This window comes from Peromyscus eremicus, chromosome 16_21 (genome assembly GCF_949786415.1).
Source record: "Peromyscus eremicus chromosome 16_21, PerEre_H2_v1, whole genome shotgun sequence".
NCBI lineage: Eukaryota > Metazoa > Chordata > Mammalia > Rodentia > Cricetidae > Peromyscus > Peromyscus eremicus.
Window position 1 is genome coordinate 14,989,477 of NC_081432.1, and position 72,089 is coordinate 15,061,565.

Genomic DNA, 72,089 nt, shown 5'->3' on the forward strand with positions numbered 1-72,089 from the left:
AAATGGGACAAAAAAAAATCATCACAGCCCCTGACCCCATGACCTGGCAAAGAATAACTGCTCCCTCTACATCCTCCACAAACCCTGCCTCCTTCGCTTTTGATGCTTCCTGTAGGTCAATTCCACCAGAAGGCAAGGGGCACAGGCTTCCACTTGCAGGGACCATCTCATGACATGATTTCATCATCCTTGAAGTGCCCTTTATCTTCTCTGAACCAGGTGATAGCTAAAGCTCTCATTTGGAACATCCGTTCCCTGGACCGTTAGCCTTTCTTATAATTGTTTTACACTACTCGTGTTTTGTGGATATTTGCTTTACAAAATGAATTCACTCAGCCTATCTATCAAAACATGTCCACTGACAGCCTAATATGAACCAGGCATGGTTCTAAGAAATATAGATGTTTGCCTCATCTCTCCTATTCCAAGTTTACTAAATACTACTATCAATGTGTAAGTCTATTAGCGTTGAACACGGGCTTCCAAATGTCTGAAATGGCAATTACTTTGTGGAAGCTGAAACTAATGTCAAGTTCAATATAAAAATGCGTTTTACAGATACAATATGAGGCTAATAACAAGCACATTTTGAAAACAATCTTCAGATCATTTTGCTTACTTTTAAATTCAAAACTTCTTAAATACCAACAAATGTGTACACTGACGGAGTCTCCTCGGGGCCCATGTACAGAACCTCAGCTGTCTCAATTGATTTCAGCGTAGCAAAAATTTTCCCAATGGTGAATGTCATGATCAAAACACTCCACAAAACTTTGTGATAAAGTAGTTTAATGACTAATGGAGCACTATAAATACAGAAAATCTAAGGAGAGGGGAGAACATGCTTTAAGTCTGCTCCTGTATATCAGGGGAGATAAAACAAAGAAAGGCAACTGCCATGGAACTCAGTCACTAACTGCAGGCAGCCTTTACCTTCAGAAGCCAATGTATTAAATTCTCACTTGATACCATGGTGATTGTCTAAACTGCAAAAGTGCTAATCGGGGGTGTATTCCTAGATCCAGATCATGTACCATTTTACATACAGTCTGACTTTGGCTTGGGTTTCCGGAGTGGGAGACAATCTTATCTTTGGTCAGCTACTGACATTCTGACCTTGAAAGGGAAGATACAGAATGACATATATCCCTTTCAACCATGTTATGAGAGTGGGAGAGAGACACACAAGAGCTGCAATCGCAATGGGAGAAAACAGGGCCTCCTCTTCTGCATTTACCCACAAGCTGTGGAGACCAATGCCTTCTCTTTCACCTTCTTGCTTCAGTGCAAAACTAGACAGAAAGCTCCCTAGTGGGTCACTTGTGAGGCTTCTGATCTGTTCAGAAGAGAAAAGTATTCATAAGCAACCACATAAGCTCATAAGCTCAACTGGCATGCAAAAGCCAGGTGAGACAGAGCCATCTAGCTGTCCTGTCTGATGTCAGATTACATTCAAAAGGACTTAGTGTCTTAAAAATGATTCTTGGGCAAAGGGCTTATTTAATGTTAATAATTCTCCAACAATTCATCAGTAATCATATGCCCATAGGAATTAGATGATTTTCTACAGCTTGGATAATTCTGTCTTCCCAGTGCCCTGATGTAACAGGGTGGGAACAAACTTGAATAAAGAGAGCCCCAGGTATGGAGTACGGGACACCCCAGAACAATCCCAAATGTCTACAGCTTAGGAGAGATGCTCTGAGTTCCTCAGAGGGCAATGGCCTTCCCTGACGACGTCTCCCACCTCAGAGAAGAATAGGTCAGGTCCCTCACAGTTATTTCTCATAATTTCTTACATCAGTTTCAATTCACTTGAGTTAGTATAAAGTAGCTTTGCAAAAGAGTACATTTCATTCAAAACTTTCCTGGGGAAGGGATTGTAAGGCCTCAATCTTAGATACCGCACAAGTAAAACATGCTAGTCAATGTAATGATCAAAGCATAAGAATCTCTCATGGAATCAGTCACTGGGAATATCTGGCAAGAATTTTTTACTGGGTCTTTTCAAGACAATATCCTAGTAAAAAATGAAGGAATTCATAATGAGGCAAGAGGTCAGATACAAGCATCCTGAAGCGGGTGAAGAACACTCCGACCAGAACACTAACACAACTAGCAGGCTCAGCCATCAGTCATTCCTTCTGACTGGGCAGTAGGTAGACTTCCCAAAATGAATAGCACTACTGGGAAAGACAGGTGTCCCACTCTGAACACTCTGAATAATGTCATTTTACATGTGAAACACAGACTAAAATGTTTGAACATTTGGTTCCTAATTGGTGGTGATATTTGGGGAAGTCGTAGAACCTTCAGGAAATCATCTCACTGAAGGATGTGGGTAGCTGTGGGCATGCCTTGTGGTTTTACAGCTCACCTACTTCCTGTCCACTCTGCTTCCTAACTATCCATGCAATGTGGCCAGGTGCCTCATCCTCCTGATGCTACGCCTTTCCCATCATAGTAGACTATCTCTCCTATTAAATCCTCTCTCCCTAAAGTTGTTTGATTCATAAATTTGTCTCAACAAATGAGAAGAGTAACTAAAAACATAGTCATTGTATCTGGCAGAATAATTTATGCTAATGGCTATAATACACAAGAAAGAACACCAGTGTCTATGAGTTAAGGCAATAAAACAGTTACATGTGTTTAGATAACTAACCCAGGCAGATTCCCCTGTCTATCTTGTTATTCAACCATTTATTGCAGCATCTCCCTTCCTTACTCTGGAAGTGATAATTTTGCCCCATGCATAGGCCACTGTTTTTTTCTAACATTTATCATTAGTCCCTGTCCGGAGATATAAAATGCTGGGGAAGATCACAGGTATTGGGAAAAACACCTGCTCTCACCACAAGCTGGGATTCCATTTCTTTTAAGTAGTTTCCTGATCTAATGAGCAAGTTCCAGAAAAAGAACTGATCGTTCTATACATATATGTTAATAGCAAACTGGGGTTTTGAGCTTATCTGGTAAGTAAACTTCATTAGAGATTATAATAGCCCAGAAGGTAGAGCCAATTAGAGCACACCAGGCTTCAAGTGCCATATGCCAGGTTGTAAGGAGAAAGCTTGGTGATCTCTACAGCTTCTCCTACATTGTTCCTTCAAATGCTTTGTTTACTGCCCTCTTGGACCCTTCAGAGCAAATGTGTAGGGGTGTGTGGGTGTGGGTGGGTGTGTGGATGTAAATGGGGGTGTGGGTGTGAATGTAGGTGTGTGTGGGATGTGGGTGTGGATGTGTTGGGTGTGGGTGGGTGTGTGGGTGTGAGTGTGTAGATGTGAGTATGTGGGTGGGTGTGTGCTGCTGTGCGCTGCCCAGGGCACACAACATTTAACGTGGTGTAGACATTGTTAGAATCTTAGTATATACCCACCAAAAAGAGACAAAGTTGCCTTGTGGAAGTGGCAACTGATTTTTATATCCCTAATCACTAGTATGACAAAGATATCACATTCCTGCAAACTGAGGGCTTGAGCTTATCTGGTAAGTAAACTTCATTAGAGATTATAATAGTCCAGAAGGTATAGCCAATTAGAGCATGCCAGGAAAAGAAAGAAAAAAGGAAGGAAGGAAGGAAGGAAGGAAGGAAGGAAGGAAGGAAGGAAGGAAGGAGAGAAAGAGAGAGAGAGAGAGGGAGAGAGAGAGAGAGAGACAGAGAGAGAGAGAAAGAAAGAAAGAAAGAAAGAAAGAAAGAAAGAAAGAAAGAAAGAAAGAAAGAAAGGAGAAAGAAAAAAACCTCCATAGCAATAGTGTACCTTTTTTATTTATTTTATGTTTAATTATGTATATGTGTATGTGCATATGAGCTGAGCATTTGGGTTCAGGTGCACTTAAAGGCTAGTGGCACTGGACCTCCTGAAGCCGGAGTTTGATGTAGCTGTGGGCTGCCACATGTGGATGCTTGGAATTAAGCCTCTGCGAAAAAATCACACCCTTACCCCTGAGCCATCTCTCCAGCCTTGAGCGCATGTACTTCTTAAATCAAGAGTATTTAAAACAAATATTACTGGGTAAAGCCTAACAATTAGTTGAAATAAATGGTATAGATCATGTTTAAAATAGTCACTACTGGATGAGGGGAGCTTGGCTGACATGCATGACGTATGATGCCCAACACTACAAATCAACAGAGAGGCACTTTTTCCTAAAATTCTTAATATAAAATATTAACAATTGATAATACCTAGATGAGAGAGAGCCTTGAAAAAAAAAGCTTACACTTTAAACAACTTAGGTTTTTTGTTTTGTTTTGTTTTGTTTTTTTTGGTGAAGCAAGGGAGGGTACTTCAAACACCGAGTTGAGGCATTGAGGCAGTTCACTGGTCATGGAAAGAGTCAGGGTTGCTATGGGACTGAGGAAAGTGTGGAGTGTCAGTAAAATTTAAACCAAAAAGGAGTTGATATCATGAGGATATGCCCTGTCTTGGCTACAATATGGGCATGGATTTCTGTTCTCTTGGAAAATACAAAATCAAGAATATTTGTAGTACTTGGTTTAAGGCCCTTATCTCATGTTTCAATGTGGGTTAGCCCTGGATGCTTCAAAGATACCCAGATCTCATAAGGTGATTCCTTTCTTACCAGTTACTAACGGTCTCTGGTCTTACAAAATGGAACCATTTCTCAGCACTATGTCCTCTTGTTGTCTAATAGAATCCTTACTGTGGGTTCCTAGGGTCCCATTTCCTTTGAACCCATAAAGAATCGCCTTCTAATAATCGATGGGAATTCTAATCTCTATCCCACTTTATCTACTCAGTACCACACACCAAGAACCTCCTACAGCCTGGTTGGAGTCTAATAAACAAGGAGTTAGAAACTCAGAAAACCCCAAACAAAAAAATTAAAAAATAAATGGGTTCTGTCTTTATGGCATATCTCCTTTGCTCATATAAAAGTGGGTTGGCCATGTGACAGTGTACCCTCCTAAGTTCCTGTATCTTCTCTCCACAATTAATATAATTTTAAATGCCCAAATGAGTAACTTTCCAATACTGTCACAAATGTGGATCTAAATGAAAGAGCTGGTCTCAGGCTGTCCCCGCTCCTCATACCCAGGCATGATGACAGCATCAAAGACACCATGTAAGATAGTTACACAGACCTGGAAAACAACCTTAGAATTAGGGGAGGGAAGCTGGGTGGTTGTGGTGGCACATGCCTTTAAACCCACCACTTGGGAGGCAGAGACAGGCAGATCTCTGTGAGTTCGAGGCCAAACCTGGTCTACAGTGTAAGTTCCAGGACAGCCAGGACTGTTTCATAGAGAAATCCTGTCTCAAAAAACCACCAAAAAATTATAATAATAACTAGGAGAGGGAGAATCTCTTTTTTGCTTCCTCTCAGTTAGAATGATTTCACCCTCTCTGCCTTCATTGATCGAATTACTAAGCATTCCTTAAGGTTCCTATACAGTCCAACTTCTCTACTAATCTGCCCCTAATTACCAAGGTCCATGCTACTTCCTCTCATCTATGAGTGACTGTATTAACTAGAATCAATGCCAAGCAGCCTAAATTCATTGTCCTCTGATTGGGTTCATTATGGATGACCCAATGAAAGCAGGTCTCAGGATGCATTTTTCCAGTGCATCGTTATTTCCTTATGTCTATGATACGGTAGAACTCACTGGCAACACATGCAGTAGCTCATTTATAATGGAGGTTCAGTTTTGTATCCTGAGAAACAAGCTGAGAGAATTTGCCTAAAAGTCTGTTGACTAGACGGATAGGCAGATAGACGTAATTGATTGCATAGCTTGTGATAAGTGACTTCATGCCCCTTTTGTCAGATTATATTTTCAAAAGTGGCAATAAATTGTGGTTTACACACCTGCAATCATCTCCAAGTCGCTGATCTGAATGGAAGCCTGGACTCTTGACATCTGAAGGCAAATCGGCATTTTACCCTTTCCTCCCGAAGGGTAATGAGTGTTCTCCTGGAAAAAGTGTAGCTGACAACAGATAAATTGATAGATGGAGGACTGAGACACCCTGAGCCTTGGAGGAGGAATTGGAAGGATTCTACCTCATGCAAAGCATTCATTAAATGCCCTGTTTGGGGTTAATATCATGAAATATGAGTAGATTGTCTGGAGTTGACCGGAAGGTTGAGGATAGGGATGATGACACAGTGGAGGTATTTCAGTGGATGAAAGTAAATCCGTAATAACCAATTTTCTGGTTCTGAGAACTGTATATGGCCAGTAAAAATTAGTTTTCATACTCCAGGTTAATTGTCACAGTCATGAGAAGGACAAGTATGGAAGATCTCAGGGACTGAACTCAGGTGGCAAAAAAAGAGAGGAAAGAACGAGACAGAAACCAACAAGGTGTCTCAACTGGAAATATGACAGCTGGGAGTGGGGAGTAAAAGTGAACCTCCCAGAATGCAGCAAATGCAACTGTGTCTTCATGGCGCTTGGCAAGAGAGGATGAAGCAGAGCCCTGGGGAAGCCTTTTCAATCTAACCACAGACCCCACACCAGAGGGCAGATCAGAATCTCTAGGGAGGAAGACCTGAGAGGCATATTTTGAAAACGCTGTGCTTTTAACATTCTGCCTAATGTATTTCTCCTACCTTATCACCAATGTGCACAATAGTAATGAGAATTCCTGCAACAAAGAGAACAGCGTAGGAGTCAGCTTAGTGTAACACCCGACTGTTGAGTTCCACCATGAAATGGCAGGAGACTGGAGTTCCAGGTCCATCGGGTGCAACCCTATGACCTGAAATAACGTACTCAGTACTTTAAAGCATCACTGTATGAACAAATGTAATAGTTCCTGGTGTTATGAGCACTAGTGAGATGATGTCCCCAAAGTGCTTGGCACAGTGCTTTGCATGTGGCAATGCTCAATCTGCATGCAATACACACAAAAATAAATAAATAAAAATGGTAAATGATGTGGTTTTCAGAAAGACACATCCAGGGAAGGTCAACAGCATACAGAAGGAATTGTAAAGACAGGTGGCAACCCTCTTCAGAGAAATAATCAGTGTTACCAAGAAGTATCTGAGGTCAGAGATAAGCCCTGTTCACTACTTTACCCATGCTTATCACGGCACTCAGAGAGAATGTTTGTGATAAACAACATTTGTCTATAGAAGGGTATATGCAATGACCTCCCAGCATCCTCGCATGAGAAATAGTAAGCACAGTGAGAAATATGAAGTTATCTGGTGAATCAGAATGTTTTCTCTGCAAGCACAAAGACCTGAGTTCAATCCCCAGCACATATATAAAAAAACTGGGCGTGATTGCACAGTATTCGCAACCCTGGTGCTGCAGAGGATGGGAGTGAGTAGAGACAAGAGGATTTCTGGGGCTTGCTGGATAGAACCTCTATCTGAAACAGTCAGCCCCAGGTGCAGTGAGAGACTGTCCACCAAGAGAATAAGACAAGGGTGATAGTAGAGCAGGACACAGATATCCATGTCTGACACTCAAACAACTCGTAAGAGAAGTTTGAGACCCCATTCATGGTCAAATCTCAGAACACTTTAAGTAATGGAAAACAGAAATTTCAGAATCCTTCTCTCTAGTCCTGTATGAATAGAAAGAGGAAAATCAGATGGAGGTCTTATAAATCGCCGGCAATTACTGATGGAGATAATCAGAGCGAGTCATTTCTCAGCTGTGGGGTATAGTTATGAAGACTTCCCGGCAAATGACAGGAGCAGATCTATGCCTGATATTCAGCATCTGGATTCCCTCACTCCTATTTGCATAAGCACTAACATGAAGATAAAGGTTCTGTGACGAGACACACACTGATACCCCAAATGGAGTACACTTCAAATAGCCAGTCAGTGACCCAAGAGGATCACAGCTGCCCTGTGCAGCATCTGCGTAAGGAAATGGATTTATCATGAAAAGTTGCTGCTATATATAAACAATAATACTATTTGCAATCATATTCAAATATTGAATGTAACATTAGTTGAAAAGACGTAATTTTTCTGATTTTTTATGGCAACATAAGAGTGTGGTCTTGAAAATGTTTAAGATACTTCTCTGACAAGATTTGAAGAATTGCAATAGGATCAAAATATGTTACATGAAAAATTCTCAAAGAACTACTAAAACATATTTTAAAAAAAACAAAAGCATCACATATGCCTAATGCATTTTTTTTGATGACCCATAGCCTGGGTGTGCTGAAATATTGCTAATATTTATTTGAGGTAGGACAGAAGCGTCTAAGACACAGAAACTAAAGAAAAACTGGGGCTTGCCTTAGATCCACATTGGTTCTGAATTCATCCTGTGAGAAGTCAGTCATTCTCGGGGGAAACATCTTTCCCACGGCCTTTGACACACATATCATGTGTTAACTTTATAGGGCACTGTGCACAGAGATTGATTAAGCCTTCTGAGGGAATCTGAACAGAGTAAAAACCCAATTCAATTGCTCTAATTAGAGTTACTGAGGGCTTTCTACTTAAGGGAATTCACACTAAGTGTTTTTTTTTTTAACTCTAATAAAAGATTCAGAAACTTGGTACCATTAGAAATATATGGCTTTTCCACACAGCCTCAACCCTAGAGAAAGAACCACAGACAACTAAGGAATGTTGAGAGGAGGTCAAGAGTCCTCCTCATGGAACAGCCCACCAATTGGTTATCCAATGCCAACGGTCATCGTAAAAACATACACGTGAGTAACATTATACAGACTGAACAGACCATATATATACATGTACACATTGGCATTGAGTCACACAGCTGACAAGAACTCAGATCTGTTAGCATTGGCGTTGAGTCAGGATTTGGCAGATGACAGTGTTGTCACAACAACAAAATAAACTTACAAGTGCTCCAATGGTTCCTTTTGGAAATGACTAAAGTGAAATGCTACTCTGCTCACTGGCTTCCTGTCACTACTTAGTAAATGTGGTTAAGATTCCTCAAGTCAATTTCCATTGGTGCTATTCATCCACGACAGATAACACAGTTTTGAAGAGATGATAGTAGCCCAGGGTTATACTGAGAACCCCATCTGAGGTAACTATTGTGATAAAAAAAAAAAAAAAACACCTTGCCCTTGGCTGGGCAGTGGTGGCGCATGCCTTTAATCCCAGCACTCGGGAGGCAGAGGCAGGAGTATCTCTGTGAGTTCGAGGCCAGCCTGGACTACAAAGTGAGTTCCAGGAAAGGCGCAAAGCTACACAGAGAAACCCTGTCTCGAAAAAAACAAAAAACAAACCCAAAAAGGCAACTGAGGAGAGGAAGAGGTCATTTACTTACAACTCCAAGTCTCAGTCCGTCACTGAGGGACAATCAGGGCAGGAACTCGAGCAGCTAGTCAACATCAAACCCATAGTCAAAAGAAAAGAGAATGTGTGTAACCGTTTCTTGACTGCTGATAGCTTTGTTCTCTCTTATCCTGTCCAGGATGCCTGCCTAGGAAATGGTACCTCCCAAAATGGGCTGGGTCTCCCTATATCTGCCAACCAAGGCAATCTCCACAGGCTTGTCCATAGACCAACCTGACCTAGACAATTCCTCAACTGAAACTCCTCTCAAGTTTTCCCAGGATCATTGGCTACACTGGTCCACGAGAGTGGAGGGAGAAGAAGCAGGGAACAGGGTTTGGATGGCTGTGGGTATGATGGAGACAGCCCTCTGTGAGACAGACTTTGCTGAATCAGCCCAGCTCTATCCCAGAGTATAAGGAACATATAGGATTGGGGAGCCTGGGGACAAACCCTAATTTGCATTAAGTGGCATGCTCCTGTCACAAGGCTTCCTAAGTGGCAGTAGGTCTATGGCAGAGCTCCTAGCACAAGTCTTCTTGCAGGAATCTATGCCAAGGGTCAAGTTAAAGATAAATCAAGCATCTGGCTTAGAAATAGCTTTCAGATAAGGTCAGTCCTCCAGGCCCAGGGACATTCTCCAGATAAGAGCAGGTAGAGAATAGCAAATTTCACTGGGGAGGGAAGGAGTCTCCATGTCGCCAAGCTTTTGGGAAATGCTGCCAGGCCATGATGGACTACAAGCTCTGACCAGCCAGGAGGCCTTCCAACATGAATCTAGGTTGTATCCAGTTAATAGTCAAAATCAATCAATATACTAACATTTCACTCAGTATGCTTGTAACAAGTTGTGTGGTCTGTGTCTCTTAAGGGCTTGCAGAACATCTGTCCAGGCTCCATTGGGTTGTAAAGTCTCCATTGAAATGTCAGTTGTTATTCTAATAGGTCTGCCTTTATATGTGATTTGGTCTTTTTCCTTTGCAGTTTTTAATATTCTTTCTTTGTATATTACATTTAGTGTTTTGATTATTTTATGACATGGGGAAATTCTTTTCTGATCTATTTGGTGTTCTGTATAGTTCTTGTAGGTACCTCTTTCTTTAGGTTGGGGAAATTTTCTTCTATAATTTTTGTTGAAAATATTTTCTGTGCCTTTGACCTGGGTTTCTTCTTCTTCCTCTATTCCTACCATTTTTATATTTGGTCTTTTCATAATGTCCCAGATTTCCTAGATGTTTTGTGCCTGGGTGTTTTTAGATTTAGCATTTTCTTTGACGGAGATATCCATTTCTTCTATCCTGTCTTCAGAGACTGAGATTCTCTCTTCCATCTCCTGTATTCTGTTGGTGAGGCTTGCCTCTGAGATTCCTGTTTGAGTTCCTAAAATTTCATTTCCAGTTTTCCTTCAGTTTGGGTTTTCTTTATTTATTCTACTTCCACTTGCAAGTCTTATATTGTATTCTTCATTTCATTCCACTGTTTGTGTTTTCACAGATTTCTTTAAGGGATTTATTTAGTTCATCTTCAAGGGCCTCTAACATATTCATAAAGGCTATCTTGAAGTCCTTGCCTTGACCTTCAGCTATATTGCATTTCTCAGGGCCTACTTTAATAGGGATGCTGAGATTTAATGGAAACATATTGTCCTGGCTGTCATTAATTTTGTTTTTATGCTGGTGTCTAGGTAGGTGGGTTTGAGATATTACAAGTCTAAGTGCTGATATCTGGTCTTGTCTTTGTTGAATGCATGTTCTGCTCCTGGGTTTCTGTTGCCCTCTGTGGTTCTTAGGAGGGTGTGAGGGCTGGGTTGCCTGGTATGGAATGCTTCTGAGATCCTGCCAGGTGTGGCCACTGGGGGTTCTGGTTAGAATGCGGTTTTTTTGGTATTGGAGCTGACACTTTGTGATGGAGATAGGCTAGAAGGGAGAGGGCTCGGGGGTCCACAGGAGGTAGTAAAGCAGACTGTTCCAGCAGGATCTATCTGCTAGGTCCTCTGGGGATGAGGGCAGAGAGGGGGGAGTGGCCAACCAGTAGTCTGCTACAGAGGTGGGGATGAGACTTGGAGGTTGGGTTTGTACAAGAAGAGGAAGGGTAAAGATCTGAAAGTTGCTGACCTGCTTCCCTGGCAGGTGTGGCAGTCAGGTTCCTAGGGAATCTACATACTAATGCACCTGACTGAGTTCCAAAAAGAAGTGTAATGACAGAGAAGTTAAATAAAAAAAATGCAGGTTCCATAGTGAAACTCGATTTTTAACTTCCCATTAATGCAGGTTTACCCAAAACAATTCCCCAATGTGAGAAACAAGAAGAGAAGAAGTTTGAGGGACATTGAACAGAAGTTCAGAGGACTATGGGAAAAATCCAAAAGTGCCAGTGTGAATGTGATAGTAATCCCAGAATGAAAGGGAAAAAGAAATAAATTTTCTTTAAAGAAGCAATGGCTGGAGCCGAGTACAGTTACCCATCTTTGTCAATCCTCAGGAAGCTATGGCAGGATTTTGAGTTCAAGTCCAACTCAGGCTGTGTACTAAAACCTTTCCTCATAAACAAACCAGTATGCCAAGTAAACAAAATAAATTAAAAAAAGAAAAAGTAATAATGGCTGAATTATTAGCTTTAATTATTATTTAATTGCTTATAATAATTATTAGCTTTAATAAAAAAAATTTAAACATGCAAAAATTTGAAGTAATCTCAGTCAACACACACCAAAGAATATATCTGTAGACAACACCACAGTCAAGCTGTTAAGAGTGAAAGACAAAGAAAATTGTGAAAACTGCAAGAGAAAAAGGTCTCGTGGCATGGTGGGGAACAGCAGTGTGATTAATGACAGACTCCTCATTAGAAAACTGGAAACTAAAAGGTGGAGGAATGACAAATTCAAAATGCTGGAGGAAAAAAAATATGTCAACAAATTAAAACTATCCTTCAAGTATGAAGGTGAAACAAAGACAGCCATACATAAATAAAAATGGAGATAATTCTTTCCTATCATATCTACATTACAGAAAACACCAAGAAAAGTTTTTGAGCTAAAAGTAAATGACAGTACAGAATAACATCAAGCTGCAGGAAAAGAAACAGACAGCACTATAAGTGGAAAATATGTAAGTATAAAATATACAGATGTATTTTTTCCTTTTTAGTTGCTCTTTAAAAATCCTAAGGTTTATATAATGCAATAATTATAGCACAATTAAATTATATTTATAGCAGAGATATTGATAGCACATACTATGTATTACTACAAAAGACAAGGGAAGAAATGGAGCTATAACAGGGTAGAGTTGACATATTTTACCAAAAAAATCACATCAGTGATTAACCAAAGAAGATTCTAATAAGACTATATATATATATATATATATATATATATATATATATATATATATATATATATATATATATATCATAATCCATAGCACAATCACTAGCTCACAACTTAAACAAAATCATTAAAATCCAACAGAAGAATAAAATGGCACAGAGACAAATATTTGTTAAACAGAAAAGGAAACCATTAACATGGAATATGCATAAATTAAAATGAGAAATTACATCCAAAGATAGCAACAACACTTACATTAAATATGAATGAATGTTGAGCAGTGGTGGTGCACATCTTAAATCCCAGCACTTGGGAGGCAGAGGTAGGTGGATGGACCTCTGTGAGTTCAAGGACAGTCTGGTCTACAAAGCAAGATCCAGGACAGCAAGGACTATTCTGTCTCAAAAACATGTGTGTGTGTGTGTGTGTGTGTGTGTGTGTGTGTGTGTGTGTGTGTATGTATTCATATATATCAATATATATGAATGAAAAAATATCCTATTCAAAAGGCAGAGACTGTCAAATAAGATAAAGACTAAGATAATTTGCTATCTCCAAAGTACACAAAAATGGTAGGAAGTAAATGAAAAGAAAAATATGCAAACTATAGTCATGAATGAGCTATATACTTTGTATCAATACTACAGTAGGATCTAAGCAGCATGTCAAGAAACAGTTCGGTATGAAAAAGTGGCTAATACATAAGAAAATATAAAACTTACAAATTCATATGCCCTTGATAACTCAGTTCCAAAATATTCAAAGCAAAAGAGTTACAGAATTGAAGAAAAAGGTAGAGAGTTATGCCAGGACTTGTGTTAAAGTTGAATGTTTCAGTTCTATTCTGTGTAACTGAAGGAACAGTTAGATATAAGCACACACACATATATGTGTGTATGTGTGTGTGTGTGTGTGTGTGTGTGTGTGTGTGTGTGTACATACATACATACGTACTTGGTCCCTATAAATTGCAATATATATAAAACCTTCAGATCTAGAATTGCATTGATACCACTGGCATTCACAGTACATCCTGTCCTGAAGTAGGTATTCTTTCCAAATGCTCATCAGAGAATCTCTAGACCATGTCACTTGCTGAACCTTGTGATCTGGACCAGTGGGTGAGGGTGTGCTTCATAATTGTGGTGTAATTTGGATGACAGCAATAAAAGGACAACACTAGGCAGCCCTGGGTGGGAACCACGGCTTAGTCATTGACTCTCTGATAAACTTTAGGAAAATTACCTCAGAAGTTTGTAGATAATAACATTGTCTATTTCACTTGATGCTGAAATAATTCAAGATAGTGTATGTATATATCACTTCTCTAAAACAGGAGGCATGCAATACCTAGTGATTATCATGTTATTATTATCCTTATTGTGAATGCCCAGAAGCAGCCTTTAGTATTTACTTATCTTGTCTTTTAAACAAGTAGTACAAAACACTGTATCTTCCCTGAGTGATGAGATGACAACCAACAGAGCTAGAAGTATGCTCCACAGTGGGGCTGAAGCAACATCAAGGAATGCTTCTGTAGTTGAGGAGACAGCAGGAGTAATCTCAAAGAAAGCTGTAAGCTGCTTCGTGCATTTGAACAGAATGGAACATTGAAATTTGTAGAGGCCAAGTTCTAGAGTAATTCTGAAAGCAGACATGTAAACAGCCTCCATGCAAATGCATGTGACACCCTTAGTTCCAGCCTATGCCTGCTGACATCTCTAGGAGTCAAGGCAGTGGAAGAAAACTGGAGTCTGACTAAATCAATAGGGCTTGTTGCAAATTCATCAATGGAATAATGACTATAAATAAGTTATGTATTTTCTGTTTTGCTGGGATTTTAGGGCAGGGTCTTACAACGGTCTTGAACCCATTGTCTGCCTGCCTCAGCTTCCCAAGTACCAGGATTGTATCAGCCTACCAGTGTACCCACCTTAGATCAATTATTTCAAACTATTCCACTACTTGTTAGAAAAAAAAAGTCTAGTGCCATGAACTTATTTCCTTTCATAATAAGATTTTGCCTCCAAACCTAGAATCAATTATTAGTAGGAATGATTTAAACTACTGTTTCTAAATACAAGAGCCATTCTCAAATGACCAATGGACAGATCTGTTTCCATCTAAAGTGGCAACAATTCACTTCTCCTCATGTACCCACACCAGAAAAGGTAAAGCTAGTTTAAAGAATATATCTTTTAAAAACACTACGCAAATACTAAACACAAACTCAGCTATTGAATGTGCTCTATGTCCACTGAAGATAATTTATTCAAACACAGACACATTCAATAATCTATAGTCTTCTAAGAATTCCATGCAGTATGCCTTAGAACAACTGAAAAGCAGCTCAGCTTCTCTCCATAGAATCCAATCTAATTGTCTTTTTATTTTCCTTTATGTTTCAGGAAGGAAGAAAAATTAATTGCTCAGGAGTTGTCCTGACTCCTTATATACAGAAAGGAAGCAAGAACATTTAATCTGTCAGTTTTTAAGTCTGAGTTTATGAAAACCAGAATTCACATCGTAAAACTCAAGTTCAAAAACTGGATCTAAAAGATGGAAATTCTCAAATAACTTATTATAGTTTTATAGAATATTAATAGATATCAAATGAAAGAAAAAGGTTTTGTGGAGAAATCTACTTAAAAGAATGGAGTAAAACAAAAAGAAAGTGACCCTTTCTTTTTTTCTAATATTTTTTATTTCTTTGTCATAATGAAATTAAAGAAATTTTTATTTATAATAATTATCAATATTTATGGTATAATGTGATTGATATATATACACATTATATAACGATCTCATTAGAGCAACTAACAAACACATTCTCTCAAATTTTCACACCTCTAGCTAATTTTAAAGGTATAGTGAGTCAGCTGGACGGTGGTGGTGAATGCCTTTAATCCCAGCACTCAGGAGGCAGAGGCAGGCAGATCTCTGTGAGTTCACGGTCAGCCTGGTCTACAGAGTGAGTTCCAGGACAGGCTCCAAAGATACACAGAGAAACATTGTCGAGGAAAAAAAAAAGGTACAATGAGTCAGTATATAATCAATAAATGACAGCTTAGTATTAACTGCTGTCACTCTGTTGTAGATGAACAGTCTTATTAAATAAGAAACACAAAGCCAAATGCAGAGTTAAAAGCCCAAGAGGTCAGAGCAGTAGCTGAGAGCTGAGACTTAAGACCGCCTTCTTACCCTTCCTGCCACTGCTGTCCTTCTCCTCAGCAAGAGACCTACTTCCTGTGTATCTGTCTTTTTATTGACTTTCTGTTCTGCCTTCTCATTGGTTGTAAACCCAACCACATGACGTCCTCATCACTGCCTGTCTATACAGACCTCCAGGTCTTCTATGGTTGGTATTGAGATTAAAGGCGTGTGTCTCCATGCTGGCTGTATCCTTGAACACACAGACATCTGTCTGTCATGTGATCTGGATTAAAGATATGTGCCACCACCGCCTGGCTTCTGCTATGCCTTGCTATTAGCTCTGACCCCCAGGCAACTTTATTTATTAACATACAAATAAAATCACATTTCAGTACAAATAAAATATCACCATATTTCCCCTTTTCTATTTTAATAAAAAGAAAAAAGGAAAAAAGTTATAACCAATATAAGAAAAGCTATATACAAAAGTACAATAACTATATACCATATATATAAGCAATAAATACCTTAACAATGTCTAATCCATTTGCATTTGACAAATTCAGAGAAAATAATTCCATTATCTATCCTATTTTGGTAAGTCCAAAATGTACCTGATTCACTTTCTATCCTAACTTATATTACTAACAGAGCGTTAGTAATATAACGTCTTTCAATAAATAAATTTATACACTTACTCTTTAGTGAGTTTCTTTTCTAAAATTCTTCACAAGGAAAACTATAACTATCTAAATTTAACTATAACTATCTAATCTTCAACTCTAACTAACTAATCTTCAACTCCCTCAGAGACCCAAGAAGAAAATATTACCTAACAAAAAATAAAAACAGGAAGTGCACGTAAGCAGCTTCCAAAAAAAATGTGAGTTGACAGAAACAGCCAGCTGCCTGGGCAGTCACCTGAAGTTTCTCCGCAGTGTTGGGGCATCATCTTCAGCCTATAGGCTTAGCATATCTGACAGACTCATTTGTGAAGTAGGATGTACACAAGGTCAACAGTTCAACGTTTGGTGAGAGCAGTCCATGTACCAGAAACACCTGAATTCCACTGGTGTCATGTCATGATTTAGGATTTTAAATTCTGGAAATTGTTGATGGTTTTTTAATTGAGCTGTCCATTCTTGGCTGTGTGTGTGTGTGTGTGTGTGTGTGTGTGTGTGTGTGTGTGTGTGGCTTCATCTCAGCATCCCATTCTTCTCCACATCCCTCTATTAAATGCCAGTCTACCATTGAGAGGTTAGACTCTGTCAGCTTAGTTACTCTTCAAGAATAACTGTTTCAGCTGCTGTTCCACTGCACATCAGAAGCCATCGGCCCACTGCCTGTTCAGTTACCTTTGGAGAAAAGGGCACTGTACCTTTTCCGAATTGCAAAGGCCACTTCAGGGATGGTGCCATATTGTCCTGACCTCAGAAGATGCCTTTTGTTAAAGCCACAACCACACTTGTTTTGGTAAGAATCAGTAGTCCTTTGTTTCGTGTCCTGTCTGTCCATTTTGTCCTGTTTGTCAGCAGCTGATTCGAGGATGCTTTGTTGTCCAGTGGCTAACTTTTGCCACAATAAAAGTTAACTTCATATGCAGTTTCTTCAATTCCCATATTTTCTCTGAAGTAGATTGGTACTGCCAGATTTCATTCCTCTGAGTACCCTTTGGGTTACATCCTGCCGGTAATGGCATCTGATTGCAAAAAGAACAAGTAGGACATTGCCTTACAATTTCCTTGGCTTATTGCCAGGTTATGGAAAAATTATTTTTTAAACCTTTACTATTGACATGATGTTTTTTATGAAATTCTGAGGCCTATCAATTTCCTATCAATAATTTATCAGTCTCATCATTACCTTGTGCTAGAGGGCCTGGCAGACCAGTATGGGATTGGATGTGAGTTATGTATAAAGGATGACTCCTTTTCCTGATTGTATCTTGTAACTGAATAGTGAAGTTAATTCTGATGCATCAGGGATAAATTCTGCAGTCTCAATATGTAATACCACTCTTTCAGCATACTGAGAGTCAGTTACTATGTTGAGAGGTTCTGAAAAATCCATTAATACCAACAGAATAGCATACAATTCTGATTTTTGAACTGAATTATAAGGACTTTGAACCACTTTACTTAAACTTTCAGATTTGTATCCTGCCTTTCCTTGTTTGTTTGCATCTGTATAAAATGTACAAACTCCAGATATGGGTTTTTCCCATACAATTCAAGACAAAATCCAATCAGCTCTCTTTATAAGATCAATTCTATCGTTTTTGAAATATTTGCTGTTAATTTCTCCCAAAAAAATTACTGCAAGCTCTTTGCCAAGGTTCACTTTCTGTCCATAATTTTTCAATGTCATCCTTAGTTAAAGGTATGACAGTTTCTGCTGGGTCTATTCCTGCTAATTGATGAAGTCTCAATTTTCCTTTCCAAATCAAGTCAGAGATTTTTTTCCACATAAGTTTTTAATTTTTTATTCGGTTTATTTGGTAAAAATATCCATTCCAATATAATATCTTCCCTCTGCATTAATATTCCTGTAGGAGAATGCCTAGAAGGTAAAATAACCAAAATGCAATCCAGGTTTGGATCGATACGATCCACATGTCCTTCATGTACTTTCTTTTCTACCAAGGCCAATTCTTTCTTAGCTTCAGGTGACAATTCTCTTTGCATTGCTATGGATTTTAGTTTATTGATAAAAGTTTAGACTTAATTTTGTTATACTGTACATATATTTCTATTCTCATTTGAGGTATTATGTTTATGTAACTCATTTAAATTGTAATGGATAATTGGGAAATACAGATTAATAATTAGTCTTCTATGATAGTCAAACTTATAGTCACGTTGTTTTCTAGGTATGCACAGATATAATTCAATTAGGTAGGTAATCTTCAAACACTTCAAAGACCTACAGAATATGGCATTTAAAATATTTTAAAAATTTAGACTTTCTGGACAGTAACACATATCTGCTCCTGGCAGCACCAATTTACTTCAGAGAGGAGGATGGGCATCGAAGACACTCCATATAGAGTTTATCTTCTTCTTGGCAAAAATAACATCTGGGCAAGAAATTGTTCTTGCCTGGACTGCTTGATCAACTGGACATGCAAGACCCATATGAAGGTGAACACTGAACTTTGCTTAGTGAAATGGTCCTTCAGGTTCCTGTTTTGCAGAGGAAACTGCCAGACATTCTACAGGACACAGAGAGAAATGACTGAGAGACCCGAGGCTTGTGGGCTGAAGACAGATGCCCCAATTTTACAAAGGAACATTAGGTGACTGTCCAGGCTGCCAGCTGTCTCTGTCTACTCTTGCAAGACTCCTGAAAGTTGCTTGCGTCCTTCTCCCATTTCTCAGGTAATATTATATCCTTCTGAGGTCTTTGGTGTAGTTGAAGACTACATAGTTATAATTTCCTTTAGTTATGATAAAAGATAAGTTAGATATAAAACCTTAGACTCACAAATATAAGATAGATAGGATATCTTCTTTAATTTTGCCAAATACAAATAGACTAGTTATTATAAATAAACTATTATAACTGTAATTCTTGCTTGATAATTGTTTTATTATCTGTAATTTTACTATGTAAAAGTTAAAACCTTCCTTTTTGAAAAAAAAGAAAAGGGGAAGTGCTGTAGATATCACTCTGTATAAATAAAATGCTGATTGGCCAGTAGCTAGGCAGGAAGTATAGTCAGGACAAGCAGAGAAGAGAATTCTGGGAAGTGGAAGGCTGAGGCAGAGAGACGCTGCCAGATACCACCATGAGAAGACGTTAAGATACCGGTAAACCACGAGCCACGTGGCAACTTATAGATTAATAGAAATGGGTTAATTTAAGGTATAAGAACAGCTAGCTAGAAGCCTGCCATGGCCATACAGTTTGTAAGCAATATAAGTCTCTGTGTTTACTTCATTGGGTCTGAGCAAATGTGGGACTGGCGGGTGAGAGAGATTTGTCCTGACTGTGGGCCAGGCAGGACCAGAAAAACTCTAGCTACACTCTGTTGTGGTATAGAGCACCAGGGAACATTCTGGCTCCCTGAAACTCTGTGCCTATTCATTAAACTGTCCTCTCCTCTCCCTATACCCCAGGCTCTGATGACACTGTTCTGTTCTTTATTTCTATAAGATCTGATCTTCAGATTTTCATATGAATGAGATCACAAGTAAATACATTTCTATGACTGACTTATTTTACTTATCACCTATAGATGTTGTCAGAAATGACAGCATTTCATTCTAATATCCCACTGTATATGTGTCTGTACACACCAGTGTTTCCTTCTCATGTCATCTGTTGATTGGCACTTCTGCCAATTTTGCATCTTGTTTACTATGAGTCATGCTACAGTAGACGTAAAATTCAGGCAATCTCTTTGACATACTGGTTTTTATGAAACCCTAAAAGACACCCAAGTAGCTAAAGTAATCAATACTCTCAACAACAAAGTAAGTAGAGGTATCATGTGACCTAGTAGTATCTTTCAGATATGTATGTGCAACATGCCCCACAGGCTTGTTGCCATCCAGTGATGCTGCTTTGAGAAGCTTTGGACCTTTCTGGACATGGGACTTAGTTGGCAAACATAGAACACAGGAGAAGGTCTTGAGCATTTCAGACCAGCCCCACCACAGCCTAGCTCCTAACTTCTGGATCCACCAGGATGTGACAATCCCTGCTGTAAACTCCCCACAAACAAAAGCCAGTCTTACCCCCCAGGGTTTCTCTGATGGATCCCTCTGAACCATGAGCCAAAACAGGGCTCTTCTCCCTGAGGTTGTTTGCTTCTGCCAGGTCCTCTCTCACACCAAAACAAAAGTCCATAATATACCACCTGACTCAAAAAACCATGGAGAATTTTAAAAGACAGCAAGGAGGGGTAAATGACAGAGGGTTTGGAGGAAGTAAGGGGGAAAGGAAAATAATGTAATTATATCATAATCTCAAAAAAATAAGGAAATAATTTTTAAAACATGGCACTGGCACAAAAATGCACAAATAAACCAATATAGCGTAATGGAGAGCCAGAAATAAAGCCATGTATTTACAGCCAACTATCTTTGTGCAAAAGCATCAAGAATATACACTGTAGAAAAGACAGTTTCTTCAAATAGCGCTGATGAGACAGGACCTTGGTATTCAAAAGAATGAGACAAGTCCCTAACTCTTATCATACACGAAATCAACTCAAAATCAAAAGACTTAATTGTAGGACCCATAACTATGAGTCTACAGCGGAAAACACAGGAGCAATGGAGGACACTGGGCTTAGCAAAGGTTTATTTCATATATGACCTAAAAACACAAACAGCAAAAGAAAAACTAGACCCATGGAAATGGACCAGACCAAAGTTTCCACACAGACAAAACAGCTGCCAGAGTAAAGAGACCACCTGCAGAACAGGAGGTCTTTGCAAGCTGGTAAGAATTTCAAAAGAAGGCTGATGGAAGGCATACCGTACTGACCCCAATCTCAACTAAGTAAATGGGATCAATTTGTTCAGAAGATAATTTGAGAAGTGCTACTTCTGAACAACTCAATGTGCACATGAAAGAAAGCTGAATTTCAGAAAGATGACTTACTGGAAGAATGGGTAACCATGGAACCAGTCCTTCAATCTAAGCTGCCTGGCCTACAACAAAAGAATTTCCATGCCCTGCTCTTTCTTACTCAGCCATCTCTGCATCTGTTCCCAGAAAAGTTCCAATTTGTCTCACACCTTAAAACATCGATAATATTGTAATTAAAATTACTGCTTCTATCCTTTAATTGAGAGGTCAATTGAGTCAATTTATAAATAACTGTTGCTATTATTCTTTAATTGGGAAATATTCCCTTTCCTTCCTCTCCTCCCCTGGTTTTTCTCTCTTCCTCCTACTGTACTCCATGATGTCACAAAGATAGGTACTGTTCTTTATTACCTACATAATCTCATATTCATGAAGATATCCTTATAGCTAACATAGGCCAAATGTTAACTCTAATTGTACTGATGAGAGGTTCCGTCTAAGTGGTAAACCCAGTTCATTCTTGAGGTTATCATTTGCAATGAACAGGCTGTTTCTGTGTTGAAATCCTAAGTTCACTGGGAAATGATAAAGTCATGGGTGTGGTGCCCTCGTGGCTATTATCATCCTCATAAGAAGTGGACAGGAAGCTATCATGCCCTATACTCCCCAAGTGAGACTTCAAGAAGTCAGCATTCTGCCACCCCCAAGAGGAGCTTTACCTTGATACCACCATTGCTGGCACCCTGATATCACACTGTCAGCCTCCAGAACTTCAAGGAGTAAATGTCTATTGTTTATAAGCCATCCAGTCTGTGGAACTCAGTCACCACAATCCAAACTAAAGAATAATTATTTCATGCACCAAACATTGTATTAAGTGATTTTACATTTGCATAGTTATTGAATATCATGAGGGCAATAGTATCAATTCTATCTAATGAATCAGAAACTGTAGGCTGATGAGTACTGTCCAAGTCGGCACCACTAGCTAGCTGAGCTGCAAGTTAAGTAGTCACAATGGGACTCTAGAGTCCCACTCGTAACCACTCACCATATGGATGGTTAGCTTTAAGTGTTCCCAGCAGTTCCATGCCAAGCCACCAAGACCAGAATGATAAATCTGATATGATGACTAAGAAAACAGAAACCATGAATGCAATATTGCTGCTCAATCTGTCATTCAACAGCATGTCCATCTCTCTCCTCAACAAAGGATTATTTTATCATCTGTTGCCTCCAACTTCATGCACGGATGGTGGCAGATCTGATACCAGTGGCCTTCTGTGTCTACTCAGAATGATGCTCCTCAGAGTATACAACTGTGGGGTCATCATAGCACTAAGCTACAGCAGACATTGCATTACAGTCAATAGCCCATGAAGAAACTAACATTTGAACAGAAGGTACAGAGATTAATTTTGTGGATCAAATTTATTACCCAGAATAAAAGAAGGCATTCAATGCCCTCTTTTGGATACTTAAGTAATAATGATGACTTCTCAGGTCAACATGTCACCCAGTTTCATATGCCTCATCTGGGTTTGGACTAATGAAAACTTCTGCACACAACTTGCTGTTGGGCTGCCCTTCCAGATCCTTGGTCAGCCTGTATGTGCCTGTTTTGGTTTTGTGCCTCAGGAAGATGATCTCCTGGGACAGTGTCACTAGACTCCCTTGCTCCCTGACCTCCAGCATTTGTCTACTAGGGAGCTTGGAAAGACATCAGAAAATAGAAACACAAACAGGTGAAGGCATTTATCCGCAACACCCTCCCTGCCAGATTTCGTCTTGGTGCAGGCTCACTCCCCTTGTTTACAGCCGCAGCTCCAGCCAGGGCTGTGTTTCGTTTACAGTCAGGTCATGGTCCCTTCTCCTTGGTGTTTTATACCTAGAAACACAACTCTTGAACCTGTACTGACCCAAAGTGACTCACGGCTATTAAGTCTATGACCCTGCCTGATTATAGTTCCTTGTTTAAAATAATCAGAGCAGTACGCAGCCAAACAAACCACAAAATCATCGTCTCTTTTTCACTGCAGGGGCAGCTTCCTAGCCAGGAACCAGCACCCACATGCACAGGAAATGGGAGGAGAGGCAGTCACTCGTGTCCCTTGTGTTTGAGAGTGGCACCTGTGGCCCTCTTGAGCACCCACTGACTATTCCACAGCCTACTTCCTAGAATTTGAGCTATGAAGTCTTAGATTATCATTTTTATTAGAAGAGAGTTCTGATTTCTTTATTATATGCATTTGTGTATGCCTGAGCGTACAGATGTGAACGCAGGAAGGCCAGAAGAGGGCATCAGATCCCCCCGGAACTGGAGTAGAGGCCTGTGTGGGCAACCTGCTATTGCTGCTGGGAATGGAACCTAGCCAGGTCCTCTGCAAGAGCAGCCAAGTGCTCTTAACCACTGAACCACCTCTCCAGACCCATGATTCCCTAACTAAGAACACTGGGAAATTTTTGAAAGAACTACTTTTAACCACCAAAAGCGATATTCTTCTGTCGCTTTTGAAACAGCTTAAATGTCAGTTCTCTTTTGATAGCTGAAGTCACTGAGAATTATTTTGTCTTGATTAAAGAGACTATCATTTTAATGAATCATGAAAGCCTTGATATTTTAATTTCACCAGATATCCTGTAAGAGTAGGCGAGGATACTTTCAATTTTCATATTACTTTCGGGAAGGCAGAATAAAAAAAAATAGATGAAAAATTAAGAATGATAAAGCAAAGGAAACCCACACCTTCATATACATTACAATATTGAAGACATTTTTAAAGTGCAATAGTACATCAAGGAAGTTCTAATGAAATGTAAAAACATGGCATGTTTGTTTAAAGAAATACATAAAAATGAAAGTATGATCATAAAGTGTTGTACCAATTTCAGGAAACCCCCAGAGACCAACAAGGAGCCAGTTTCCAATGCAAGCACATAAGGGTCCTTTTACTGTCAGGTTTAACCTGGGCCACCACCAGGCAGATGGAGGGAAATGGGGCAGTGGCCGCAAGCCCAGGTATAGAGAGTTTTTATAGGGAAAAACCACAAGTTGTAAATTGCATGCTTTGGCAACTTGGGATTGGGTAGAAGGGATATGAAGCAAAGTGATTTTTTTGAAACTACTGGTCTACACTTGAAGCACAAAACCACATTTGAAACCATTGGGTTAGACTTTTTGGCAGGGAACCACAGCTTGCTGAGCAGGATTATCTGGGCTGCTCAGCATGATTATGTAGATATCTTCAAGGGCCATAAACCGCAGATAGAATGTCTGCAGGATTATACTGCTCTGGATCTGTTCAAGTTGTCATGGCACATTCCTGAGGTCCTTCCTGGAACTGAGTACAGCAGGTGGTCTGAGATGATGGCCCTTCCCCTAAGATGGAGTTTGTATTGCTTTCACAAAAGGAGCTCAGAGACAAGGAAACATTGTGTGTCGAGCATCTTTCTTAACACTTCCAGGCAGAATGACATTGACAAAAACTGTCAGCTCAGCCGGGTGATGGTGGCGCATGCCTTTAATCCTAGCACTCGGGAGGCAGAGCCAGGCAGATCTCTGTGAGTTCGAGAGTTCGAGGCCAGCCTGGGCTACCAAGTGAGTTCCAGGAGAGGCGCAAAGCTACACAGAGAAACCCTGTCTCGAAAAAACCAAAAAACTGCCAGCTCGTTCCGTTATTGTCTTTTATAAATATTGACTTTTCAAAAATTCATTTTAAATGAGATATTTTTAGTCTTTTTAATATCCAAGCCACCTAAGATGATTAGCATGATGAAATTAATAAGTCTTTGGCATTTACTCCATACCATGCACTGCTGTGTGCTCTATATACACCATCTGGCTTCTCTACAAAAGGACAATTGCTATTACTAAGCATGAGCAAGTATCAGGTGGACTTTGACAAGCTGTTCATACCTTAACTCAGTCCCTACACCAAACCTGAGGTCACGATGATGGTGACATTCATTTCAGAAAGGAAAACGCTGAAGCCCAGACGAGAGTCATGAGGACAACTAAGGTTTGAAAGAACACAGTATTTCCAAGTCCAGCCAGTTGCCCAGAGTTGCTGCTAGAGAACCATGGAACTAGGCAGTGTAACTAACAGAGAGGTATTGACTCACAGTCTATAGATGAAGTCCAGTTTGAGTGTTGGCTACATTGGTTTGCAATAATGCCCCAGCCTCTCCTCTTGGCTTACCAGCACCAACTTCACAGTTGGGTACCTTCCTCTCTGAAGGCATGTCTTTCTCCCAACTTAAGGGCATTCCTTAATTACTTCACCTTGACTTGATTATGTCTCTAAAGACCCTGAGAAGTTTAATCTGAGGTGGTGGGGATTAGTTAACATAAGAATGCATTAGAGGGAGGCACAGTTCAACCCAGATTGTTAGAGATTGGTAGAGAAATGACAGAAACTAAAACCCAAAGATCTACTTAAAATCACTGCCATGTGGTTATTCGTGAGACCTGAGCCCAGGCCACTATCACCCAGACTCTCCAAGCTGGGGACACCATGTTCCTTTGGAGACACTATGACATACACAGTTATGATTCTAATTCCCCAGGAGAAGGAAGGTGATGGATGAGTGCAATGCCCGTCTCTCTCCCATTAGTCACAGACCTCTCTTTGGATAATAAATTCTGAAGCCCATCTAAGCCGCCCATCTGCTCTTAAATCACTTTATCAAGAGTCAGAGCCCTGGATCTCCAGCAGATCCAGGCCGAGTTAGATTAGATTCCAACCAGAGCTTTGTGAGGACTAAGTGACTTTAAATTGACCCAAATTTATCTTCTTAGAATTTCATTATTCTGAAAAATCCACATTCCCTTTCTGCCACAAGAAATACAGTCTTGGTTTTTTATTATTATTATTTTCTTATTACAGCTTTTCAGTATTCAGCAAGTGAAAATGTTGTTCTGGTCATGAAAAGCAGATGTTTCCTTTGTTAAAGGACAAAAACTGAGGGGCCACAATGTTCCCTTAAAGCAGTCTTTCACTTCATTGTGTACTCGTAACTATTACTGGGTGGGGTATGTTCAAATGCTCTGGCAGGATTTTTTTAAATCTCATGTTAGCAAGTCTACTCTACAAGATTAATCTTGGGTATTCTATAAAGCCTAGAGTAGTTATTTAAGCGGATGTGAACCAGGGGCTGAATTTTGCACATACATTTCAAGCATATCGGCTCATTAGCCAGCGTACAACCAAGCCATGTGTTTTGTTTTGGTTTGGTTTTTGGTTTTGTTTTGTTTTTTCATTTTTCTTCATTAAGAAATTTTCTACTCACTCTACATACTACCCACAAATCCCATCTCCTCCCTCCTCCCATGTCCCAGCCCTCCCTCCCAAGCCACCCCACATCCCCCAAATCGAGGTCTCCCATGGGGAGTCAGCAGAGCCCAGCACACTGAGCCTAGGCAGGTCCAAGCCCCTTCCCACTGCACCAAGGCTGCGCAAGGTGCCACACCACAGGCACCGGATTTCCAAAAGCCTGCTCATGCACCAGGGATGGATCCCAATCCCCCTGCCTGGGTGGCCCCAAAACAGTTCGAGACAAGCAACCGTCTTCTGTACCCAGAGGGCCTAGTCCAGTCCCGTGGGGGCTTCACAGCCACCAGTCAACAGTTCAAAGGCCTCCAATAGTGTGGCCGGTCATCTCTGCACTTCTTCCGGTCATGATCTCAACGTTCCCCGCCTTCAGAATCCCTCCTCTCTCTCATCGATTGGATTCCCAGAGCTCAGTCTGGCACCTGGCCGTGGATCTCTGCATCTGCCTCCATCACTCACTAGACAAAGGCTCCCTGCTGATAGTTAGGGTATTTGCTAGACCAGTCACCAGAGTAAACCAGTCCAGGAACCCTCTGGACCACTGCCAGCAGTCCAAGATGGTGTCATCCTTGTGGGTTGCTGAGAGCCTCCCCAGCACCCTGCCTCATCCTTTTCCCATGATGTCCTCATGTATTATGGTATCTCCCTCCCTGCCTTCCCACTCTGTCCCTGTTCCAGCTTGACCCTCCCATTTCCCTATGTTCTCATTCCCCACTCCTCGCCCTCTGCCACCCCACACACACCCAGTCCACTCATGTAGATCTCATCTACCTCTCCTTCGCTGGGTCATCCATGTGTCCCTCCTAGGGTCTTTTCCTGTTAGCTAGCCTCTCTAGAGCTGTGGGTTGCAGTCTGGCCATCCCTTCCCTCACACCTGGTATCTACTTATGAGTGATTACATACTGTGTTTGTCCTTCTGAGTCTGGGTTACCTCACTCAGGATGATATTTTCTAGTTCCATCCATTTGACTGCAAATTTCTTGATATCATTGTTTTTTACTGCTGAGTAGGACTCCATTGTGTATATGAGCCACGTTTTTTTTATCCATTCTTCAGTTGAAGGGCATCTAGGTTGTTTCCAGGTTCTTGCTATTACAAATAGTGCTGATATGAACATAGTTGAGCATGTGTCCTTGTGGTAAAATTGAGCATTCCTTGGGTATATGCCAAAGAGTGGTATAGCTGGGTCTTGAGGAAGACTTACTCCCAATTTTCTGAGAAACCGCCATACTGATTTCCAGAGTGCAAGCCATGTGTTTTTAATTATGAAATAACAATAGGCACCCTAAAGTCAAAAGTCTCATATAAGTAAGCCTGTTTTCTTATGTATAGAACTTTAAGGGACTTACTGTCCATTTTAGACAATCTACATTTCATCAACTTCTTAAGAAGTTGCTCAATGGACTTTCACTCTTGCTTTACCAAGAGAGAACGAGACACAAAAGAGTAAAGAGTGGCCTAGTTGGGGTAAATATTGAAATAAGTGTTGAAAGTCTAATCCCTCCTTCCTGTTGCTGCCATGAGGCAGGGGGTAAAGAGATAGCTAATCAGAAGGAGCTGGGTTTTGGATTCCAAAAAAAAAAAAATGGAAAGCTGCACACAGGATCCAGTAGGCATGTCCAAACTTTTGACATTGCAATGAAAGCAACATCATCTACATAGTTCACACTCGAGAACCACACTACTGAGTTATATTTTTAAAAAAATTACAAAAGACTCTTATAATGTTCTAAGTAAGTTTTCACAGCTATCCTGGGGTGTGCATAGCCGTGAGCTGCAGGTTGGATACACATGAAAGGTCTGACCTCTGGGACTGTGCTGGAGCAGGAGGGGTCAGTTCTGGTAGGAGGGCTGCTGAGTGAAGCATCCTCACAGATCATTCATGGCTCTGTGGGGGACTCACTGGGCTCCAGGAATCTACAGAAGCGCCTTTTATTTTTTCTGATGAAAGTTACTTGTAGGAAGCCCTTGATCTGTAGGTATTGACGATGGTGTAATGAAGATAATGAGGCTTGAAGGTGATTCTTTCCTTCAGCAGGGGGGGGGGGAGGCTATAGAGTATTAACCCATGGCATGCCCTATCTAAGGCAGGGCAGAGCTGCTAAGTTGGTTAGATGTTGGCCAGGCATCCTCCCTGCTCCGCAGCATGACTTTCCCTTAGAAGATCTTTGTTCCTAGCATGTGAATGGCTAGATTAAATTGTTCCCTGGTCTTCCTAAATCTTAGGGCCAATAAGAAGAACCTGAACATGTTTAGTATCTTTGCCAAATCAGCTTCTTTCCCAGTTGTTCATTTATTTATGCACTTCCTAGAATGTAGTTAAGCTTGCCTTGTAAAAGGTAGAGGTCCAATAATTCTTGCTGAACAAGATACATGGTGCTTCAACCAACTGATTTGTATGACAATGAAAACCTAAGTCCATGCTTATGATTTATAAATATAATATGCACAAATAACATACTTATGTGATGATATAGTAATGTGTGTAAAAAGACAGGAGCTGCGACAGAGAAAGGCACACCTCCTGCCAAATTTACTCTTACACTAGCCATACACATCATTCCTCCCTAGTTCGAGAGATTTTGGAGGTTTTGTTATCCTACGGAAGTTACCGTCAGAGGGTGAGTTGTTTCCCTGGCACCTGCCGAAACATGGTGTTGGCAGCTATCTTTTCCTGCTGACAGAGATTGCTCATCTCAGCATACCTGTCAGGATCTATTGCCCCTTCTAACGATAATGGGCTGACAGAAAGGAGCAAAGAAAACTACTGAGGATAACTGCTCCATCCAGGCTTCCAAGTTGATCATTCAAACCAGAAGGGGACTTGGCAGCCAGGGAAGGGAGGCAAGCTGTTGAGACCTTATTGACACCATGCTCAGCTCCAAAGGTATTGCTACTCTCCGTCTACTGCATGGCAGAGTCTAGGATGCTTCAGACGGTGTCTGTTGACCTGCAGTCACTAAATGAAGAAATCCTGACTCAGTGGAGCTAAGGGAGAAGGAAAAAGTAAGCATTTCCTCCTAAATAAAAAAAAATAGGTATGTCTTGACTTTGGGAATTGAATTTTCACTGTGTTCAAAAGTAGAAGCAGAGTAGGGAAATGTGACCTAGGGCAGTGCAAAGGGGTTGTTCATAATCTGGAAATAATAGTCATCACAAAGATGCTGCATTCAAAGCTGCTTCAATTGCATACAGCAGATGTCCATGAGCTTACTCACATCACATGACAAGTTCAGTCATCACTTGGCAAGACAGATAACAGTTGGTGATGCGTACCATTGAGGTCTTTTCCTCCATCTTTCCTCTCACTCCTTTTCTCTTTTCTTCCTTTGCTTTACTAACATTATTCTCTCTCTCTCTCTCTCTCTCTCTCTCTCTCTCTCTCTCTCTCTCTCTCTCTCTCTGTGTGTGTGTGTGTGTGTGTGTGTGTGTGTGTGTGTGTGTGTGTGTGTACACTGGTACATGTGCATACACGGACTTGTTGAGGTCAGAGGACAGCGTTGTATGTCATTCCTCAGGCTCTTCCTTCTCTGCCTACTCCCACACTGCTCTGGATCTCACCGAATAGGTTATGTTGGCTGAACCAACAATTACCAGGGATCTATCTGTGGATTCCAAGGCTGGGCCACAAGTCTAGCTTTTTCACAAAGGTTCTAAGAGTTGAACACAAGTCCTGTGCTTGTGAGGCAAGCACTTTGCCATCAATGGAGCCATCTCAGCCCTTCTTCTCCACCTCTTATTACAGCCAGCTTGAAGTTGTCGGCATTCTAGCATTAGCCCTTACCCAAAGATTTCATTACAATCTATCTAATTCCAATCTCCAGGAAATACTTGTTATTGAATCAGTGGAAACAGATGTCCATTCCTGAACAGATAGCTGTTGTAGGGAAATAGATTGCATGACAAAGGCTCAAAGAGCAGGGTACACTCATCCATGGTTGCTCTGAATCCTTCGCTTGATATAGGCCAACTGTGTTGAGAAGCTATACCTCCTGACTCAAGGTAAGGTCACCGACTACTTACAAAACCAGGAAATGATTGCCTTCTTCACACCAATAGTGAGAACTATCTCCTCATTATCTCCGTTTAGGATTACCTGTCCCTCCTCTCAACTCAGCAGCTGCCCTTGCATAAATCATGGGGAAAATCTACAGGTCAACCATAGTGGCCTGGGATGTCTCATACCCAGATAATCTGGTTGTATGGTCTTGACTAAAAATATTTGACTCTGAGATCTTCTGGTTGGAAAGAGGGACAGGTAGATGAGATAATCATAACTCTCTCCTACCTCACTTCATTCTGCCCTGAGCTTCACTACCCTCAGGTTCGCTCTCGTGGCCACATCATGTCAGTACCCAGTACCATGGCTCTCTGCACTTGGCTCTTGCTCTCTGAGTGCTCCTTAGCACCACTAGCTACTACTGGAGTCTTCATTATTATTAGCTACCCTTCAAGACTCAGTTCAACATCTCCTTCTTTCCCTGATAACAAGGACTGTCTTTCAGCACACGACACTGAGGCACCAGTTCCAACAGGAATTTCATTTAGACTTTATTTTTTATTTCTAAACTTACATTCCATCACTTAGGAAGTGATAAATGTCTAAAGCACATAGATGATTTCTTAGTCATCTGTGTTGCCTGCATGTATCAAGTAACTTAGAATAACACTGAATGGATGAATGAATAAGTGAATGAATCATCATTAATTTCTAAAGCATCTGGAGTTATCAATCCAGCATTCATAGAAACGTAAAATATTTTTCAAACAATATTTTGAAAATTTGTTCGTGATACAATGACCTCAAACATCAATATTATATTTAGTCATGGCCACCAACCTGAGTGACCAAGTCAACAGGAAATCAGTTTAATGTTTTATACACCTTTTAAATACGGTTTTTTATCCCAGTAAACCAAATGTGTAAGATCAAATTCCTTTGCTAATTGTTATGTACCATCATGAACTTCCAGGAGAACCTTAAGTGTCTTCTATGCCAAAGAAAATACTGTAAAAGACAAATATTTCATCTCCTTAACTATCATGCCTGCTCTGTTTCCTGTGGGCAGCCCATGTTTGCCGCATTTCTGACTTTGTCTCCAATAGGTCTTTAAGTAGTGCTCTAGTTTTGTCTTGTAAAAATGAGGCAGGGTCAGTGAGCATGACTGTAATTCTTGTTATCTCCTGCTGAATCTGACAGTGTGTGTATGCAGCTAGTTCTATAAGCAAGGTTATGTCTCCTTTTGGGACTGCTCGATAGCATGAATGCATGTCTACAGGTGGATTGCAGTGAAGAATCTCTTCTGACAAATATTTAGAAAGTAGCAACACCTCAGGGCCGGGGTTTGAGGTTGACTCCATGTCCTGCGGTGACCTTCTGAGTCTCAAGCCTGAGAGTGACTTCACATTAAAAGCTGGTGAGAAGAGAGTGGGTGATAGGAGATAGTTCACCTGTGGGTTCTCAGATCATCAAGAGCTTTATTCAAACAGGTGGAAACTCGAGTTTCTCACATTAAAATAATGGTGTTGCTGTCGCCACAATGGGTGCAATGTCTTTTTCACTCCTCTCTTTCAAAACCAGTCATAAAATGAATAGGCTTTGTAAATAACTGAGCTCCTTTCCTTGCAAATATTTTTGCAAAAGAGATTTTATTCTCATCTAGATAACATGATTCATATCAATAAAGCTGAAAAGGGAAATTTGTGTTGTTTTAATATTTTTCAGTTGTACTAATCTGTGTTACAAAGAAATAAAAATGACTAACTATACCTCAGAAATAGCAGAGATTCCTGAGGGCTCAAGATGGCTTTGAAGAATGGGACTAGAGGGGCCTCAGATAACCCCAAAGCCAGAGGATACTATTCATTATCTGCATGAAAAGATTATCAATAGATTTGTGACGAAAAAAAAAGGCTGAAATTCTCCAAACGTAACACAAGGTGACCTGTTGCCATCCCAGACAAGCAGAATGAAGGTGCCGCATCTGCAAATGACTTGAATCTGCACATCTGCATGGCCTTCTTCCAACAATGGTGCAGGAAAGGTGTTTATGCCCAGAAGGAAGATGGTCAGCTTGAGAATAGGAAGCAAGAAATGCTGAGAATCAAGAGCAAGTGTTGTTTCCATGGCGTGCTCAGAGACTTTGGGAAATGCTAACGCAGGCACTGGAGACAAAGACTGAATACAAACAAAAGAAATCATTAAAGATCAGCATATTTCATAGAAAAACTCAACGTTACCATTCCCCTGCCTCCGCTCATGCCACACTCACCAAAGCTGCTTTGACGGTAACAGACAGCTTGCCTACACATGTGACTTAGATTTTTACTATTAATTACAGTTAATTGTAAAGAACTTGTAAATTGATGCATCAACCATAATTTATTCCTAAGCTCTCCATGAGTTTAAATAACATACATAGTCTGAACAATAAGAAGAGACCCGGCAAAAAAAAGAGGAATTGTGGCCATGGACACTGAAGCTCACACAGTGAGCTGTGAAGAACTACTGCCCAAGACTGAGACCTTCCAACCATCTCTGCCAATAATAAAATCTTCCTTCAGTGCCTTCTAGGTGTTTTAACTTTACAAAAAAGTACAGTGCATGTGTGGAAAGGGCCCAGTTCACAAAGGCATCACCTGTTCACTTTCCACAAAACAAGCTTCTGCGCAGCCTGGTGCACAGCCATTGTCGCACCTGATCAGCGAAAATTCCAGAAAGCCTGAAACTTCCCTACAAACACAAGCCATGACTGACTTCTCAAATCATTGGACTCTTTTTCCTGGTCTTGATGTTTACACAGATGCATGGCATGTTCCCTTTTGTGTCTGCCTTCTTTCAGACAGCATCACATATAAAATTCATAGATTTTTTTTTCCTGAAGTGGTCTCTTCTCACTGCTGTATAGTAATCTGTTCTATAGCTATCTCATGATTTATTTTTTTAAATGTCATTTCTGAGATGTTTGTTTGCAAAAATACAGTGTTGTCTTCAGTTTGAGGGGTTTATTTTTAGGGCTGGAGTGGGTATGTTTGAGTATGATGAACTCTAATAGATTCTATCAAAAGCAGGTCTTCTGAAGATGTAGCCAGTTTCTATTATCAATAGCAGCTTAAGTTATAATTATTGCATCTTCCATCTGTAGTTTATTATCATTTCTTTATATGTTATTCATACTTATCTGGTATTTTGATCTCCTAAAATATTTTGAGCTAATATACCATTTGTTGTATCAAACACTGCATTGAATTGTGCAAGCTCTCCCAGTGTGTTACAGGAAATCATGCAAAGATGCCAGTTAAATATACAATGTATGCAACATATAACACCTATAACCAAATGACTGGTAAATGATCTACAACAATAATTTCCTAGCAATTATATACTTAATATAAAATGGAAAACCTGGAAACAATATTCATTTCTTTCAAGTAGAAGGGAGAAATAATTTTTAGCACACAGTAAAGTATGAAATTTATTTATTCAAAAAATGCTTTCAGGAACATTGATTAGAAGAAGTTAAAGGCCCTAATGAGACTCCCTTTCTAGTCTGATGATGATTAAAAGAATACCATCATTCAGAACATATCTGTCTTCAAATAAAAAATTCTTGTGTCTGAAAAAGGATGTTGAAGCCAATTATGCAAATACGCAGAAGGGAAAAGGCAAGATTTTGAACTTTTTAATACAGCCACAGAGAGCATTCTCAAACCAAACCTGGCTTCTAGAGTCATTATCCTATAAATCTAAACACAAAGGCAAAACAGGCTGGATATTTTGTGCATAGTGATGTCCTGCTGCTAAGCTGTGGCAACTGTGACCCCTGCTGTCCACAGGTGTTGGCACAGGTGTCTCAAAGCTCTATGTCCTCTGTGACTGATCTTTGAGCTTCTGATTAAAGGGACCACTGGGATGAAAACCAATTCAGAACCTGAAAACATGGCTCTGGTTCTGAGGAGCAGGACACTGAGCTCTTCGTGTAGGAACAGATCGTTTTAGCTTATTTGATATCAGCATGGTCGATCTTGGATAAAATTACACAGGGGAATGCTTTATATGTGCGAGGATGGAAAAGGAAGCATGAAAGATTCGAGAGAAGGGTGTGCAAAGCGTTTTCCTGGGAAAGCAGGAGATTAGAGGACTAACAATGTGGAGTAGGATTTACCAAGCTGCAGCTGCTGGGTATGAATTTTAAGTAAGAATCATCATGATTTTCTGACCAGTCACCTTCAGTTGGGCTGCTGCACATCCAAGACAGACAAAAATCTGGGTTTATCGGGGTGACAAATAGACAATAGAAAGCTGAATCATGTAAGTTCCCTACATTTACCTTTTAGGTGCTCACTCTCTGTACACGGATTCATCGTGTCCATAGCATAACACTTGTGTACGTGGTAAATTCACACTATTTCCTAAATGACCTCATTTGTGTCTATTGTGTGTTTAATGATTGATAGTCATTACACTGTGTACAAATCTCACCTACTTTTTAAAAACATGGTAATTTTTATTCTTTGAAAGTTCCATTCATTTATACAAGTTGTCTTGATCATACCTACCCACCTGTGCCTCCCTCCAACTCCTTGGTACTCGTCCTCTATGTCCCCTCCTAGCTTCATGTCATCTTTTTCTTTCCTTGTGTGTTATTAATAACCCCCTCATATAATTAATGTTGCTCGTATGTGAGGGGCCGTCCTTGGGGGCATGAGCAGACTGCTGATAAATTCTATCAGCAGTAACACCTTCAAAGGAAAGTGCTCTCCCTCCCTCTGCTAATACTCTTCCAGTAGAGGTAGAGATGAGGAATCCTTGCCTCATTCCACATTGGAATTTAGACTGGCTTCATCTTAAGCAGGCCTTGTTTGCTTAACCACAGTTACTGTGAGTTCATATGTGCAACACCTATATCATGCCCAAAGAGCACTTCACCACAGCTCTCCTCCCCATCCTCTGTCACTTAAATTCTTTCCTCTCCTTCCTCAGTGAAGTTTCCTGAGCCGTGATTTGTGGGAGGTCAATAAAGATGACCAGCCACAGCTGAGCACTGAATTATTTATACTCAGCACCTTGACCAATTATGCATGCAACATACCAAAGACTTTTTTGTTGCATCATATTCTCAACTTTGCCTGATTTTTTTTTCTCTTGGGGAGTAGCAATCAGCTTCTAGAAGCATCTTGATAGTTTAAACAAAACATGGGAAGTCTATAATGTTTGTTTTAAAAATGAATGCAATTTATTTTCAGTAAAAACAAGATTCTTAATCCTGTGGAAGAATATATTTATCATTAAATATTCACAGACTATTTTCCTGTTACAAAAACACTGGCCACTTCCAATTGGTTTATGAAGAACAAAAGCTTCGTATATTATGAAACACAGCTGTGCCAGCCCAAAAACATCTCACACATCTTTCAGGTGTTATGAGGATTGTTTCAAATGTGCATCACCTCTAATTTTTCAGTGAAAATTATTTATAAATATTGAGGATTTTAAGCAGTGTCTCAATCTAAGATCCTCCCATCATTTTTGGAAGAAGGGGGTATTCAAGTAATAAACGTATGCCTGTGTTCTTTGTGTGTTCAAGTACTATTTTTAAACTTATAAAGTAGCACCAATGCATGGATGATTGATTCCATAATAAATCAGGGCTTAAGCCAAATAGGAAATGATTTTATAAGATGAAATATCAGCAATAGCCACACTTTCTTCATAAATGTTTTCCTATTCTTGAAGTCATAAGTTATACAAATATGATCTATACATATAAAAATATGATAAATCCCCAGATCCTCAAGGCCAACTCTTCTTGTTTCGCTAACAAAGACGATTCCTCCTGGGGAAAATCATTTTCTTTAATGAAAATCATTCCTGTGCTTCTAAATAAGCACATCATTTGAGGACCGAAATAGACCACTGCATTCTTTGTATTCAAGGGTTTCCGTAATTGTCTTGCTTATACCACCTTCTTGCAAAACTCAGTTCTGTCACAGTCACCCTTTAAAATGAAAAATCAGTAGAACATGAAGAAAGAAACTAATACTGTAAGTTCAAGAAGTATGGAATAGTGAATGAGACAAAAGTCTAGGACAAAAAGCAGTGATACACCAATTAACTCAGCTGTTCCTTTCAATGGAACATTGCCACCAACTGAACAGTCAGCTCTTGAAGCTAATGGAGCAATCATAACCTTAATACTTTAGACTTGAATGAATACTACATAATTTGTTACAAGCTTAACATACCATGACTTATTAGTGAAAGTCCAAAAAAGTGGGTCAGAAATGTTAGATAATAGTGACTAAAAGAGACGGCTCAGCAGTAAGAGTGTGTCATGCTCTAGTGAAGGACCCAAGTTAAGTTCCCAGCATCCACATTGGACAGCAGACCATCAGCAAGACTCCAGCTCTAGGAGGAATCCAACACCTCTGGTGTCCATGGGTACCCGCACTCACATGTACATATCTACACATAGACACTTAATTAAAAAAAAGATTTTTTTAAGAATTATTGGATAAATTATAAAAAGATGTCCTAGGTACAGCGGAAAAGCAACCAACACAAATCAGCCTTCCAAAGAGCTTCACTGGGATAGTAATTAACATCACATCATGGGCAGCTGTGATGGGCACCCATGATGCCCTGGAAGGAGAAGTAAACCCTTTGGTTCCCATACTTGTAAGACAGTTATAGTATCATGATGTGAGCCATATGATGGAGCCCTGAAGGGGGAGGTGAATCCTTCATTTTCCTGACTATTAGGAGAGTTATAGCATACAGGCAGTCACGATGGGTTCTCAAAGTGGGAGAGCAAACTTTGGAGGCAAGGTCTCTCACTAGTGAGGCCTGGAGGAAGGCTGATACTCAGGGAACCCCATTGATCCTTCTCCTATTTCTGCCCTCCCCCAAGCACTGGGGTTACAAAAACATGTTCTTCTCAAATGAATGCTCCAGATTCAAATTCAAGTCCTCATGTATGTGCAGCAAGAGCATTGAACCATCCCTCCAGGCCCACATGAGCATTTCTAAGGCTGATATCCTTATGAGGTCGAAGGGGAAAAGGGAAGTACTCCACAGTGAAAACCCTGCTGTCTCTGCTACCAGCTCTGCTCTGGCCCACGCTTTCTCCCCTTCCTTCTCTGATGCCTGGGGTTCATAAAAGTCCAAGGGTTTGTGTGTTAGATTCCAGCAGTGAGGTCACAGTTTGTTTGTGTGTCCATGAGTCACTTCATGCAGCACAATGCCCTCCAGTTCATCCACAGTGCAGCACTTGTCGGGGTGGGGGTGGGGTCCCCCAGCTCTTCCTCTTCAATGTCATTCCACTATCTGTGCACTACATTTTCTTTATCTGTTTACCCACCACATATTTACACTTTCCAGATCTTGGCTGTTGTGGACAGTGCTGGATGAACATAGGCATGGATGAACCTTTCCAAGACAGAGATTTATTTCATTTAGATATACGAGCATGAGGTAAGGGATCCTGAAACAGTTCTACTTTTAATTTTGTGTGGGGGGTGTTTACCCACCAACCCCACAGTTCCCCAGAGTTTTCATGAGTGTGAGCAGCAAGAAATATCAGATAGAAGGATTTAGATTGTGGAGATAAACAGATAGAAAATAAAGGATAGCCTCAAGAAGGCTGGAACTTATTCCAACGAGCCTGGACTGTCTCTGCCCCAGGGTATTTATAGAGATGCCAAGGGGTGGAGCAAAAGACCTCCCCCCAGCGCAGCCAAGTACAGACCATCTCAGACACCTGCACTCATGCCCGTGGTCCTAATCATCCTCTGTATACGGACCTGGTGGGTGGATAAAGCCACGAGGAACCTGAAAGCGGCCTCCCACACTTGTGAGACTCTCCCTGATATTTCCCTTAATGGGTGTAGAATTTTACACTTCCAGCAAGGTACACAGTAGTTCTTTCTCTTCACATCCTTGCATTATGTCTCTATGACGATAGCCACTATGACATTTTTAAAGGATTCCCAACTGCTTGTGATTTGTACCTCCTGATGACTAGTAATGGTGAGCACTTTAAATATGCCCATTATAAACTTAGAAGCGGAGTTGAATGTCGGTTGCCAAGGAGGTTGGGAGAAATGCAGGTAAAAGAGCATGAAGGTTCTGGTGTAGAACAAGTCCCGAGACCTAATGTACAGACTATGACTGACTATAGTGACTACAGCGGACAGTACCATCCTATGTAATTGAAATTTATTAAGGACATTTCTCCAAAATGATCTCAGTACCAATAAAGGATCATTGGGGTGACAAGTTTGCTGCTGAGTTTACTAGTGGCAAATAGTTGACAGTGTATACCTATGTCAATATACCCAACTATATACATTACGTATGTAATTTTATCAAATCTCTCTAATGTAAGGTATAGAGGTGAGACCGCCCTGAGGGCCTTTCATACAGAGCAGTGGTTCTCAACTTTCCTAATGCTTTGACCCTTTAATACAGTTCTTCATGGTGTGGTGACCCCTAAACATAAAATTACTTTCGTTGCTACTTCATAACTGTAATTTTGCTACTGTTATGAATTGCAATATAAATATCTGTGTTTTCCAATGGTCTTAGGAACCCCTGTGAAAGGTCATTAGATGTCCCCTCCCAAAGGGATATTGACCCACATGTTGAGAACAACTGATATAGACCTCCTTGGAAGTGTTCATCAAGCCTCAATCACGCCAGTCCTTAGGAGAATAGAAAAGTGAACAACTACTGCTTCTCTTTCTGCCTCTTGCCTGCACTGTTGCAACACATGAATAGAAATTTAATTATTACCTTCCGCTTGGCTCACTCTGATTTACTAACTCCACACTTGGCAGCCCATCCTGTGAGAAACACATTATTAGCAGGTTGACTGTACAGAAATTCCTAACAACTATCAACACAGAGAACAGAATAAGGTGAAAAAATTGTCTAAAAGCTGACAGAAAATATTTATTCGAGTTTTGGCCACTCTTTTGAATGTCCTCACACCAATTCACAATAGCCTCAAAGAAATAAAATAGCTAGAAATAAACCTAGCCAAGGAGGGTGAAGGATCTTTACAGTGAACATATTAAACCTCTTAAGAAAACGACAAACACCAGAAAATGAAAAAACATCTCATTGTCATTGATTGGAAGAACTAATATTGTGGAAATAATCATTTTACCAAAAGCTACTTACAGATTCAGTACAATCCCAATCAAAATCCCCATCTCATTCTTCACAGAGATAAGAAAAAACAATTCCAAAATTCACATGAAACCACAAGAGAACCCTGATAGCCAAAGCAATCCTGAACAATGCAGGAGGCATCACCACTCCAGATCTCAAGATATGTTATAGAGCCACAGTATTAAAAACAATATGGCACTGACACAAAAACAGCCATGTAGATCGACTGAACAAAATCAAAGACCCATGAGTACATGTAAGTTAGCCATTTAATATTTGACAAAGATGGCAAAAAATATGCTGTAGAAAAGAAATCACCTTCAACAAATAATTCTGAGAAAGCTGGACATCCACTTGCAGAAGAATAAAATTAAGCCTATAATCTGGCCCCATGTACAAGAACTAACTCCAAATGGATGACAGCCTTAAACTGGACACCTAAAACAGAAACACTGGGAAGAAAACTAGGCAATACTGTACATGAAAGATGTATAAGAAAGGACTTCATTTGCCCAAGGATTAAAGAAGGTGAAAGTAAGATGTCTGAAAAAATCATAAGGAATATGCTGTTAACTATCTACCCCAAAATACCCATAATACATGTGAGTGTATAAATATCCATAAATAGTTCAAATAAAGTTTTCCCATCTAGGCTGACAATGCTTCCATAGGAGCCATAGACCATCTCACAAAAACCCCAACACCAGACATGAGAAGACCTCTTTTGAGTTGGTCAGGGTTGTCCAAGGGATCCCCAAAACATTATAGGCTTTTGCAATTGGCATTGATTGTGCCCCCCAAGAGGAATAAGGTAAATTTCTGTTGCTGAAGACACCATGCATCTCAGACCCAGGGCCCAGTCTTTGGTCTGATCTGAAAGCCTCCTCCTTGAGGACTTGTTTTCATGGTACCAGAAGACACCATATAAGCTTCCAGAGGAGAGAAGCAACCAACAGTCCTTCCAAGCTGTAATGCCTATGAACCACAACAATTACCAGCTGCCCACTGGTACTATTATTGCTCTGTTACCTACAGGCAAGGAAGCCTGGGTGCAGGTTCACCAGCTGTACTCAAGGGATGTTTAGTAAAACCAGAACTTGACCTCAGGTAACCTGAGCACCTGCAGTAAACCAGAAGACTTGGTAGTTGCCTGGAGGTGTCTGTCAGGAAGCCCAGGAAGCTGAAGGTGCTAAGACCAATAATGATTATCTCAGTGGAAGAAAAAGAAAAACAATTCTGGGAAGAAATAGGAGCAAGTGAGATACACAAATATCACATAACCTGTCCTAAGTTATTGACAAGTCCCTAGATAAAAATGAGGTGTTTCTTCATATACATGTTCTTTGAAAGAAGAAAATCATCCTTTTTTTTCTTTTATTCTTCTTTCATATATTACATCCTGACAGCAGTTTCCCTCCCTCCACCCCTCCCAGTCTGTCTTCTCCCCCCCCACCCCCCGCCCATCCACTCCTCCTCTGTTTCCCTTCAAATAAAAGAGCAGGCCTGCCAGGGATATCCACTGAACATGGCTTAACAAGTTACAATTAGACTAGGCATATATCCTCATATCAAGGCTGAACAAGGCAACCCAGTAGGAATAAAAGGGTCCCAAGTGTAGGCAAAAGCCATAGACACCCCCACTCCCACTGTTAGGAGTCCCACAAGAAGACCAAGCTGCACAACCATATTCAGAGGACTTAGCTCAGACCCATACAGGGTCTGTGTTTGTCACCTCAGTCTCTGTGAGCCACTCTGAGTCCTTAGTTGATTCTGTGGGTTGTGTTCTCACGGGGTCCTCAACCCCTCTAGCTCCTCCAGTCCTTTCCCTGCCCTCTCCTGTGGGGTTCACCCAGCCCCACCCAGTATTTGGCTGTGGGTCTCTGCATCTGCTCCCACCAGTTGCCGAATGGCGCCCCTCTGATGACAATTGGGTTAGACACCAGTCTATGAGTATAGCAGAATATCATCAGGAATCATTTTGTTTTGTGTGTGTGTGTGTGTGTGTGTGTGTGTGTGTGTGTGTGCCAGTGATGTTTGGGTCTATCCTGGATCTCTGGGCTATCCTACCTCTGGTCCCTGGACACCCAGGTAGTGCCAAGCGTGGGCTCCCTCTCATGGCATGGGCCATAAATTGGACCAGTCATTGATTGGCCACGCCAACAAGTTCTGTGCCATTATTACCCCCAGCACATCCTGTTAGCAGGAAATTATACTTTAAAAGATGAAGGGTGGTGGCGGTGGTGGCACACATCTTTAATCCCAGCACTCAGGAGGCAAATGCAGGTGAACTTCTGAGTTCTAGGCCAGTCTGATTTACAGAAGTGAGTTCCAGGACTATAGAGAAACCCTGTCTCAAAAAAAAAAAAAAAAAAAAAAAAAAAAAAAAAAAAAAAAAAAAAAAAAAAAAGGAGACTGAGACCCAGGATATAGATAAAAAAAAGCTCCTTTTGGGGGGCTGAGAAGATGGCTTAGTCAGTAAAAATGCTTGTCGTGCAAGCATGAGGACCAGAGTGTGATTTTTCTGGAACCCACATAAAAAGCCAGAGATGGTGGCACAAAGTTTTTATCCCAGCACTGAAGATAAAAACAGAGCCCAGCCTAACCAACAAGTCCCAGGTCTCATTGAGAGACCCTTTCTTGAAACACAAGGTGGATGTCTCCTGAGAGATCATACCAAAGTTTGATCTCTGGCCTCTAAACACATGCACACAAACATGCACGTGCATACACATGCACTTGCACCCATACACACAGGCACACCTGCCTATATGCACACATAAGGGGTCGCTGTAGGTGTTGGACAGAGAAGTGAACCATATGAAGAGATAAGAATGAAAACCCAGTATAGATTGGGTTGTCATCAACCTGGATCAGACTTTGAGGAGTCTAATGCCAGGTGGTTCATTGTCAGCATATTTAAAACACAGTATAATTTGGGAAAAGGTTTCTAGGCAACAATCAGTCCAATCAGTCCAATTCTAAATGCACAATAAAGTTTAAGGTGTGACTACACAGAAACTCCTTTACAAAGTACATGTGACCATGAGGGTGGGTTCTATAGCTAAAAGGCCTGGAATCGAATCTGTCCTATCAATAGCATAGAGGTCAGCAGGCTATAAAGGACATGTGACATCTCCCCTAAGGATGGGCACAAGATGAGTACAAGGACTTCTGTGCCCCCAACACACACATATGTGTACACACACACACCACACACACACACACACACACACACACACACACACACCAGGTTTTTTTTAGCTGATTTTTCCATCTCGCCATCGTTACTTAGAAAGTAGAGAAAGTCAGAGGCGAAGAATCACTTGAAGGAGTTTGAGAGGAGGAAGGAGTGAGTTAGAGCACAGAAAAGAAGGCCAGCACTCGAAAGAACAAAGGCTGCCTTTTATCTGAGTCAAGAGGAGTGAAGGACAAGACATTAGTCAAAAGTTCAGGAGCCATCGAGAGGCAGCAGAGATGGTGTTTGGGCCAGGTGTGCGGAGCGGAGGCGTTCTCGCACAATGCCCTCAGTCTTCTCGGGAAAATCACCAAGACAAGGTCATGAGCGAAGACTAAGATTTGAGGCTGATTGGAAGGGACAGGGCTGGAGCAGCCACTCAGATGATGCATTAGGAGGGGAACGTGCAGTAAATAAGAGAATCACTAAGCAGCAGCAGGCAGAACCATGACATCAGCGCAGCACAGCTAGCAGGGACGGCGGCACTCAGGACGAGATGATGTCCCTGGCAGCCATGGGAATGAGGAAGCAGGCCTGAAATGGAAGGGAATGTACCCTAAATATGATGTACCCTAAAATGTCAGGCCGGAGCATTTACACCAGGCAGCGCAGAAGGCTACGTCTCGCTGCCTTCCCACCTCCTGTAATTCTCCATCATGACTATTATTACAAAGGGTTACATTTATTGTCTTCCCCCAACTTGATAGCTCTATCCTACCTTGTTCATCACTCTGCCAGCAATGAAGAGTAAAGTACCCACCACACCAAAGGGACCAGTTGTATACTTGACCTGGGCCACCACACTGTGAGCTTCTCACCTTAATGTTATTCCAGCTCCAGCTGCATCTTCCTTTTTGACTTTTCTCCTGGTAGAGACTCTGATCAGGGGACCTGTACACACCCTGGATTTGATCTGCCTGTTCTGCTTTGCCTAGTAGCTGTGCTGTCCTTTCACTGTGGGTACCTGATTCCGCAGCCCTCATCCACTCCTGGTTACTGCTCCAGCATCCTATCCCAGCTTACCGGTTAGAGTCTATGCATCTGTTATGATTTTTGTGCTGAACTTTGCCTATGAAGAAGTGATATCTACCCAGAATGAGAGGAAATCATCATTCTGGAATATAGATAGCATAAGGAGACAGAACTAATGGGATCAGAGTTAAAATCATAACAGAAAAAAGCTAGCATCTGATACCATAAGAACAAAGATCAGAAATATGTCAAAGAACAAGAAATATGGAGGAACAAAGACACAGTAGAGATGAGGATGCCAAGAAGGCATCAAGTTCCAAACAACAAGCCTAAACTTGTGAGTCAGAGGCATATGACCCAGCTCAGCTCTGGCTCACAGCCTAAGGGACAAAAAAAATAATTATAATAAAAAATAATAAGCCTTAAGAGTTGAAGAGATCTGCTGGGGGATGTCTTTCTGTATGCTGTGAATATGTGTTGCTCTGATTGGTTGATAAATAAAGCTGCATTGGCCTATGGCAAGGCAGCTTAGAGGCAGGTGGGAAATCCAAGCAGATATAAAGAGAGAAGAAAGGAGAGGAGGGCGAGATGCCAGCCTGCCACCCAAGGAGCAACAAGCCAGCAGACTGGTAATGCCACAGCCATGTGGCAAAACATAGATTAATAGAAATGGGTTGATTTAAGATGATAGGGCTAGCGAGCAAGAAACTGAAGCTATTGGCCGTACAGTTTGTAATTAATATAAGACTCTGAGTGATTATTTTATAAGCGGCTGCAGGACCTCAGGGCTGGGTGGGACAGGAGAAACTTCCTGCTCCAAAGATCATTCTATTTCAAATTGTATTCATTCCCATATGCATGTGTCCTAGTTAGGGTTACAATTGCTATGATGAACACTATGAATGAAAGCAAATTGGGAAAGAAAAGCTTTTTTTAGTTTATACTTCTGAATAATAGTCTATCACTGACAGAAGTCCTGGCAGAAACTCAAGCAGGGCTGGGACCTGGAGACATGAACTGATGCAGAGGCCATGGAAAGGTACTGCTTACTGGCTTCCCTTCCATGGCTTGGAATGGGCAGGGCCCTTCCCCATCAATCACTAATTAAGAAATGTCATAAAGGCCTGTAGCTGGAGTTTTCCTGCCTGGCCCACAGTCAGGATAAATCTCTCTCACCTGCCAGTCCTACAGCCTCAGACCCAAACTGTATGGCCATGGCAGGCTTCTTGCTAACTGTTCTTATAGCTTAAATTAATCCATTTCCATTAATCTATACCTTGCCACATGGCTCGTGGCTTACCGGCATCTTCACATGCTGTTTCTCATCATGGCAGCTGGCAGTGTCTCTCTGACTCAGCCTTCCACTTCCCAGCTTTATTCTCCTCCTTGCCCCGCCTATACTTCCTGCCTAGCCAATGGCCAATCAGTGTTTTATTGATTAATCAGCAACACATTTGCCATACATCCCACAGCACTTCCCCCTTTTTTTTTTCAAAAAGGAAGGTTTTAACCTTAACAAAGTAAAATTACATATAATTTGGGAATTTGGGCGTAGCTTCTCTTACTACTTCCTGCTGGAGGGGGGCGCTGTATCTTATGGGGATACAAACAAAATTTTAGAATTATGGAATAGTCCATGAGGGTGTATCGTCTTAGTCAGTTGCCTTCAAATCGTTCTGGATGTTGGATCATCTGGGCCATGGTGTCATCGGAGACCTTTCAGGGGGTCTTGGCTGGTCAAACCTGATGTATCTTAATCTTGAACAAATCCATAGCCTCTGGCTTTCTGTGGAAACAAAAGAGACTCTTTTTCAAAGCAACATATCCTTATATCCAAATTTTGAAGTCAAGGTATCTTTAAATATATACATTTTGGCATAACTCAACAGCTTTTACAATCAAATGTTTTTCTGCAGTAAAAAATCCCAAAGACAACACAATCCAGATTCTCTGTGTAATATTCATCTTCACATGGCTTATTTTTTATATTAACTTTACTGTCTCTTTAAAGACTTTATTTTTTTTATCTATGTATTTGTTTATATAACTGTATATATTCCTTTTTCTCTCTCAAGCCTACATACATTTTTACACACATTGTAAACTATTACATCTGAATCTGTCTTATTGTGAATCTATTGCTTTAAACTGCAGCAGCTGTGGCTGCTGACTCCACCCACTTCAGCTTTCCCACATGGCCGTGGTACTTTACCATCAGCTCTGGGAGCTATCGTGGGTCTATGCTTTTATCCAAGCAGCGTGTAGTCCAGAAACCTCTCTTTTTTTTTTGTTTTGTACAGCAAAGTCTAATTCCACCATGCAGCTTAATGTGCCACTTGCAGAGGCCTCATTCCTGCCATACTGCAGGTCGAGCACACACGCCAGGAACCCACAAGTAGCTCAAACCGGCAGCTGCTGCTCATTTGAGAGAGACAATTAGGAACTGTTTTTAGCTCCGTTTTAGAATCTTGGTTCTCAGTTTTTAGGTGGAAACTCTTGCCACCACGTTGGACGCCATTTGTAGCTTTATTCTCCTCCTTGCCCCGCCTATACTTCCTGCCTAGCCAACGGCCAATCAGTGTTTTATTGATTAATCAGCAACACATTTGCCATACATCCCACAGCACAGGCCTGCCTATAACTAGATCATTTTCTCAATTGATGCTCCCTCCTGTGCCATGACTTTACCATATGTCAAGATGACATAAAACTAGCCAGCACAACTGACCTCTTGTCAACTTGACACAGAAATATATCACTTAAGCCATACCTTCCTTTATTATTCATCCCCAAGATTTCATATTAATAGGAACATTATGGCAGCAGAGTGTGCTCTATGGATTATGTGCTCTATGGGTGCCTGGAGTACTTGAAATGCAAGTTGGGAAAACTCAAAATGCTGGGCTGGATTAAATACTTGAGGAGGATAGTAGGTATTTCAGCAAGTTGGGGTTAGCATGCAGTCAGTACTTTGCTCTGGAAAACCATGTGGTTTACCTCTTCATCTCAAAGTGTTATAAGGAAAATTGGTACCAAATTATCTCTGATTCAGTGTTCAAGAATTCAGTTTCAGCCTACCAGCCATGCAACAGAATGGAGTCTCATCCACCCAGCAGAGAATGTGGTGGCATCTTTTGCTAATGTTAGATGGGTAGTCACAGAAGAAAGAGCATGTTCAATAGACTCAGGCCAGAGGTCAGGTCTGAGCCTATCCTTGAGGATGGCCTTCCTTGCTTTGAGAAGGCCCCAAGCAGGCACATTTCCTTCCCAAACTTGCCTCAAGATGAGCCTCCTCCAAAAATGACTCTGGCCATTGAGGAGGCTTTGCAGAAGATCTCCACACTACAGAATGAGCTTGCTGCCCTTAGACCTCAGATTGCCAAGGTTGCAACCCTGCAGGAGCAACAGAGGCCCAGCAGAGGTCACTTAGATTCTTCCACCTCTGTCTCTCACATCACCACCTCCCTCCCATCCCCCTCCTTTGCAGCTCCACCAAAGTATGTCTGCTCTTGATCTGATTAAAGAGGGAAGAGAGCAAAAACTCAGTGCTGGAAAAACTTTGGCTAAGAGCCTCCCAAAGAAGCCTGACATGCCAAATATCCTTGAGATAGGAACAGTGTAAAGCTATGGTCAGTCAAGAGATCAGAGGAAGACATAAAGCCTGAGCCAGTCGATGCTACTGACCCTGCTGCCCTCACAGCAGATGCTCTGAAATAGAAGTTTGCTTGGCAGTATCGACACAATAGCCAAAGTGAACTTGAAAGAAGAATTCCAAAACTAGAGTCAGAGTCTATCTCAGTTCTGGAGTTCTCCTTAAGAGTATATTATGATATGTTTTTGATAGGTATATAGGGTTCATCTTCAAGTATGGAAAATATTTGTAGGGCTTCAGTACACAGACAGGCTATTTGTGGATGTTTCTGTGCATTTTCAATATTTTCTTCCTTCCTTCCTTTCTTTTTTTTTTTTGATTTTTGAGACAGGGTTTCTCTGTGTATCCCTACTGTCCTGGAACTCTCTTTGTAGACCAGGCTGGCCTCAAACTCACAGAGATCCACTTGTCTCTGACTCTCCAGTGCTGGGATTAAAGGCCACCAACACCCAGCTCACATTTTCAATTCTTAACATTAATATCTGAGCAAATGTCTTATATGCACACATTTGTTGTTGATATCACTCTGTATGGTGTGAATATGTTGCTCTTTAAAAGTTCCTTAGTTGAGCCGGGCGGTGGTGGTGCACGCCTTTAATCCCAGCACTCGGGAGGCAGAGCCAGGCGGATCTCTGTGAGCTTGAGGCCAGCCTGGGCTACCAAGTGAGTTCCAGGAAAGGCGCAAAGCTACACAGAGAAACCCTGTCTCAAAAAACAAAACAAAAGAAAAAGTTCCTTAGTTATGATAAAAGATAAGTTAGATATGAAACCTTGGACTCACAAATATAGGATAGATAGGATATCTTCTTTAGTTTTGCCAAATACAAACAGACTAGATATTGTAACTATAATTCTTGCTTGATAATTGTTTTGTTATATGTAATTTTACTATGTTAAAGTTAAAACCTTCCTTTTTGAAAAAAAAGAAAAGGGGAAGTGCTGTGGATATTGCTCTGTATGCTGTGAATGTGTTGCTCTGATTGGTTAATAAATAAAGTGCTGATTGGCCAGTAGCCAGGCAGGAAGTATAGGCAGGACAAAGAGGGAAGAGAATTCTGGGAACAGGAAGGCTGAGTCAGGAGACTCCAGCCAGACGCAGAGGAAGCAAGATGTAAAAGTATCGGTAAACCACAAGCCATGTGGCAACTTATAGATTAATAGAAATGGGTTAATTTAAGTATAAGAACTAGATAGCAAGAAGCCTGCCACGGCCATACAGTTTATAAGTAATATAAGTATCTGTGTGTTTACTTGGGTCTGAGTGGCTGCAGGCCTGGGTGGGACTGGAGGAAACTCCAACTACACACATTTGGATATAAAAATAGTAGGTAAAAACTCATTCTGATGGCATCAGTGAGGATACTGTTCATCTCCATTGACAGCCTGCTGCTCAGTGATGGAACACCTGGTCTTCCCTGGTTATTAGAGCACAGTATTGGTGATGGGAAAGGAATGCCTCTAGCAGGACTTATGTACATTCTCATTTTTTTTTCTGAAGCTGGGTTTACAGAAGATGTTTGCTGCTGAGTCTCTGAATTGCTTTCTATTAGAGGGAAGTGAGGAGCAGGAACTCCACTTATACCTCATTGCCACCCAATACTGGGAAGCAAATGTACTTCTCATGTAGTAACAAATTAAATTATTGAATTAAATCACTTCATAAATAGAAGCCGGGATGTTTTTTAAAAAAGGAACATCACAATATAAAAATATTCCAAATTTTGAAATTCCCCCAGTTTTTAAAAATTCAAACATCTGGAAATTCAGTCTCTTTAAAATAGCCAGTCTTTCCAAATCCAATGTCTTTCAAAATTCAAAGACTCCTGTCAAGTCAAAAATAAATTAAGTACTTTAGTACTTCCAAGAGGGAAAAAACAGGGCACAGTCACAATCTGCACAAAGCAAAACCAAACTCCAAAAGTGTAAATAACTCCATGCCCAATAACTGGGATTACCTCTGGATCTTCTGGGCTCCTCCCAGGGGCTTGGGTCACCTCTCCAGCTCCACCTTCTACAGCACACGCAATTTATCCTCTAAATTCGGGCAGGCCTCACTCCAACACTGCAGCTGCTGCTCATGACCATCCATGGTACGGGCATCTCCACAACACTGGGGTCTCTTGCTGCATGCAACTAAACTATGCTTTCACCTTTCACTTTTCCTGGGCTCTCTTTTTGGTGCCAAGCCACAGCTTTTCTGCATGCCACTTTTAATCCTGGCCTGTAGCTGTATTAAGGCTGCACCTCCACCAATGGTCCCTCCTGGCTTCTCACAGTGCCAAGTCCCAGCTGCTCTCCATGACCCCTTAATGCCTTCAAAACCAGCACTACCTGGGAGATTCTTACATGTGACCAAATCCAGCTGCCAGAGCAGGGTACAACCTTGACCATCTCTGGAATATGCTCTGTGTGCTGACTCTGAGGAAACACTCCCAGAAGATTTCACCTCAGTGATGCTGGTCTCTTCTTAATTACCACTAATTTCTTAGCTGCAGCTGACCAGCATCAATTGTCTCAATAAAGCAAAGGTTCTTCATTGGTTCTGGTCTCTTGTTAAACACAGTAGATTCTTCAGCCCCAATTGACCAGGTATCACAGATTCTTAACTCAAATGTAGAGTCTTTGCTTCCCTCTGAAACTTCACAAGACAGGCCTCTATCCTTTGCACTGCTCTCAACATTCTTATCTTTCAGGTTCCTACAAAACAGCCTACTGAGCTAGCCCCAAAGTCCAAAGTCCTTCCACAGTCCTCCCATGGCCAAGTCTGTCACAGGAATACTCCACTATGGTGTTCTAGTTTGGGTTACTACTGCTATGATTATACATCATGACCAAAAGTAAGTTAGGGAGAGAAGGGGTTTTTTTTTGTGTAGCTTATGCTTCCACATTCATAATCCATCACTAAAGGAAGTCAAGACAGGAACTCAAACAGGGCCAGAACCTGGAGATAGGGGCTGATGCAGAGGCCATGGAGGGGTGTTGCTTACTGGCTTGCTCATCATAGCTTGCTCAGCTTGCTTTCTCATAAAACGCAGGACCACTAGCCCAGAGATGATTCCACCCTCAATGTTCTGTCTGTCCTACATCAATCACTAAGAAAAAGCTCTACAGTCTCGCCTACAGCCCAATCTTAAAAAGGCATTTTCTCAATTGGGGTTCCCTCCTCTCAGGTGACTCTAGACTATGTCTAGTTAATATAAAATTAACCAGCACAGCAGGACATGTTGGGATTACCAGAAGACCTGTGCATTCAGTTCTGTTCTAATATTTGGTGTAAGAGATGAATCCACACACCCAGCAGACACCTATTACACATCTACTGTGTGCTTAATGCAATGATAACCAAGGCCATGAGAATAGTGAAGTCAGAGTGTATAATATCATGAAAAGCAATGTCGAAATCTACCTCAGACAGAAGTATCTTCAGATGGCAAAAGGGACATCTTCCTTCTCTATTTGGATTAAGAGGAACTTTCAGAGCAAGTGATAGCTGAAGCCTAGATAGGAGAACATGCCACTGGAAAAGAGCATGCTGAGTTTGGCAAGCTCTGGGCAGTGTGGTTGGTGCCTCAAAGAGAAATCCAGCAGTGATGGGGAATAAGACTGAAGAAAGTGAGCAGCAGCAGATGACAGGGACCCTGGTCAGGATGAGCAGTTAGAATCTGATTTTGCAGATGAGAGGGACGAATAGAGTAAAAGGAATGGGAAGATGGAAGCTGAAGCAATAGGAGCATGTAGGAAACGCAATGCTTTCTGGGATATTCATGGGATAACATCCAGAACTGTGGTTTGTGGTGATATATTGTCTGTATTCTAAGAAATAAAATTTGTCTGAAGATCAGAGGACAGAACAAGCCACTAGATTAAACATAAAGGCCAGGCAGTGGTGGCACACACCTTTAATCCTAGCACTAGGAAGATTAAAACAGAAAGTGATATGGGTAGGCAGAGAAAGGAATATAAGGTGGGAGGAAACAAGAACTCTGGCTCTTTCAGGCTGAGGAGTTGGTGAGGTAAGAGGTGGTGACTGTGGCTTGCTCCGCTTTTCTGATCTTCTAGGCACATTTTATTTGTTCAAAATATCACCATAGTGGTTCCTCACAAATGTAGGCCATCCGGTGGCATTCAAGGAAAGGCTCCCTATTAGAACCATCTTGGGTTTCTTGAAGCTTCTCAGCAACAGGACAGACAGCACTATTAGAAGATGTGCTAGCTTGAATGTAACTGGCCCGCATAAGCTCATGGGAAGTGGCACTATTGGGAGGTGTGGCATTGTTGAAGTAGGTATGGCTGTTGTTTGTTTCTGCTCTTTTGGGAAGCCTGCCACCTAGCTCCCAATTAAATCACACACTGAGAGACTTATTATTACTTATAAATGCCTGGCCTTATCTTGGCTTGTTGCTAGCCAGCTTTCCTAAGCTTAAATTATCCTGTCTACCTTTTGCCGCTGGGCTTTTTCTTTTTCTTACTTCTGTAATCTTACTCTTACTCAATGGCTTGCTATGTAGCTGGTTGACTGGCCTCTAGAGTCCTCCTCCTTCTCTGGCTTCTTCCCTTTCTTCCATTTTCTTCTACTCCCAGATTTCTCCTTCTACATATTCTTTCTGCTTGCCAGCCCTGCCTATCCTTTCTCTGGCCTTGCTATTGGCCATTCAGTTCTTTATTAGACCATCAGGTGTTGTAGGCAGGCACAGTAACATAGCTTTACAGAGTTAAACAAATGCAACATAAACAAAAGTAACACATCTTAAAATAATATTCTACAACAATGGCCTTGTTGGAAGAAGTATGTCACTGTACAGGTGAACCTTAAGGTCTCATATATGCTCAAGCTATGCCCAGTGTCTCAGTTCACTTCCTGTTGCCTGCAGATCAAAGACGTAGAATTCTCAGCTCCTTCTCCAGCACCCTATCTGCCTGCCACCATGCCACCATGTCCCACCATGATGATAATGAAATGAAACAATTAAATGTTTTCCTTTATAAGCGTTGCCATGGTCATGATATCTCTTCACAGCAATAAAAATCTTAACTAAGACAGAAGTTGGTACCAGGGATGGGGGTATTATTGTGATAGTCCTGACCATGATTTGTTAAGAGTAATTCAGACTTTGGGAGTTTGGTGTTAAGAAAGCATTGGAATGCTTTAAGTGCTATTTAATGGCCCATACTAGTAGGAGCATGGAAGACAGTGATGCTGAGAATTATTTGAACTATGAGGGCCTGGATCAAGAGGTTTTGAAGGAGAAGAATATTAATGTGTTGCCTAGAGATGATTCTTGTGATATTTTGGTGAAGAATGTGGCTGCTTTTTGCCCTTGTCTGAAGAGTCTGCCTCAGGCTAAAGTGAAAAGATTTGGATTAATACTTTTGGCAAAGGAAATTTCAAAACAGCCTAGTATTGACTCTGTTGTATAGCTATTACTAGTCACTCTTATACAGATTTATAATGAAAAAGAGCAAGCTGAGAAAGAAAAAATACAAAATGTATAATTTGAGGAGAAAAGGAGCACCAGGAAGTGAAATGGAGCTAAGTTTTATGTTCAAGGAGATAAACAGATTAAGAAATGGAACAAAGGGAGTTGTGACCTCAGGGCAAGATCTCACCAAGCTAATTTTCCAAGTTGTGAAATGAATTTAAAAAAAAAAAAAAAGCTTAAAGCAGAGTGTGGAGATGCATACCTTTAATCCTAATACTTGGAAGGCAGAGACTAGTGGATCTCTGAATTTGAGGTCAGCCTGGTCTACAGATCTGGTTTTGGTTTCAGGACAGCCAAGCTAAGGTAGTGAAGGAAACCACTGAAAACATAAAATTGGTAAAGATGTAATTGAATGAGGGGGCCATGTTCCAGCCCCTGTAAGCAGTAGAACTTGGTAGCTTGAGCCATGTGGTTCTGGATTTAATGATTGAAGAAAGGGGCTATAGAATTTGCCTCTGCAACCAAGGAAAGCCCCCGGGGCCAGGCATGTAACAGGGGTGTCCCTGAATGGAGGCCTAGGAAGACCATTATGGGAGGTTGTGCAGTTGAAGCCTGGATTGCCTTGGGGACCCCAAGATGTTGGAGATGCTAGAGATGTGGGATACCTGTCAAGGGAAGCTGCTAACAGGGAGTGGAACCACACACACAAAAAAGAAGTATGTTGCAGTCAAAAAGCTGAACAGAGTTGGAGATCTGAAGAGTTTTTTGATATCAGTCATGGAGATGCAGAGTTTGGAGTTTGTCCAGCTGGTTTTTGGTCTTGCTTTGGTCCAGTATTTCTTTTACTATGCTCCCTTCACTACATTTTGGAATGGTGATGTATATATCCTGTGCCTTTATATGCTGGAAGTATATTATCTGCTTTTTATTTTGATTTTATAAGGGATTACAGTTAAGAGATTTTATGACTCTCAGAAGAGACTTTGAATTTTGGACTTTAAACTATTGTTGAGACTGTGATAGACTACGGGGAATTTTGAAGTTGGACTAAATGCATTTTGCATTATGATGTGGTTACAGGCTTATGGGGGCCAGGGAGTGGAATGTGGTAATTTAAATGGAATTGCCCCCCCCATAAGATCATTAGGAATGGTACTATTAGGAAGTGTGGCTTTGTTGGAATAGGTACGGCCTTGTTGAAAGAAGTATGTCACTGTGGGGGAGGGCTTTGAGGTCTTATATTTGCTCAAGTCATACCCAGTGTCTGAGTTCACTTCTTGTTGCCTGTGGATCAAAGATGTAGAATTCTTAGCTCCTTCACCAGCACCATGTCTGCCTGCTTGCTGCCATGTCCCACCATGATAAAAATGGACTGAACCTCTGAACTGTAAGCCACCCAAATAAATGTTTTCTTTGTAAAAGTTGCTGTGGTCATGATGCCTCTTTACAGCAATAGAAAGCCTAACTAAGACGGGAAGCTAGTCTCCTCTTCAGTGAGTAAAGTGGAGGCTACTATCTGCCCCACTAGTCTTACTAGAGAAAGCCAATACAGGATTCAAAATTGACAACTATTAAAAAAAAAAAAAAACAACTTCCCATCCAGGTCAGGCTTTCTATTTCTCTGTATTTTGGAGCCCCAGAATGTTACCTGTTCCAAAGATAATGAGCATTTGATTTTCTAGAGCAAAAGCCAAAATTAACTCTGACAAAATCCTTTAACAAGTAGCCCCAGGCCTTGGTGATTTTATGGAAATATATTTAAAACCAAATTTCAGCACTTAAAGAACTTCTAAAACTTTGGAGTTTGAGATTTAAGGCATAGAGTACAGAGAGGGAGAGTTCTTAAATTATAGATAAAATAGTTTAGTCTTCTTCAAAATACATTTCCTGATGTTAAGGACATTTTAGCCTCCATGCCACAATGATAGAAAGTCAATTATATTCAAGGGGTTTGGTGCTGCCTTTACTCGACTGAGGTTTATAAGCAGGTTGTGTCTGTTAGCAACAGCTACCTACTGGCCTCTTACCTAATTTACCTTTCCATGAAGATTGAGATCATCAAGTACATTGATCTTATCAGATTTTTTTTTTCATCTCAAATGTGGCATGATCTTAGATTTGTGTTTAGCCTATCAGAGTGTTTGATATCATATAATTGTTCCTGATAAATTTTAATGATGTAAGTTTTTTCAAAATAGATTTTTTTCAGATCTATGAACACTGTGTTATTACTTTTTAATCTGGATTTTTTTTGTCAGTGAAAATGTATTTGACACACTGGTCTTCTGTGTTTTAAATGAACTCAGATGAGACTCTGGGCATTGGTGATTTAATACACTGACCGTTTCTTAAACCCACCTGAGAGGGTGTCACCTCTCACTATCTCATGTGATGTGGATGTAATCTGAGGAGCATCCCGGCAATGAAGTAAGAGAATGATACAACCTAGGAGACTTGGTCTCTTTTCATAGAGTTTTGTAAAGTCTCCACTAGTGAAGTTTAACTCAGAAATAGGTTGGTCTCATTGGATAGGCTTCATCTTGTGTAGCCATCTCTCCATCCTTCATCCTATTACCTCACCTCAGAAATGTTTCTTACGCTCTGTGATCATCCACAAAATGTTTCCCAAGCCTGGCTGCTCATCAGAATCACCAGAAAATTGTTTAGAAAAATCCTTGCCTGAGATCTGAAATCATTAGGCAAAAAGCTCTAAAATCTGTAGTTTGTCACAAGTTGCCCATGATAACAGATGGAGCAAATGTGTTGACTGGTATTACATCCAGATTTAATCCAACTTTTTTGATAACAACCTCCATTTCTAGACATCTCAAATTCTCTGTAAATTGCCTGTACCATTGTCTGAGAAGTTCCAAGTCAGAAAATATTTATCATAGTATATCCTCCAACTTGACTATATTATACTCAGCTTTCATCACTTCCTTTTTGACCAACCACCAAAGCCCTACTTCTGGATGTTTTTCCAGCTCTAGACTTAAGACTAGACTGAGATAACCTTAACACCTTAAGGAAAACCATACACATGGTCTATAGGGGTAGCTCAGTTGGTATAGTGCCTTCTCTGGGTTCCATTTTAGCCACAACATAAACCAAGTCTGGAGGAGGTGCACACCTGTAACCCAAGCACTTTGGAGGTAGAGGTGGGGAGATCTGACATTAAAGATTATCCTTAGCTATATTGAGATTTTGAGACCAGCCTGGGCTACATGAGTCCCTGCCTCAGCAGCAACCACAGGTGGCAGGAGGTAAAGAGATGAATCCTTGACTACAGAGCAAGTTCAAGTTCAACCTGGCTTACAGGACACCCTGTCTCAAAAACAAAAGCAAAAAGAAAGAGAAAAAACTCCTTTTCCCGTATATAATTGATAAGCTTGTTTCTAAAACCCATCTTAAATAGGAATAACCTACCCAATCTATATACCCAAATGCTCTCATCTTAAGTATACCATTCAATGACTACTGACAATTCTTTTTAACTTAGAACAACTTCTGTGAAAATATAGACCATCCCTAAAATCTTCCTATACGGTAACCACCGATAGCACTTTCCCTTATGTTTTAAATTTTATTTTATGTGCATGAGTGTTTGCTTGTACCATCTGTGTGCCTGGTGCCCATGGAGGCCAGGAAAGAGCATCAGATCCCCCGGAACTTTAATTACAGATGATGTGAGCCACTGTGTAGATACTGGGGATCGGACCTGGGTCCACTGCAAGAGTAGCCAGTGGTCTTAACCACTGAGCCATTTCTTCAAGCCCCAACTTTCCATTGCTTGAACAGCAAACATCTACTGCTGTTTAAATCTGCATAGACCCTTGGGCTAATTATTTTTTTATATATTGACTAAATATATAGCTCTTTTTATGAGGTGGCTGGTTAAATCTTGGCCCTCAATTTTAGTTCCATGTCCTTCTTACTTCAAATCACTAAAGTTTAAATAAACCTTGAGTGTTTTGCGTACAACTCCTTTTACAAGTATACACACTCAAAAAGTTGTCCCCAAGTTGTGACTTGTGTCTTTCACATCTTAGAACAGAAGTTGGTAGTTGCTATTATTCCTGATTCACACTGCTTTCTCTTTCAGTTTGTAACTTTGTCCTACTTAAAAAATGCTCAACAAATCTACTCACTTACATGTGAATATTATTAGTCACATACAGTAAATAAATGATAACCAGCCTACAATCCACAGACTGAGAGAGGTTAAGTATAGAGAAAGGGAATGGGTGGGACACATGGATCTCCCTGGGAGGGGGAAACAGAATAGATTTTACCGCCAGGAGACAGTGGCACACACCTTTAATCCCAGCACTTGGGAGGCAGATGTAGGAGGATCTCTGTGAGTTTGAGGCCAGCCTGGTCTACAGAGTGAGTTCCGGAACAGCCAGAGCTACATAGAGAAATCCTGACCCAAAAACTAAAATAATAATAATAATAATAATAATAATAATAATAATAATAATAATAATAATAATAATAGTAAACTACAATAGAATTAATAGCTCTTACAGGTGGAATGGTGGGGGGATTGAAACAAGAGGATGGGGGAGGGGATATGTGGGTGGAGAGTGAGGATATAGGGTTAAGGGAGGGAAAGCCAGGAGAGACTGTGGGAAATGAGGGGCATTTAAAGGATGATATGGAAACCTAGTGCAGTGGAAACTTCCTAAAATAGACAACGGCGATCCTAACGAGGTTTCCTCTCTTTCTGCTCCTCCAGATCCAATCCCCAGTCCCATCCCCAGCTCTGTAGCAGAAAACCTGCTGCAACCCCACATTTCTTCTCTGACCATATCCCCAGTGGATCACAAAGATTTCCCCCACCTTTCCTTCCCCCAACTCATCCCAGTATCCCAGCCTCCAATACCAGCTTACCAAAGAGTGAGGAGAAGCTCTTGCTCACTTCTACAGGACTTTAATTTCGCTTTTACATTTCTGTCAATAGTTAATTTGGGCTTATTACTTGTACCCTGAATAAGGCAGAAGTTGATATTGGTTTTTACCCCAAATGGGTAAAGTAATACTCTCCACGTGGAATCGCTTTGTCAACGTTAATGAAAATCAGTGGACAATAATATGTGGCTCTATTCCCAGCCTCTTGATTCTGCCTCTTTCATCTACGTCCACCCTTTGTCAACACAGTACTTTGAGGACAGCATGAGCCTTGACATCAGGTGAGCTAAGACATCAAATTCTGCTCGCCATTCATTAAAAAGGGTTTGGGGACAGTTTCAACCCTAATTGCCAATGCATTTCATGATACACTCAGCTCATTTGTATCAGTTTTTACTAAAGTGCTTGCACACAACTGAAGCAATGATACGAACACAGAGCAACCCCTAAGACCTTTCCTGGTTAGCTGTATACACTTTTGGTGGTACGTGTGTACTTCAGCCCCACACATTAGATGAATGTCACACTGCAGGTCAAACCAGAGCACTACAGGTAGACAGTGGCGTCACGCTGAAGTTCACCCCACAGTCTTACATATAGACCACTGTCACACTGTGGTTCACACCATAGCTATGCATTCAAACTGATGTCACACTGCGTTCTACACCATAGCTCTACATATAGACCACTGCCACACTGTGATCCACATCACAGTCCAAATATAGACCACTGGCACACTCTAGTCCACATCATAGCCTGACGTATGAACCACTCTCACACTTGTGGTCCATACCACATCCCTACATATGGACCAATGTCACAGTGATGTCCATTTCACATCATAGCATACAGACCACTGTCACAGCAGTGTGATCCATACCACAGGCACAGATAGAGACTACTGTCAAATTACAGTCCATACCACAGTTCTGCATTTAAACCACTGTCACACATCAGACTACACCATATCTCGACATATGTGCTACTTTCACACTGAAGTCTGTACCACAGTCCAATAAAGACTACTGTCAGAAGGTAGTCCATATCACTGCTACATTGCAGTCTAAACCACAGCCCTGCATACAGGCCACAGTTGCATGGCAATCCATGCCTCGGCCATACATATAGACCATTGTCACACTGCGGTCCACACCACAGCCCTTTACATAGGCTATGGTCACAGTGCAGTCTACATCAGTGTCCCACATACAAACCACTATCACACTACAGTCCACACTACAGCATTACATATGGCCAGTGTCACACTACAGCCTACACCGCAGTCCTAAGTAATCTGTCACAATGCACAATGTCACACTACAGCCCTACATATGGACCACTGTTACATAGTACTCGCATATGTACACATTTGTTCACAGCAGATTTCATCCTGATAATTGCATGCCCTCTCCCTGTAATCTTTTCTCAAATCTCAATTTTCTCAACTCTAAACTGAGTTCCTTTAAACCCAGCCTGTGTGTTGTCACTACTAATTCTCTTAATCTTGACGATGACATCTGAGATCTAACCTTTGCAGGGCTTAGACGCAGGACAACCACCTTTACGACGTGTACAAATGCCACTGCACATTTGGATGGCATTTTCACTGTGTCAGGGCAAACCTAATTTCTGGTCTTCTTTGGCTGAAAGTCACCTTCTGGCTTGTTGATTCATAACTTGTATTTGCTATTGTGAATCATCTCTCTCATACAGCTGTTATGAGTGTTTTCTAAAAACAAATCACTGTGGGAAGTTTTTATTCATCCCAAATCATTTGTTTTTTAATGAAATAAAGGTCAGAGGAGCAAATGAATGGTTGAATTTAGATGCCTTATTCTGGAGGTTACATATACTCATTCTTTCCCAGGGAATGAAATAAGGCAAGGGAACTGCATATTAAGAAGAGAGAGAAGGGAGGAGGTAGGGAAGACTTTGCTGTGGAATTGGCATGAATAAGGTGATGACCAAAGATGTAGGAACACAGGGGCGCAGTAATAACGGTCCCAGGCATGTCTTCCTGTGTTCAGTGTTCTCTTCCACAGACTCTTGAAAGCCACACTCTGCTGTCTGCCATTGGATTCATTCAGTCCCAGCCACTCCAGTGGAATGGGTGGTACTTTCCATGCTGGTAATATGGCTGAACTTGCTTTGATCTCTGTGACCTTTAAAATGCAGAGAGGACTAGATGTAACTTCCCTCTTTCCCCTAGTATCAAGGTAAATATGGCAGTACTAGAAGTACTTAACAAAATGACCCCACAGGTTACTAAATGTCCCCAGGATTCTAAATCTATGCCAATTCAGCACTATCCAAATTTGCTGTGAGCTTTGATGATAGCTGGAGAGTTCTATCAGTGATGCGTCGTGGCCACACTTGACCTCTGAGTTCACAGAGAGACACAAGGCAAGGCAAGGCCCATTTCTGCAGCCTGCACTGATCAGCAGCAGCAGTTTGTTCAGAGTCATCTTCATTACAACTGTCTCTTTTCTCTTTTTTAAACAGATCTTGCCTCAAGTTTATTTGTACAAACAGCGCAGGGCATCAACCACCTGCAAATAGGGTGTAGGTGTATCACATCTGTCCATCTGTCTTCACGTTGGCGGACAGAAGCCTTTTCTATGGGGCCTTCACAGGGACCTGGGCACCTTGAGAGCCTGAGCTGCAGCTGAGGCCTTTGCCTTGGTTTGAACCTTGGGCTTTGGTTGGCAGAGCCTGCCACCCTCGGCCATGTAGCCTTGAAGCTGCTTCTCAGGCTTAGGGTGAGCCATGAAAGCAAGACGGTTACCATTGGGGTCCTTGTGCATTTTGGACTTAACTGCCTTAGGCTTCACAAGGAACTCAATAGTCTCCCTGCATGTGCATTCACTGCCTTCTAATTATTTGCCTGCACCTTCTTTAGGCCTTTCCTGTTCTGCTTCTTGGCAAAGCACATGTTCCCCAGGAACCCGGGGTCGGCCTCCTTAAGAAAATCGTATCTTGCCGGGCGGTGGTGGCGCATGCCTTTAATCCCAGCACTCGGGAGGCAGAGGCAGGCGGATTTCTGTGAGTTCGAGGCCAGCCTGGGCTACCAAGTGAGTCCCAGGAAAGGCGCAAAGCTACACAGAGAAACCCTGTCTCGAAAACCCCCCCCTAAAAAAAAAAAAGAAAATTGTATCTTTGTGACCGGGGTTTCTTGGTGCCATTTCTGTACCATTCTCAGGACGGGTTATGTACAGTGTGGTGCTTGGACTTGGCCATGTCTGTATGGCTACCTGGGTCTCCTCGAAGTACCTGGAACCAAAAGACTCTATTTTCTTGACAAACCCTAAAATTTTAGAACCAAATGAGACCTTGGATCAATGCCTGGTTTTAATTGGTTTTGTAGATGTACAGATTGGCTTATGTAAAGACATCCATGAATCTACTCTAAACAATAACCAATGCTGTCTTCCTGTCATTGTCCACAAACTCTGCTAGACCAAAAATGCCCCCATGTAACCTTTCCAGACTCTCTTGGAGGGTTTTTTTATTCCCCCTTCAAGCTTAAAAGCAACATTTCTTTACATATATGGAGATTTACTTTCCACTGAACAAAAGAAAACATTAAGTTTGGAATACTGAGAGCTAAATGGAATATGAAATGAAAACTGGGCTTTTTTTTCTCCATTGTCCAGGCATTGTTATAAGAAAAAAGTAATAGCAAACACAGTCAACTGAACAAAGGACAATTTGATGTAATTTTATGTAGGTCATCATCTTAATAGTGTTTTTAACCCTCTTGTGCAACATCTTAATGAAGAATTACTACCTACTCCACTGTAAAAGACACATAAATTCTGAGGCCACTGCAGCTCTTTGAAAGCACTGGATGTATCCCCCCCCCCCCCCCGCCGAGAGCTGGGGACTGTGAGACCAACTAAGCATGTATACACGTCCCTTAGACCACAGGCAGTTTATAGCAGCAGATTACCTCAGGCTCCAAGATGTATGTATGCAGTTCTGTTGTTAAACAACCACAGAGACAGACACCATAAAACATACCAATAATGATCTCAGCACTTGGACAATGAAGACAGGAAGATAATGAGTTCAAAGCCAGCCTGGGCTTCAGAGAGACCAGGTCTCAAAACACAGAAAACAAAGGCATCAGTAAGAGCAACACATCTAAGTGTTGACACTCAGTTGCAGCCTGGTTTCCATCTTCTAGAAGGTCCTGGCCAGATGATTCCTCATCCTTCTGATTTATTTGTATTATTATTGGCAATCTCCAAAGACACCCAAAGATCTCAATGACAAGTGAAGTCACTCAGTCAGTGACCAGCCAGCAGGTTATAATGTTACCTCAGGTGAGTGTCTGCTAGCAGGTGGGGACTCCATTACCAGTACAGCATGTTTTCTGCCAGTATTCCTCTACCTCTATTAAAAGTCTTGTGTGTTCATTTTGCAGTTTACACTAAGCTGTGAGCTATAAGTGTTTAACTGTCCATAGCAACAAGAATTTGTCTTATTGTAGATGGCCTTTTGAAGAACAGTACAGTCATGTGTCAACCTGAATTGTAAGACAGCAAAGATTTTATAATGAAATACCTGCAATCTCTCTCACACCTGAGCCAACAATCTACTCCTAAAATGTCAGTGGCTTTTACTATTCCCACCTCTATGTCCAGTAGCTACCCCAAAACACTTACTAACATGTTCATATTACCATGCCTTTATATTTTTTTAATTTTATTTCATGTATATGGGTGTTTTATCTACATGTCTATGTACCATGTGTGTACAGTTCTTATGGAGGCCAGAAGAGGGTGTCACATCCCCTAGAACTGAAGTTACATATGGTTGTGAGCTGCTGTGTGGGCACTGGGAATCAAACTCAAGTCCTCTGTAAGAGCAACAAGTGCTCTTAACCCCTGAGCCATCTCTCAAGCCCTACCATGCCTTTAATTATGCAATTTCTCCAAACTCTACACGAGTAAAGGTGTGAAAATTTATCACTTTATGAGACTTTATCCTCCCTTGTTTCAACTCTTGGAATGGGTAAGCATTTTCTTTTCTTCTGTGAGTAGCCTTGGTGATGTTGGATACTGTACTTCAAGCCCTATATCTATTGCTATCAACTTTAAACAGACCAGACTACTTATGTTGTAGAATATTTATACTTTAGTTCTCTCTTTCTGCATGTTTCCAATCATGATTTCCCAACTTCTGTGTATTTCTCTATTCTCTACTTTCATATTGTTGAAATATATTTTATACATATAACTATATTATCCATCTTTTGATTATTGGTTACAAACTTGAACCAAATATGCAATGGTTCCAGTGATGGGTCTATGTGATATCTGGTACCCAGAGGAGAAACTAGGTCACTTACTCTAGGAAGCAGGAATCACTGGCTTCATTTTTCTCACAGCAGAATAGCAAGGCTAGTTGGACTTTTTGTGAGGGAAAGGGATTGTAACTTTAGGATGCACAAGCAAGAAGCTAACCCACAGACAACCTTCCACACACATCAAAATGAGAATCACCTCATTTGAGTGTGCTAATGTCCACCTTCAAGGTCTCCTGTAATGTCTTGAAGGAGTGGTCCTCAGAGTAATCATTCTCCAGGCCAACAGCAGCAGTGTTACATCAGTGGGTTGCATGTAAATTCTTCACCACCACAGAAAAAGCACCTGTAACCTAACACATCCATGCCAACAATCCACTCCTCAAACAGCCAGTGGGTTTTAACATCTAGTCTAGTAGTTACCCTCAAAACACTTGCTAGCACCAGTGTGTTAGATGTAAATTCGACACTACAGAAATAACCTAGAAATCTTGGGATCAAATATGGGTTCTTGAAGCTTTTACCCAGATGTGATACAGGTCAGCAATGAATAATTCATCCCACAGGCAAGCCTAATGCTACTAAGGTAGAGTGCTATAACCTGCATGCGAAGGAAGGACAGGTAGGTGTGAATAATCACCCCACTGAGCACACTGGGAGCCGGGAACCTGGTACCTCCCAGAAGGCTTCACATCAGAGTGTATTCTGCATTATCCTACACACCACACTTAATTTTATCCTCACAGCAGCTTATGAGACAAGATGATTTACCCATTATATCTGCATACCCAAAAACAAGACTTAGAGAGTTTGTATTAGCTACGAGTTGGCTGATATAGCTCCCATGGTTGGAAAGGAATGTATAGGCTGTGCAGTGAGTGACTCTTATGCTGAAGAGGAAACTCAAGGGTTCTGTGAGTGACTCTTATGCTGAAGAGGAAACTCAAGGGTTCTGTGAGAGCCTAGCAAGAGAGACTTTAGGATCTGTTTGTCCAGAAGGTTCTAGGATTCCTCAGATACTTACAATTCACAAAGCTATTATTAAGCAGCCAGACAATGGATGCAAATGGTTGCATTCAGAAAAGAAGAAAGCAAAATCCAATGTCACAGTCATCTGCCACTAAGGTTTCCTGGTTCCCATTCGTAAGTGTTGGGCAAATTTCTATCTCTTTGTCTCTTGATCAGCATGCAGCCTGTATCAGCCACTGGCTCAGTAACAAAAAAACGCTATGAATTATTACCATGAAGTACCAAGCCTTCCACATACTCTGGATTCACTGTACTAGTGGTTCTGCATAAAATGCAGAAATATTGGTATGAGCCTGTCTATCAGTCCTCTGGACACAAATATTCTCTTGGGTCAAATGATAAATAAATGTTCCACAAGAGAGCACAAAAACAAGTACAATCATGTGTTATGTCATTACTTAAAGGAAAGAATGTCCTTGAACAGATGAGCTATAGTTAGGGTTGTGAATTTTAATAATATTTTTAAAGCTATTGAAGGAGCCATTCACTTTCTGGTGACACTCCATGCCCCATACTAATACATGAGCTTTAAGGTTTTTTTAGGACTGATTCTAAAATTAGCTATGATTTAAATGGTTTATTGAATGCAGTAGTTTGGATATTTTTGCTTATCAAATAAAAAATATGGGCATAAAAATGAAAAAAATGAACCTAACTTTAGAGTCCTTATTCCTTTTTTACTAAAGATGCCATTTTTTACATGATTCCTCTTCGTCAGAGCTCTGTTGGCATAAAAACGCAAAGGACGATAGGTATCTGCATACTTGTGAGTGTGTTCACCATTCATTTTCTGGTTGTGACCTCAACAGTAGGTAACATTTTTGGAAAAAAAATATAAAATCTAGATGTTTTTGAAGTCACGTGAAATATTCAGCATTTCAGAAACTCTTATCCATTTGTCACCTCGGCCCATCCCAGCACTGCTCATGGCAGAGCAGGCTGCTAGAGTGTTAGCAAAGAGATTTTCAAGCTGGTCCTTAGCCAGCGACCCAGTAAATCATCTTCTTCAAACCCAATTTTAAGTGAGGCCAACCATTTAAAACTGATTTTGGTTTTGGCTCCCAAGAGGTCGTGAGTCACAAATGGTACAAAACCTAACAGGTTGTCTAAAATAAATTGTCTCTGCCAGTGTTCCCTCACTAATGCTCCCCAAGATTTTTCTAAAGTCATGAGATTTGAGACTTGATTGCAGCCACCATTTGGACACAGACAATACCATTCGATTCTGGAGAAAACTTAAGCCCCAGAGTAAAGGAATGACCAATGAGAAAATGTAAATATTTTCACTTCTCCTGTTTTTTTGCCCCCAGGGAACTGTGACAATCCCAGAGTGGTGCTTTTCCTAACATAATACTCATTGATGGAGACAGAACCAAGAGAACCCTCTGTGCCCAGTCACAGGAAGTCTGGAAGAAAAATGCTTTACTTCATGCCTGAAGTCAACCCTATGCTGAAGAATCCACAATAATTTTTTTTCTGGTAAAGCTTAACATTCCATGTTATAATATTTGGCACATGCAAGCTCAAACAAAGTAGAATTTAGATTAAGAAGTGTTCTAGATACTTTTAAACAGATAACTCATGTCTATTCTTTTAAAAATCAAGGAGACAGGAAGCAAAGGTAAGTTGATTTTATGGGCTAAAATGTCCATAATTAAGCCTTTAATAAACAATAACTTTTCCATCCTGTGTTTATGGTATAGATTTCAGAACATTTCTAGATTATAAAACCCATTCTCACATCCACAAGATTATACCATATGAGCATGCACACACTTCTCTAAGTCAAATGCCCCATTTTATATTCAGGAGTGCTGAGGAATGTCAAACATGTTTTGATGGTTACTGCTTGATTCGGTGATTTTTTGGAGGCTCTCTGTCCCCCTGAAGTTCAGCAGGATACCCATTTTCATAGTACTTACATTTCTGTGGAAAGCAATCAACAAAAGTATAAGAAGCCAGGTGTGGAACACTTCACCATGTGGATAGGAGGAAACTGGGTACTCATGTCAGGGTTCCTTATTCTCAAAACACTAATTATGATCATAACTACATTCTAAGGTTCTCCTGAAATTTAAATGGCTTCATATTTATAATGTGTCTGAACCCCATGACATAATTTAAAAAAGTGACATAATAAAATATAAGTCATGAGCAAAATATGCATAAGAATTTTAGGTTCTCATATCAACACTCAAGTCTCCTTCAACATGCATTTAATAACTGCCATTTTTACCTCTCTAAAATGGTGAAAATTTCTCTTCCCCACTGTTTTAACTGTGTGATCTTGAACAAGCTCTACAACTTGTTATAACTACTTATTTCTTTGTCTATACAGAGGTGATAGAAGTCTACACAGTTCAGAATGACTGTGTCTAAAAACAGTATAAACTTTTAAAATATCAAGCAAATGTTTTTATACAGTAAAAGCTTTACACATGTTAAGAATTATTGACTCTTTTGCTACCTGGCCATAGCGTGAATGTTGCATACACACAAGTGATGAGCAGATGGGTTACCTAGGAAATGGCAGAAGCAAAAAAAATTATGTGCAAATATAATGAAGTTAGGTCTTTGTATTGCACCTCATAATCAGGTAGCTGAAAAATACAAAGATGTAATAATTGAAGCACTAATTGGATGTTCATTTAGTCAATAGGCACTTGGATAACTTGCTTTTAAAACATCACTACGCAAAGTGGAAGAGACTGTTCCAGGGATGAGCAACCCTTCCGTGCAAAGAGCTACTTATATCTTTGAGGCCCAGACAGTTTTTGTTGCATCTAGCCAACTCTGCTTGTTACAGCAGAAGGTACAGTAGGAAATTAGGGATGGTTGTGTTCCAAAAGCACTTGATTCACCAAAACAAGCTGAGGGCCTACAGGGTTCTGCATACTTTCCCACCGCTCATCTATTTTATCCCAGTGACCTAAAACCAATACTTGCACAATCTCCAGTAGAAGTCATGCTGGCTTAACAAAATTATTATACCGGCTTGAGTCTAGACTCTGCAGGACCATGAGGAAAAACAAAAAGATGGTAGGTTCTCTGCCTTCAAGAACTTTTCAATCTAACCAAAGAGGTCCCCCTGAAAGTAATCCATGAAAAGCTATAATGAAGGAGGCAGGGACTTGGAAAGCTGGCCCAGTGTTCAAGAGCATCGACTTCTCTTACTGAGGACCCAAGTTCTGTTCCCAGCACCCATATCAGGAAGGTCACAACCACCTGTACCTCCAGATCCAGGGATGGGATTCCAACACCCTCTACTGGCCTCTTCAGGCACCTGAACTCATGTACACAATGAGACTCATACATACACAGAGTTTAAATATATATATGTAAGTAAGTAAAAGGTGCAGACTTCTTTAAATTTTACATGGTCTGTAATTAGCTCAGATGATGTTGAGACACACATAAAAGCCCAACTGTAAGATTTTTCCCATGATACACAATAATTTTACCCTTGACACATTTCCACATGCTTTTCTTCAAAACAGGGAGGAAATCAAGGATTTATTGTTCTTTCAAAATTAAATCAGTTATTCATATAAATTGTGATACATTTTAATCCACATTTGTTTAAAGACTGTTGCTTTTTAACAGAGCCAAATCTGTAAACTATCATTTCTGGGTTCTCTTTGCCAAACGTCTGAAAAGAAAGCTGCTTGCTCATCCCATTGCCCATGCCTTTCACATCTCATACTCAGACGCCACCTTTCATTTCTTTTGCCTTAACGATTTGGATGGTAAAATGCAAGCTTGAATTATCCCTCAATTAGCTTGTTAAATTAAATATCAGCGGAGCCATCAAGGATTTCTGTCTTAGTGAACGATCCAATTTTACGAGCATCTTTTAGTCTGTCCATTCTAGCAGGCATCAAGCTTTGACAAGCCAAGCACCCCATCTTGAAAGTGTCACTTTGTCCACTGGGAAGAAGGACCCTCCTTATGCACCTGTAAGGTGTTACAAGCCCAACTCAGCTGATGCCGTAGTTCCTCAAAGCTATCCCAATCATTCCCTTGGTGAATGTGTGAGCTGATAGTCTCTGGTTCCCACAGAGAGCTGTCTTCTCAGTCCCAGTACAGAGGTGGACATCGGCCACTCTCTTTGTATGATGCCTTATATTCTGGGATTCTCTGACCTCCAGCTTCATTCCTCTATCGGTACATTTGCTGTTTTCTCTTCCTTGAAACTTTACCAATAATCTCCTTATTAATGGGTCTTGTTAATGAAGACTCTGTTGATCTTATCTTCTTCAAAGTGGCTTACTTAATCAATACGTGACACACTCTTATAAAATTATGGTCAGGAATTCAATGAGGCCCCACATACAAATCTTTCCCAATACTTGCCATGTAGTAAGCACTAAGTAATGGTTATCATTATGCCAAGCATCTCTAACTTTGTGATCAGAAGTTCCTGAGACGTAAGAATGTAATAGTTAGTGGACTAACTGGTGATATAAAAATATAGGAAGCTACCTCTACCTGGGAAGCTGGTATTTAGACAGAAAGCCTTGAGAAGGACCTTGGCATGCTCCATTAAGTGACATACTAGGCTTGAGGTAAGAGTAGCACATGAGTCTCACATAGCTGCTAAGCCATGGACCACATGGATTTCCAATATGCAGCTAAACTACTTCTTGGGTTCTTCTCTCTTGGTCACATTCAGCACAATAATGGCTTTCAGACAAGATCTCAGCCATCCTCTGGTCTACTTCATTCCTAAGGACTGAATGATACTTGCTAAACTTATCTGCAGCCCTCAATTGTTCTATTTTTTTCTGTCTTATGGGAACAGAGATATGTGCCCAGCCCACTGTGGGGCTGACCCTTATTAACACAACTGTGACACTTGTATGGCTGGCTGGCACCATTTTTACATCGTGGGAAAACCCAAGTTCAGGTTCTAAACCTCAGTGTGGCCCATCAACCTTCAAACTGACAGAAGATGCTCTTAAAATATGTCCAACAAAGTCTAAGGTGGTCTAAATCAGACAGAGCTAAGATTTGAATCTGAGGCCTGAGGTGTTGTGATACCACGTCTAATAAAATCCATTTATAATTGTTGAGAACCAAAGGATAAGTCATGATTAAGTCTGCAGAGAGCACAAAGCCTCCCTGTTGGGAACTTTCATTTAATCATCAAATTCTGTAAGTGTCTCTGTGTCACTTCAAACTGTTTGAATGATCAGTCCTGCAGAAGTGTCCTCATTAAACTATGGTATACCCTAAATGTAACAATCATAGGTGACCTGGCTAGTTTTAACTGTCAACTTAGTACAGCCTACAGGCACCTGAGAGGAAGCCCTTTGAGGAATTTCCTACATCACATTGGCCTGTAAGCGTATCTGTGGGGATTGTCTTATTTTTTAATTGATGCAAAAGGGCCCAGCCCACTGTGGGCAACACCATCCCCAACCCAGGTGGTTCTAGGTGGTGTAAGAAAACAAGCTAAGCATGGACCTGCAAGCAAACCAGAACGTGAGCCAGCAAGCAGTGCTCCTCCATGAATCCTCCCTCCGGGATCCTACTTTGAGTTCTACCCAGACTTCTCTCGATGATGAACTGTGATCTGGGAAATGTGAACCAAACAAACCCTTTCAACCTGTGTTACTTTTGGTCAGAGAATTTTATGACAGCAACAAAATGGAGCCAGAACACATTTTACCACTTGGGCTGGGACGAAAAGCCATAACTGTATTTCAGTAAGATTCAAATTTCCCTAGTTTTCAGAATCAGATGAATCTGAATTCTACTAATGAAGTTCAACAGCAGATGTACATTCCTAGTTTGCAAAATGTATTTGCTCCTCAGTCAATCATAACAAGAGGCATGCTTTCTATCACCAGCAATGATACACTGGGCAGGACATGCATTTTCCCCAGAGAGGCACAACCTTGGAGCATTCAATTCGTATCTCTAGGGCAATCCACCTTACATATGAAAATGCCTCATATTTCATAGATGCTTATTAGTTAAGTTGCCTGTGTATATAAATACATTGTGATTCTTCATACATCTAGTCTGTACCAGAAGGTTTCTTTGTTAAAAAGCAGTTAGTAGTAGGTAGATGTGAGGCTTCTGAAAACTCCTCGTTGATTATTTCTCTCACTCATTTTTTTCTGTCACAGAACTCCAGTGTCAACTCAGTCTCAATTTTTGTTGTTTTGCTTCTATGACAGAGATAATGCTATCTTGCTCTATGCCAAAGAGTTATAGACAGCCAACTGTAAGACAAAAGTGCCTTTAAAAGTTCAAAATAAGTGTTGGGGGGAGGAGGGTGATGGCTTACTTAGTTAAGTACTTGCCGCACAAGATGAGGACCTGAGTTCAATCCCCCCAGAGGCCACATAAAAAGCCAGGCATGAAGGTGCACAGCTGTGGACACAAAAAATCCCTGGGGCTGTGGCCCTGCCAGTCTATCTCAATCAACTAGCCCCAGGCTTAGCTAGAGATCCTGTCTCAAAAACTAGAGGCACAGTGCAATCAAGGAAGAAACCTGATATCCACCTCTGGTTCCCATAGATGCACACACACAAACACACACACACACACACACACACACACACACACACACACACACACTTCAAAATACTCTATATGCCCCAAATGAAATTCTCTTAAATGTGATTATATGTTTATCATCACTAAAAAAAATATAGTATTTATGTTGGAAGGTAGCTCTGTAGTACAGTATTTGCATAGTATTTATAAGGCCCTAAGTTCAAACCCCAGCACCTCGAAAATAGTAATGTTTAATTATTAAAGTTAATTTATTCACTAAATCACTGTTGACACAAATAAATTATACTAGCAGCACCAGTGAATACCTTGCCTTCAAATCTCTCTAGTGAATACGAAACTGATATGCAAATCATGCACAAAACAATTTGAAAAAAAATGGTTTTACTAACTGCTTTCCTTTTGTCCCTGAAAAAATCTCCTTTTTTAAGTTTCATCATTCCCAAGGGCCCTAAGTGAATTGGCTATGGGATAAAACATCAACCATGGCATCCGTCCCCAGTGCCTCAGACATGGCTTTGAGTTTAGAGTTTTAGGAAACATTTTTATGACCTATATGAAATTGTGTCTACAGTACCTGGACTTCTGGCAGGAAAAGACTGTGGCAGCCTGTGGTTTCCAACTTGAGTAGGTGATTAACCCTTCAGTAACATAAAGAATGTCATCTTTTGAAGATTCAGAGCATGAACAGTTGTTATCATCACCCCCAGGACAGAAGAAACTACACACTCCTGAGACCAAAGGAAGCTATTGGCCAAGTCTCACCAAGTGTTCAGACATGAATTAACGTTGTAATTCTATATGACATTCTCTAGGGACATTCAGTATGTCACTTAAAGACTGCAAATAATTTTTCAACCTTTTTTATTGAAAATAGATTTTTTTCATACAACATATTCTTGATTCCAGTTCCTAAGTTTTCCAAGATCCTCTCCATTTGCCCACCCACCCAAATCCACACCATCTCTCTATCTCTCTCATTAGAAAACAAATAGGCATATAATAATAGTAATAATTATAATAATAGTAATAATATATTATTAAAAAAACGAACAGATCAGAATAGGAAAAAAACAAACAGAAAAAAGAACCAAAGGAAAAAATATAAGAAACACATCCAGACGCTGAGACACGCACATTTGCACACACAGAAAACCCATAAAAGCAAAATCAGAGACTATAGAGAAAGCAAAAAGGCACCCCTTAGCCAGTGTCACATTTCACTACATCAGAAGCTGTTGTTTAAA

The 72,089-nt window shown here is 40.8% G+C and overlaps 1 pseudogene; it reads left to right on the top strand.

Moving 5' to 3' along the window:
* Window positions 1-46,893: 46,893 nt before the first annotated feature.
* LOC131893808 (mitochondrial fission regulator 1-like) lies at window positions 46,894-47,849 on the top strand (annotated as a pseudogene).
* The last annotated feature ends 24,240 nt before the right edge of the window (window positions 47,850-72,089 follow it).